Genomic DNA, 55,490 nt, shown 5'->3' with positions numbered 1-55,490 from the left:
TTGAAGTATTACTTTGTGTCACCTAAAACTCCTACAACATCATCTATAAAATGTGAATCAGGTAAAGCATTTAATATATTTTATATTGATTGCAGTTATTACTTTGTATGTGCTTTTTACATAAAATTATATTGTACGGTGTATTTGATCTAATTCTCGAATACACAATCTCGAATGCCCTCCGAACACCTGGAGGACACCTAAAGCTCATTTTTACTATTCTAACATCAGATCAAACTATCGACAGGAGTCGCTATTATATTTATCTTATTTCTACGTTATTACAATATATGAGAGATACAAGGGGGGTTTAATGATATTAGATAAAATGCCCAAAAATAGCAACAATAAAATTATTAGTGTTTGTCACATCGACTTATGGTTAGCAATCTAGGGTTAGACAAGAAACATTATTTTAAATAATAAGTTTTATTATTAACATCAATATTAAATATAATTAATGTAAGTATACATACCTTTAACTTGCCAAAATAAAAATAACAACAAAGTATAGTTGTACAATTATAAGAGTAGATGAAAAAATAAATTAGAATAATATTTATTTTAATAAATCAGTTATTACTTAATATTATTAATTTTTTCATTTTATTTTAAAATCATATTTTTCAAATAATGAATTATACTTGTTTTTTTAAATTAAAATAGTGTTAAAAGTAAATATTTACAAAAGTATTTATTTGTGATAGAAGCACATTAATAAATTAGAATTGTACTTTTTTTTCAAATTGTTCCAAACTGTTTTTTCCATTATACCTCAGAAAAGTTTTTAGAAAAGTAAATTATTTTTTTATAATATTTGAACATGAATTATTATTTTTATTGAATAAAAATTTATGTTAGAGTATATTTTTAAGAGTACCTAGTTATAAGTGTCATCATGTTGGGAAAAATAAGTTAAAAATGAATTAATATATATAATACAATAATGTATTAACTATAACTGTGAGTGTATACATTTTTATTTCATTACTTACTTGTAGTCGAAAAGTTGCAACTCTAATTGAAGAGAGGGTTTATAGAGTTAAGTACACACATTTTAAAATGTAATAAATACTAGTTGTAGATTTAGTAGGTACTTAAAGTATTGTTTAAAAACAATTTTAAGTTATACTATTTAGCAGTCAGCAATTTTGTCAGTGGTATAGCCTGGGAGCTTAGGCATAAATCACCTCTGGACTCTGAGCATATTTTTTGATTTTAAGCTCACAGAGTCGACAAATGATCTTACGGCGTGATAGTGTCAAATCTTGAAGTTATCATGACAACATGACATGTGTCAGATTTAGGAAATTTGTCGCCCAGGGCTAATAAAAATGCAGCGCCTGAACGTAGGTGGTGTGCCGGGTGTCAACACAAAACAAAATGTTAAAATACAAATCAAAAAGTATATTTTTATATTACAATATGAAACCATTTTTTTTCATATACAAATATATTATATATTATATTATATTCATATATTATATGGTACAGAATATGTCAATAGTCAATACCATACTATAATATTGAACTAATTAAATGCATATTCGAAAGTATTTGAAAGAATTCTTTAATATAAAATATATTAACATTATAATTTTCCCTAACAAGATTTTTTGAATTATATAATAACTTAACTATAATATACAACTCAAAAAAATTTACAAAAGACGACCACAAATGAATTAATATTGTTGAAATTGTCAAGTTTTCATGATTATTATTTTCTGGATAATAATTATAATAGAATAAACCAAATGTTTTTTTGTACTAGGTAATGAGATTTCAGTAATTGTTTATAATTTTTAGTCAAAGCTCAATGTGCTCAATTATTATCTGAGCATTTCAAAAATAAGTAATAACCTTTTTTTAATATCAACTCAAAAGATCATAACAAAATGTTTTAAATATCCTGACTCTGATAAATTTATTAAATAAAAAATATAAATTTAATTTGACAGATGTTAAGAATCCTTAGTGGAGAGAGGGCGAATGCCAGTCATGGACAAAAACTGGTCATACAGGTAATCTCAAAGACTAAGATTGATAAATATCCGTTTTATCGCGCAGCTGATTTCTTATTGTAGTCCAGTCAGTAAAGGGTTTTGCCTCGCAAAAAATACTTAAGTTTCGTCTTGGAGCCTTGATTGACCAAAAAAAATGCGGTATCCCTCCGAGGTCCGTAAACGTCCGCCATCTTGGATTTTAGGTGATATTTTTTACTTTTTAACGGTTTTCTTACAATATCTATAGACTTAATAACTACAATAAAAATAGTTTACATGGAAATTGAAGATAGTAAAATTTGTGATAAGAAAGGTTCTATACATTTTTAGCGTAAGAGTAATAGACTTATTCTACGTTCGATCAATTTGCAAACTACGTGCATACGTGATACGTATAATTAATTTAAGTCATTATAGCGCGTGGCGCCACATTCTATGACAGGTGCATAGACTTTGTTGCTTATCTATTACTCTTACGCTAAAAATGTATAGAACCTTTTTTGTCACAAATTTTACTAGGTATCTTCAATTTCCATGTAAACTATTTTTATTGTAGTTATTAAGTCTATAGATACTGTAAGAAAACCGTTAAAAAGTAATAGTATATTGAGTGGCAAGGACGGGAAGTGAGCTATTTCAGTCGCAGGCGACGTGTGTGGCACGAGCCGTAGGCGAGGGCGCCCAAGTCTGAAATTGCCTTCCCGCACGAACCACACATACTATTTTTTGTCACGCCTCTGCTTTCATTAATCGCGCCATGACGGCAAAGGTAATTCAGGCTAGGATCTATGCAACAACCAGACTATTCTGCGAAAACAATATTTCATGTAAGAAAAATGTTTACGCGTCATGCAAGGAGATTATAATACAAATATAAGATGTAACCAAAAGCTTAGTTTTATGAGGACCGTAGTATAGATTTTAGAGTCTGTTTGTTCAGAGAATACGCGTGATATCTGAGCTCAGTACTCTTGGGGATTTCCATTTTACCACCCGCTGGATGGAAAAACGTCGCTTTCCAACGCTTCAACCGTCATCGAAAACTAAACTTTCGGTGCAGGCGTGACAAAAAAAATATTTCATATAATATGTAGGTACATATGACGGTCGTTAGACTTTGTCGCTTATCTATTATTCTTACGCTAAAAATGTATAGAACCTTTCTTGTTACAAATTTTACGATCTTAAATTTTTATGAAAGCTATTTTTATCGTAAAGTTAATAATTTTAGAGATATTGTAAAAAACAGTACAACGTGAAAAATGTCACCTAAAATTCAAGATGGCGGATGGTTGTGGACCTAGGAGAGATGGCGCATTTTTTTTGGTAAATTAGGGTCCTAAGACGAAACTTTTCGCCAAGTTTCAAAACTTAAGTATTTTTTGCAAGGCAACGCCATTTTTGGAGTCTTATTGACTGGACTATTGTTTGAAACCCCAAAATTATTGCTCCCGCCATAATATTATGTTAACAACTGATGACAGAATTTTTTTAACATTTAAAAATTGTTAATTTTCTACATTGTTATAAAAATTAAAGTCAAATGTTATTTAATTTAATTATATTGTTTTAATCAATCAATCTTAGAATTAAATACAATATTTTTATTTATTAAATAATAATAAATGTTCTTTGTAAAAAATATAAGTAAGTATTAAAAATGAATCTAAATCATATTATAAAAACACGATAAATAATGACGTTTTCTTTGACATCTTATTCTTTAAACTTGAAATTAATTTTTATTTGCTCTACTCAGTCTAGTATTGGCATATCTAAGCTAGTCTGATACAACCTTTTCATACTCAACATCAGTAAATACATGTGTATTGGTGGACTCTATGACAACTTCTGCTAAAACTACACTCAAAAAATGTTAAGTTTTAACATTGAATTTCTAGTTGCATACATTGAGAGGTTTACCTCCATATTATGTTTTAGTTTTAAATATTATACGTTGTACACACAATATACTTATGTTAAAATTAATAAATATAATATAATCATATTATATATTTTGACATAAGTACAAATACTATGTCATTGAATTATCAAAATGTTTAAGTCATAACTAGGTACAAAATTCAGATTCACATACTTAATGAATCATCCTATATATTAGGTATTTAAGTAAATTATTTTGAAACAACTTACAATACTCTTTCCTATCAACCAATAATTTTATTTTGAAGAACTGCCACTCTGGTAACGGATTTACTGCAGCACAGATTATATCATTTGTAACATTCAGAAAAATTAGCCATTTCGCTAACAAACTATTATCATTGTTGCAAGGTAAAATCCAATTTTTGGGTACAACACTATAGGTGTTTGTTTCTTTAAACAGAGCTAAAAACCAAGAGGAACGACGACTCTAAAATTGAAATACATAAAATAAATCGTATGTTATATTTAAATTTACATGAATTTAAAACTTAAAATGAATTGTAAATTATAATAGTGCTTGAATTATAAAGTGACGGAATACCTATGATTTTTAAAAATATTTTTGTGTATCCCTTCTAATTATATGTATTTTGCTTACACTTTTGCATCCCCATTCTATTAGGTATTTCCCAACTTCAAGCACTAATCACAAATTAAAAGTCTTTGATACCTAACTCATGTTCTCATTATTTTATTTTAAATTATATAATCATTTTAAAACATATTTGTTATGACTTATGATACATATAACATATTATATTATATTAAAATATATACTAATATATGTACAGTTGTTTTTAGGTAGTTTTAAAAAATGATGCATCAGATTTTGTAAACACTTAACAAATTTTTAAAATTAATGACCATTTGAACCTAATCTAAAGCTATATTATAAGAAATTGTCATTCAATTGTTTAATTCTGTAGTGTGTAGGTACATTTCTTTAATTTTTTACATATCTAGTAAGTGGCCACTTACTGTGTAGATACATCACTAAAATACTGAGGGTATAATATATAACGAAACTTGTAATAATTGGTGATCTTCTTACCTTAGATTTGTTTTCTGTCATGTTTTTGACCCTTTGAGTGCCATAGACGCATATATGTGTTCACAATACAACAACCGTCAAGTGCCATGGACGCATATATTATGCGTCTTTACTTGTTAAAATTATTTACTGCCGTTATCAATACTTAAATGTATACCAATAGATTGCGAATTCAAAGACGAACCAAAAGAAGTTCAATAAAAAAATATCGGATAAATATCAATGAAGTTATAAGTGAACTAATTATTTTGTCTTTTCAGTGATAACCAAAATGTGCTGCTTATCAATTTTTCATAATAACGTTAAAATAATTTGTATATTTGTATATTATACAAATAATTTATTTACTTTACTTTTATTTTTATAATATTAATATTATTATTATGTACTGCATAAAAAATAAAAGTTGTGTTACCATAAGCAAATGCTTAATCGTTAACACCGCTAACTATCGCATTCATTAACATTTTAGAAACCACTGTACGCTTAGTTCTAAAAGTACAATAACTTTGGAAACTTAATTCCAAACATTTTTTTTTTTTTTTTAGTCATTATAATATTCAATGAAAAAAAATAATAAAATATAAAAAAATAAAAATAAAATGCAAAAATAACTTGGTCTGGCAGGTGCCACTGATCAAAATTAATTTGGCACTCAAACGGCACAAAAAAAAAATGATAATCACGAAATGAAGTATGGACAGCGTTTTAAGATCGTCAAGCTCGTGTGCAGTTAAAACTTAAAAGTCTGGAGGATGGATCAGTGCAGTCTAGCAGTCTAGCTGTACTTCTATTGGCAGGCGGCGGAGTCCAGACTCTATAGAGTCAAAAACAATAATAATAATGATAATATTCTCGATAAGACGATAACCGATTGTCCTGGGTTTTTCCTATAAATATATTTTTAATAATATTTTGTTTATTATATTTAACCATAGATCATATTTTAACGATATATTGTTTACCCACGATTAACAATTATAAATGATCCTACAATATACATATATCGTACATTAATGTGAAGTAATATAAATTAATATGAATTAACATTGATATGGCTTTCCAATAGTAGAGCGAGGATATTAATAAATTATGACATAACTATATTCGAATAAATATTTGTATCACATATAAATCGTGGACGTAAAAATAAAAATTATAATTCTGTATCCAGTATTTTTCTATATAATGTATCATTAAACGTCATCGTCATTCTCATTATCTGCATCATGCAACATCCATTGGTTAATTTGAAAGATCAGCTTGCATCAAATCGAATTTTCGAACATTGCCCACCAAGGTGGCTAAGTTGCACTTACTAGCAACGAGTTACACCCAGAAGGATAATTTTTTTAATGGTGCCATTTTTAACATGTAACGAAGTGTGTGGAAGTGGAATCATCTAGTAATATACTAATATCTATATATATTTATAAAAATTAGTGTACATTTTGAATAAATTTTATAACTCAAGATACACCTACATAAATCCACCTAACCGATTTCGGTAAAAATTTCAGGGCATATTAAGATTGATATGTAGATGGTTTCTGTGAAGTTTTTACGCTGTGCGATAAGTGGATCCGGAGTAATGGCCTCTTAAGTGCGACATGGTCAAAAACATCAACAAAATCTATATAATAATAGTGTATTGCTTGCTATTGGTTACGGGGTTTGTTGATTTGTATTATTATTTTTTGTCAATATATATTGACAAATATATAATATTGGTATATCTTCTAACTAAAAAATGAAAACCTTTGAGGCCTATGTCCTCGGAAACTACTGAACCGATCGTTATGATTTTTTTTTTTAAGGTTTATGGCATTTGATCGATTATCTAACTTAATAAACAAAGTAGTTATCAATTATTATAAATAATGGCCTGTTACATAATAATAGATAATAATAATAATCAGTATTATTCTCAACTATTATAACCCATAGCAACCATTAATAAACAACAATTTCTATCGTAAATCTCAAAATTCCTGTTTGAGAACCTACCAGGGGTGATCAATTCCCTTTTTAAATTAGTCTATGACACTCACAAAGAATGTGGCTTTCTATTGGTGAAAGAATTTTCGAAATCGGTTCAGTAGTTTCAGAGATTACCCTCAACAATGGTAACTAACAACTCCTCTTTATATAATAGTACTAGCTGAATAACCCGGCTTCGCCCGTGTACAGTTTTTTTGTGTAACCTACTATAACTTTTATTTTATCAGTTTTTATATTTATTACAGGCTGCTTTTATCAGTGCCTCCAGGTGCGTCTAAGAAAAATGTTTGGCCAGTGTTCTTTTCAATGCCCTATAATATTTTGTTATATACATAGGACTGTTCATTATTTAGTAAATGTTGTGACGTCCAACGCAAACGATACTACCATAGTTTATAATTGTACTAGCAGGTACCGGAGAGCGCGAAATGCGACGAGATAGATAAGAAATACTATCCCCCGCGCCTCAGTCTCCGCCGTACTGCACCACCGTTCCGGCAGTCGCACACACGCTCCCCTCCTAGTACCCACGGCCCAGAGTACCGGCCACTCACGTTATCTGTACGTATGTGCCCCCCTCCCTCACCTGTCGTGTTCCGTGCCACCAAAGGTCGCAAAGAACTGACCGACACCAGCAAAAGCCATCACTACCTTTTTTCCCGTCTGAGCTCCCGGTACCATGAGCGAGTAGCACGCGTTTCGCTGATGCGCCGAGGGGCGGCACGGGACCCACACTAATCTACTGGTAACGTTTTGGGTACATCTTTATTACTATTCTCACCGTGGCCGGTACTTATTTAGGGTATTATTATTAGTATTATTATTATTATTATTATATTATTATTATTATTATATTATTATTATTGTACTTGTTGTTATTGTGGTACATTATTGTTGTCCTCCCGCCGGTAAACCGCTCCGTCGGAGCCGTGTGGTGAGTAGTGTTTATGTTTTATATTATTATTATTAAAATGTATTATTATTATCTTTATAGCTTTACTTTGACCGAGTTTTATGCCTTCGGCTTTCTCGGCACCAACTTAATACAAATTTATTCAAATAAACTCATATATATATATCTTTCCCCAAATTGAGGTATTATTATTTCACCGTCGGTCACCTGTCCTATTACTGGGTCAAATGTATTCACGTTCTTAAATAATAAAAAAAAATCCACGGCACTCCGGCTTTCGGGTCTCGGTCCGTGGTTGGCGACCGTGAAATGTTCGAGGCGGCCACATGACTCTCGAGAACATGACAAACATGATCGAGCAGTCACAATGTTCATTAAAATTTATATACTGTGCCAAAATATTCGAATCATAATTGATCTCTCGAAGGTAATCTTTATTTTGTAAGACTGCTTCACATCTTGATGGCTGAGGTAAACCATAATGTTGCAAAGATGTACCTCCCAGAGATAGAACAGTATCTTCAAGAGTAACTAAGCATTTATTGTATACTTCATTAATAATTGAATTCACATTCTCGGGTTGTATATCCAACTCCACTCGATGTCGTATATCTTCTGAAAGACTGTCCTTGTATTTTTCCCAAAGACTTAAAGCATCTGACAATTGAAAAAATATCAACATAATTGCAAAAAGTTCCCGTAATTTAAATGGAGAACCACAAAGCACAGCTTCTTCCATAGTTGTATCCCAGTGCCTTTCGTCTTCCAGTAAGCCTAGAACCTTACACGCTGTCTGATAAGTAGGTTGAATTGTGCCGTTAACAGTTTTCAATTTCAAAAAGATGTAGGACCTCGGACTTCATGAAGTAAAAGGCGAAGATAGTAACACTCGGTATTATTAGGGTGAATGGTATATACTCTACCCAGAGCTTGATCTCGTTTTATTCCCGGCCAACCATTTACGTTAATTCCACGTTTTCTTCTCTCGAATCTATTATTTTTCCATACATAGTAAGAGGGAACATCAACATAAAGAAGTGTTTTTGCAAAATCATCTGTTTTACATAAGTCGAAAAATGCTAAAAGAGTAGTTTTTGGTGGATTGTTAATCATGTCTGTTAAACGACTGGAGTCATTAGGGTTGAAATAAACACGCTGGCCATTTTCTAAATGCACGGAAAGATGGAAGACTGTTGGAAATCTCTCGTGGATAGGAAAAGCCAGAATTCTCCATACAGCCTCAGAGCTGCTGATATATCGACCACTTTCATAAAGCTTGACTTCATCATTATCATTTTCAAAACCAAATGCTGCTTGATCACTTCCTTTTGTAATATATTTACAAATGTATTTTATAGATTTTACAGAGTTACAGTACTCTACATTAATATGAGCACCAAATGTACGTGAAAGCACTGGGTTATACGGTACTACCCAACGATTATCAAGTGTATTACCATTTATTTCAACAGTAAAACCACCATTTTCTGGAGCTCTTCACCTATACTTTGGATACCCGTCGTCTCCTGTCTGTGTTTCTTGAATGAAAGGTCTAGGATACTTCTTACTACAGCTACCTGACTTCATACAGGGTGATCTATTGTTTGAATTACCGCAAGGCCCATGGATCATATTGGCTTTGATAATATCGTAAAGGAGAGAATCTTTTTCAGGATCAGGTATTTCCGCACTAATGATACAATCTAATTTATCTGGAGAAATGCGCTGTTTTAGCCATAACAAAATATGTATGTGTGGTAAACCACGTTTTTGCCATTCGACCGAATACATAAAACATTGCACTTCCCCAAACAAATTCCCTTTTGTTAACAATTTCATTAACGTCTTAACTTTTAAATGAAATATCCTAGCTATAATATCATGACGATCGTAGGACTTTTGTTCAGAAAGTAATGCATTTGAAACTTCTTTCCATCGAGGATTACATGTAAAAGTTATGAATAAATCAGGACGACCGTAATGACGAACGTATGTCATGGCGTCCTGAGTTTTTTCATGCATATACCGTGGTGAGCCAGTAAAAGATGACGGAAGAACTACCATCTGACCAAGATGGGTAAGATCAGTATCTTGTCTCCCAATAGCATCTCTGAGATGTATGTAATTATCAGCTCTGAGTTGCATTTGATTGTTTTTAATAAAATGTAAGCGCTCTGTTTCAATTTTAGCGTACATATCAACTAAATATTGATTAAAAAGTGATCTAAAGTACAGTAAATGGTTGATTTCCGTTTGTCTAATCATGATGTGGTAAGAATAAAATTGCGATGCAGAAACTGTTTTCTGAAGTGGTAATTTAGTTTTTGGATCAATCTGAGAGATATTAATGGAATAACCATCCTCCCCATGACAGAAAAGTAACGGGTACTGAAGTGTATCGTATGAACGGTGCAATTCACTAATCCGTTGCAATTTGTTATCATGACTTTGTAACATAATATCTCGTTTTTCAAACTGTTGTCCAACTATGTGACCAATGATACTTCACTTGTTGTTGGTGCATTATAACGTCCTCTGTGAGCATTATCAGGTTTTCTATCAGCTTGTATTATAATTTCAAAGTTTTTACTATTTTGAGGTACTCTTTCGAGTGTGGTTTTCAAGTCCTTTATGTATGGGTTATTATGGTGCAACATCGCTTGTAATTGTTTTACCAGGCTTTGCTTTACATCAGCGAAGTGGCTACATCTTAAGCGTGTTTCTCTCTCATCATCTCCAACGAAATAAATCTGTAGAAATTGAGGGTTTTGTTGAGGTAAAGCTTGCAAACTACCAATTAAATGATACACCTGACCTTTCACTTTGAATGTGGGCATAAATCCATCTTCGATAATTTGTTTCGCTCCAAAAGATGTCATTTGGAAGCAGTTATTGTATTTTCTAATACGGTCCATGAAATTTTTGTGATCAGGATGGAACCCCATAATCAAACTGTAAAGAGGTTCAGGAAGAGGTAAAAAAGACGGAAGTTTTACTTTACCGGCACTACAACACATTCCAGGCGCCTCTTCTTTGAATTTAAGAGCATCGCAGTATACGCATTTATGACTCATAGTACCCAAAGATACGGTTTCATCCGTCTCATAAGCTATTTCCGATTCATATTTCATGCCGGAATAAGCTTTTATTTTCCATGGATGGATTCGCCTTTCTGATCGTCCTCCCGAATTATTTTGTTCATATCTATGAACTTGCACTCTATTTACTTCTGGATTTTTTTTTTTATACTTGGCTGCTGCTACTTTATGAACTTCTTTATTTTTGAGCTGATATTTAGTAGCAGAATGTATAAGCTGTTTTTTTCTGATATTATTTGTAAATCTCTTCCGTCTTTTTTTAGTATGCTTCTGAGAGCTGGGTATGTTATCAAACTCATCAGATACAGAGTTAGTCAATTCATCTTCATATGGTAAATAAACATCAAAATGCCCATTAGATATGTTTTGCATAGAACTAAAACGAAATCTCTTTACGGGGTTCCTTTCTGAACCAAATTTTTCATACAGTTCACCATTGAGGTACACCTCAATAAATACCAAAAATAATTGTCCGGCTGCCACCAGCTCACATAAACCTCCATAAGTATTAAATTTTAACATATCACTAAAGTAGTCAGCAGAACTACGGTAATTATTTCCATCACTATCATGTGACATTATTGAATAATCTTCCCAATTATTTATCACATGGGTTACTATCTTTTTACGTACTTCTTGGGCCTTATCTTGAGTGTCATATAACACAAAAGATATTGCCCTAAACAGGCAAGCTCCGTCACCAATAATTGGAATGATAGTGTGGGACATCATTATGCCATTTATGTTCAATAATTCGACAACCATATTAATTATTTTTTTATTAATTTGTAAGTATGTAAATTTTATTTTAATACACTTCAATGTTTAGAAAGAACCGTACATAAACTGGGGTGCGTATACGATGACGCATTAATATTCGTAATAATAAGTAAAACACCTTGTCCTTGTGTATGCGTAGGATATTTTACGAATTCATTTTATTTATATACACTTTAAAACTACTAATTGCAACCAATAATAAATAATTACTAATTTCTACTGTAGAGTGTAACCAATGGCAACTATTAATAAATAAAAATAAAATTTCCAATTTCCATCTTGAACCTCAATCTCCCTGTTTGAGCAGCTATTTAAAATGCGAATTTCGAAAAATCCTTTCTTAGTGCGCCTATACATAGTAATAAGTACATTTATTGAAAATTTCATATCCATAGCTTCAGCAGTTCCGGCTAGGCGATGATGAATCACCCAGGACAAGTCTTTTTATATATATAGATAGACTAACTGATCCCGAGCACTTCGTTGCCCATTAAATATACCAACTCTATATGACTCAAACTTTGTTCAATTCGTTATTTAATATTCGGTGTATAGTATTCAAAATTTATTTTAACTTTTCCGTTTCCCGGAATAAAAATTCTGATACGCAGCAGTTCATTATCAGGTATGTATGTATGTATGCTGTTTGTACGTATGATTTAACTCTAAAGTATCAAAGTTATACCAAGTTTGTCGTTTTTACTTAATATAATCAATATATACAAAATACTATCCTAACCTAACCCGTACTAAAATCCGATGAATGAAATAAAAAACAAATATAACCCTTTGTAAATATTAACCTATCTTCTTCTCAGAGGTCTAATCTAGCAACTAACTATATAAATACACAGACTATAACTATACAGACTAAACTCTGGAACTACTGATCAGATCTTATATGTATATTGACAAAAGACAATAATACAAATCAACAAATATGCCCGATGAACCAATAGCAACCAATATATTATACAAAGGTCGATTTTCCTAAAATTTTCTTTTATATAAACCTTCTTCGTGAAATACTCTTTCGTTTAAAAAAAAAGTCAAGACATTTATAATATATACAAGAAGATCTGATAAGTATAGTTCCAGAGTTTAGTCTGTATATTTATAGTCTGTGTATTTATATAGTTATATATATATAAATTAATGTTTGTGGGTAGATTGGACCTCTGGGAAGAAGATAAGTTAATTTACAAAGGGTTAAATTTGTTTTTTTTTATTCATCGGATTTTAGTACGGTTAGTTTAGAATAGGATTTTGTATAAATTGATTATATTAATCCACTGTAGGTGGAATTAAGTAAAAACGACAAACTTGGTACAACTTTAATACTTTAGAGTTATACACTATAATCATACACTTACGCACAAACAGCATGGGGTCCGCGATCTACCGCAGGTAGATTGCCTACCTAATAATGTACTGCTGTGAATCAGAATTTTTATTCCGGGCAACGGAAAAGTTAAGATAAATTTTGAACACCATACACCGAATATTAAATAACGAATTGAACAAAGTTTGAGTCATAAAGAGTTGATACATTTAACGGGCAACGAAGTATTCGGGATCAGCTAGTAATATAATATATAGTGGGTACTAAGGTACCTATTCCCTATAGGTATCGTATAATTTTTTTTATTTTTAATTAGATGCTCATCAATATTTTTAAAATACAACATTTGTAGGTGTATATTTTAAATAGGTATACAATATAACAATACCAAAAAATTTTAAAAATTAAAAAATCATGAACTCATAAGCTAAAGCTATAGTTGTTGTCACCCCCAAAAATTTGCCGCTTTCACCCTCCCTTGAATGCGTCACTTTGTATTTTTATACCAAAAATGTAAACTTTGTAATTTAGACTTAAGTTACATTTTAATATCGCTTGTGTGTTACACAGTTAACATTTAGGTAATGTTCCTTATTGATTTATAAAACTTTATTTTTATGAAACGATTAGTTATAGAACATCGCACTGATGTCTTTTTGTGATCTAAATTCAACATCGTGACGATGTTGTGTAACTCGCAATGCACAGTGGGTAGTCACTTAAAATATGTACTTACTAAATATTGGTTTTTATAATTGTTTGCAAACAATTTTTCGTGTTTAAGAGTGTTAAAGTTTGCCCTGTTTGACAAAATATTTAAATTAACGTTTTTTGGTGCCAAGAGTTTATGATAAAATTTGAGTTTAGTTAAAGTAGGTACCTATTAACTAATTATTGTACATTTATACATAATAACATAACTGTTACTTTTAAAAGGATATTTTATTATACCATTCATACTAAATCATACCATTATATTATTAAGTTATCTCATATCCTAAAGATATAAGTGAATTAGTGTTTACTAAACCATTGAGAAATTGTATTAATTTACGGTCTGGCGATTCGACAAACCGCTGCTCGATCGGCATAATACCTACATAATATGATAAATAATAATATACTCGTATAATTAAACAGATGCGTTTGGATACCTTCATAATTTCTCTTATTTTCAGATGAATTTTTTCATCATGTAATGTTTTGTTCTTTAAAAATAAAGTTGGAGTCAGCTATTTTTATAATTGCAAAAAATCGCGACTTTTTACTGTTTTCAATTTAGAACCCACAATAATATTATACTCGACCATTTTATATACTGGCCTGCAAAGAAAAAGTGCTGTAACTTAAAAAAAAAAATGATTTAACAGTGGGCCAGGTGATTGGTTACCAATCTTACACAATTTCCGTAGAAAAAGCCCCCTGAAATTATATTGAAAATAAGCTTAACACAATTATTGTTTTTTGGAAAAGCAATAATAGTAACAAACAAAATAAATTGTAGTAAGTAAGAACGTCGTCTCGACCTATATTTACTAAACATAAATGCTATTAATATTTGTATTTTTTATAGATCAGTATTTCGCTTAAAATATTTTCCATGTTTTTCTCAGGTTACGGCAATTATTGTTAATAAAACAATCAAGTAACGATGATATGAATATATCAGGAATTATTGTACTTCGACCAGGGCTTGCATTTGAAAAAAAAATTCCGTTTTACGTTATTTACAATTAAAACGTTACACAATTTTTTCGTTTATCGTTATTCAGAATTAAAACGTTACACAATTTTTTCGTTTATCGTTATTCAGAATTAAAACGTTACACAATTTTTTCGTTTATCGTTATTCAGAATTAAAACGTTACACAATTTTTGCGTTTATTGTTATTCAGAATTAAAACGTTATCCAAGTTTTGAATTTATCATTATTAAGAATAAAAACGTTATTTTACCCAACATTTTCCAACAATCCAGTAAATAATTTACTACTTAATTTTTTCCAACATCGTTACCAGAAAATTATAATTTATTATTTTATTAATATTCAATATTGGTATAAATGGTATTCTATATACCAAACACCTAGGTATTTTATATAATTACGTTGGTACCTATACTATACCAATTATTATTTAATATTTTAATTTAATAAATTACCTAGGAATTATATAAAATCACTACACATTATATTACCTATAATAGCAAAAATAAAACCATTAATTATTATTGTTTTAAATGTATTATACATTTATACCTAATTGATCATCAATCATTATTATTTATTTATAGTTTTATAAGTGTTAGAATTATATAGTCATTTTTACAACATTTCATATTATGTAAATATCATTTAAAATTAGACAGTAATTTATGTTTTACACATTTGCACTGATTAGTTTGACATATACCTGAAATGTACATGAAATACATTACTTGAAATGTATTTATACCTTGCTACAATTGCATAATAAATTATAGAAATATTGAGTATAGACTATAATATTATAGTATTCCTATTACTATATACACAAATAATGGAATAAATACTAACACCAATATGTAAGTAAATAGTAATGTATTCAAGTATATATATGATACTACCCATGATAGCGTTTTTGTTTTAATATTTAGCTAGGTAATATAAATAAAACTATAAGACTACAGAGTAGACAAAGTACAGAGTGAATAGTGAATACAAAATAAGCCTATACTCTATACTTCTACAGCGCAATTATCGGGGCATTATTAATCATTATTAATAATAATAATAATAATTATTATTATTATTATACTAGGTATTAGCTATTGACAATTCAGTTTAAAAGTTATCAATAACTCCAAAAAAATGCGGGTAGGTAATGTCCCAGATACGGAATATAATATAATCAATTCTTAGATTTTTTTCTAAGACAAAAATAAATAGCATGAAATAAAATATATTTCTACGAAACCAATATACCTTAAATACCTTTAAATAAATGGATTTTAAATTTTCAAATAATTTTGTTTTGCGTTATTTTTCGTAATGATATTCTATAAATTACGTTTTGCGATATTTTTTGTTTAATGATATATTATATATATTGTTAATCGTTATGTTTCGTTTTGCGGTATTTAATTATTTTTGATTATCGTTTTCCGTTATAATTACGTTTACAAATTTCAATCGTTATTTGTCAAATATAACGTTATAATCATAACGTTATTATAACGTTTGCAAGCCCTGACTTCGACCATTAAATGGATGACTTAGGAACAAAATATTATATTCCTGTTTAAAAACTTAACGTCATTCTCAACGACTTAAAACAAGTCCTACCATACTATAGGAAATAGTTTTGCCAGTTTTGGGAAAATATACCTAGGTACTAAGCACCTGCAGTTTTTGATAATAATTTAAACTAAGTATAAATTTAGTTTAGAGAATTTTTAAATTGCTGTTTTACATTATATGTTTATTATTATATTTTATGTCATATGTTTTTTAATATACATTTATCATCGGCATTTTACCCTAGTAAATTAATTTATAGACAATTTATAATTGTGAATTAATATAGGTACCTAATTCCGTAAAATGTGTTAAAAAATTCTTCGGGGTGGATACTGGATATATTCCTTTCAAGTTTCAACCCCTCTGAAAGCTATAGGTATTACGAGTGTGTGGATGGGCACTTGCACATAATATACGAAATAACGCTACTGCGATAATATAATATATATAAAATTCAAAACAGGTCTGTAGTATAACAATATTAGTGGCGTACATTTTACATAATCTATGATTGTGCAGAGAAATGTTTACACAACTTTCTCTTCTTAATTCAAATAAATAAACAATACACCTAAAAACTAATTTTCATGAAGATAAAAATCATCTAATATTTTACTTAAAACTTTATTTTCATAATGCATTACTCTTTTAATCTAATGTTAATATTGTTTCTGTAGTCTGTAGGTACTCTGTACACTTTCAAAAATAAATTGGTAACATTTCTATTTCAAACTAATATTATACGCATCCTCTTTCATATCAAACACCCAAACTCATCAATTACTTGAACCATATTATGGTTAGTTGCCTTTTTGAAAAGTTGTCATATTGCTAACTTAGATGTTATTTAAAGTTAAAACTATCGTTATTTGACAACACTATAACTTATATCATGTTCTTGGTACAAACACTGCTCAACTTCACTATAGTATGACAGTCTTACACCGCCACACAGTGGCGTATTTAGCATTTTTTTTTTAGGGGGTGGTTAACAAGAATTTTAACTTACAGAGCCGTGGGGGGGGGGGGCTATAATAATTATACAATAATACACGTATTCAAAGAGCCACGGGGGTGGACCTGTACTCAGACCAGTAAATACACCACTGCCGCCACACATATCAGATATCCAATGTGGTGGTGCATGTGTCACATTTGCACAAGCCAATTTACGTCACTGATGAGAATATAATAATATTATGATCTCAGTATGAATCTGTCGGCCATTCAAACGCGTTACCCAGCTGAAATCTGTATAAACTATAATATGTGCACAACACGCAATATTATGTGCAGTCAATCCATCTAAAAAGATTCCTCTACACAGATCTTGATGTGCATTGCTACCTACCTACCTATGCGTAAGACCGCGTGATTATAATAAATTATCTTCATCGCCGCCGTAGTCGTAATTGATTTCGTTATTATTTTTCTCCTCTTCTACATCGCGTGTCTTTCTTAATATACACTTTTCGCAACGGCCCGTCTTCCATCACGTACCAGCTATACTATAGATGTATAACCGTTTCGCGCGGTCGGAATAGTGCTACGCTATATAATTGCCCGTGCCGGTCAGTGCAGTACACCAGCACTAAAGTAGGTATACCTAGGTACCTATTATCAGGTGTATTATTAATTACCGACTACGTGGTTTCGTCCGACACAAATCTCCGGCTGCATGGACCGCGGAGAGGGACACGGACACGAAGACTCCTCGTCGTTATAAGCGAGTAGGTACCAATAATAGCTCTCTGCGTAGGTCCATAATATTATATTATTATTATTATTATTATTATTATTAATAATAATTATATTGTTGTAAACGCGTGCCGGCTGCATTGTGTAACGTGATAGTATTTACGCTTACCTACGCTGTATATCTTGCACCTCCTTACGTATGTACCTACCTATACATCACAAGACGGGTTAGGGATATATAATACTCTGAGTTTTCGGATAACCGTCATCAGTGCATCGAGAAGAACACCGAGTGCAACACGTGTTCTTTGCGTACTTATACCTATATCTATACACGATATACCTGCCAGCTTACTCACAAGCACGCATCACAGCGAGAAAAGTATACATCAACGATATCACACTTCAGACAATAATATTATGGCCGCCAAGGTGAGTTTGCAGTATAGTATGATATTAATAATATGATGGTCGTAGGCGGCCGTGTTGAATTAAAATTTACTGTATTATTTATTAACGTGACTGATCCCATGATAAGTTTTTGCCGCCACTACTGCAACTTTTTGTTTTCACTTTTAGTTCTGTATTTCCATTAATCTATACTGTTCATCCACAGACCTCATGTGCTTGTATGATCACCCTTCCTCGACTTCACATAGATCTATATCTGTTCCTATCGCATATTCTACCTGATTAACTTTTCCCTCGAGACTTCCATTGAATCATACATCTCCGGAGTTTCGTCTTCCACTTTTATTCTCATAACGGTCTCGATCATAGATTATAATTATTTTCGTTTTGTACCTTTTGGACGCTTAAAGAAAAGAACAAATCAACATAAGAATATCTTCAATATTATCTCTTAATACTAATTTTATAATAATTGGGTCAAAATATTGAATTATAAATATGTTAAAAAATAAAAACATTCCACGGCCTAATAGTAGGCACCTACCTATAGTTTTAATTGTTTAGAAACTTTCATCGATATCATTTTTATAATTGATGTTATTGTATTGGGTAGGTATGTCATAATATTTTCCGATTGTATATTTTAATATTTATTAGGTATATACTTTTATTATCCAAATTTAAAGTTATCTGACACCAATTTTGATTTAGGACTAATATTGTAAAATACTAAAATATATTTTATATTACATTTTTAATAAAAAAATATTGGTAGTTTCAAACGTAGTTTTAAGCGTTGATTAATTATTTTATGGGAAAAAAGTATACATTTGCATTAGTATAATTAAAATGTCGAGCAAAAAGATGACAAATGTACTATCATCTGGGTGTATCTACTATAATATTATAATATTGTTCACATTATTTTTTATGTTTAATCGTGTAGGTTTACTTTGTAATTCTATATACTTTTATAAGCTGTCAAATTTTCTGAATAGTATTTTAAAAAATGTATCTTATAGAAGTTAAATTGAGTCATCAGAGTTATTTTTATTTTCCTAGAAAAATTGCTGTAGTACATCAACAATTTCTCACTATATTATCATGTTAAGGTTTTTAAATACCTATTTGTATTGACTTTCATGCAACTAGACCGGCGTAACAAACGTGAACGATTTTTCAATCACACAACTTATGTGATTCACTATAGGCAGGCGCGTCCCTGAGGTTACCCCCCCCCCCCCTAAATCGTGAGATGTTCCGTTTTTGCTAATAGATAAATACATTTTATAAATGTTGTTAATCGTTAAAAGCGGTATTCAAGACTAACATTTTTTCGCCCCAATGGAATTGACCTGAAGACACTCCTGACTATAGGTCTCGTGTGTAGCAAGAGCCCTCCCTTTAGACCATATTATCTCCAAATATTAGGACAATTTAAAAAAGCTTTCGGTGTTCTGTGAAAGTATGTGTAAGATTCTGTATTAACTATGAAGGTTGCAGTGAAAGTCTTCAATGTTATAATAGTTATATACCCACGCATTATGCATCATTATAGCAAACTTATGAGGGATAAGTAAAGCCTACGCTAACAAATTATCAGTCACCCCAATCAAAATCCAGGCTATGCCACTGATATATAGGTACCTACTTAATTGTAGTAAATATATAATATGTAAAAATTTATTTATAAGTATGAAAAATTACCCAATTAAATAATTAGCATACATTTTAAAGAATGTGTGTTTTGATTTTTGGGAGGTACGGATTATTTTCAGGTTTTAGCATATTTTAACAGTTTTTGATGGAATATTTAGAGAATATTTTAAGTAATTTTATAAAGTATTTGAGTAAAAGTATTTAAATACTATTTTTAATCAAAGTATTTTTGAAGTATTTGAAATGATTTTTCATATAAACTTGGAAATAAAAGTCATTAAAATGTTGAATTTGATATAGCTCCAAAACATCATTGTTAATTATATTTGTCGAAATAGAGCCTATTATTTCATATTTGAAAACCATAAAAACCATAAAATATTATTATTATTGGCTATCATATACGGAATTTTGTACTTAGGTACCATGCGTGTAATATATATTGTGTATAAACAATTTAATATATATTTTGTTTTAAAATTCAAGGAAAGACATGTAACAAATAATACACAGACAGTCGGCATTCTGTGCATTTTTATAAAAGTAGGAACGTTTTACGATATTTTTCCGAACATTTATAATATACAATTTGTTATTTGGTGCCGACCTGGTAGAGGCATATATGTATGCCGTACATTGCACAATATGGTATACGGTTAAAATTAGTCAATAACCTCAATGGCCGAGCTTAAATATCAAATAAAAATAATAGGTGTTGATAATAAATTAAAAATCAATGCCTACCTACCTATATTTGTAAAGTTGGTATTTCAATAAAAATAGGTAGGTACCTACTTACTATTCTTATGCACTCGTAATTTTATAAAATCATTTTTAAGTTGATGTATTTCTATTTTTATTTAAATATATATGTTCTTGTGAGAAGACATTTTTTTCGTCACAATATTAGATTTTCAAGGTTTTTTTGAGCACAATATTCGCATTACGTTCGAAATATCCGCGGACCTATACAAGTCCGGGCTCTTTAACATATTGTTATGATATTTATCACTTTTTTTCAGCTTTCATACTGCCACGTCGTCGCGGTTTTCGTCCTGGCTGCGTGCGCCGTAGCCTCTGCGTCTCCGTTCCAGCTGCACAATAACGAGTACCACCCGCAGCAGGAGCACTACGACTCGTCGACCGCGGAGCATAGCGAGACTGTGGGCGACAGCTCACACAAGCATGGGTCGACGTATCACTTTCAGTACGCGGTGCACGACCCGCTGACCGGCGATGAGAAGAGCCAGAATGAGGTGGGTGACGGGCACGGGTCGGTCAAGGGCACATACAGCCTGGTCGAACCGGACGGCTCCACCCGGGTGGTCGAGTACACGGCCGACGACGAGCACGGTTTTAGGGCCGAGGTGAAGAGGATCGAACCGGTGCACCATCAACAACACGACCAGTCGCCGTCCGTCGCCGCCCCGTCGTACAAGTTCGACTTTGCCGCCGCAGCCCCGAAACAGGTTGATTACGAACTGCAACAGTCGTTACACTACAACTACCCTTTGCAAGAACACCAACCCGAACTCCATCAACTATCGTCATCGCACCGTTGAAGTCTTTCACTATGCCGTCAATCGTCGTCTCCTACGTTATTGTTTCACATATTATTATTGTTATTATTTCACATGCCACGCGACTGCGGTATAATAAATGCGTGACGAGTTCGCATATTATACCACCTCTATATTATATAATATACGTTATACGTTAAGTACTTAAGTCATATGTACTCGGACTTGGAAATACATAATATGTCTCCCCTTCAGGACATATCCTGTTTTGTACAGTTCAGACGTATCCCAAATACATAAAAAAATAGTTTGTTATAAGACTCAAACTTTCCTCAATACCCCTCCAATTTGAAAAAAATTGGTAAAATTTCGAAACAAATTATAAATAGGTAATGTATTGTAAAAGTAAAATAGCAAAATAAAGTTAATACTTCATTTTAAATGATTTTCTGGTTTTTTCCCCATTTTGCCTATATAAGATTTTGGTTATAAGACTCACTTTACTAATCCAAAGTGTGACTTATAGAGGCGGCGTCCACTGTAATATGTAGGTATAGAATATACATTTTTATGTGTTTAAATATAGATTGGAACAATATATAGCATTATGTATGTTCGTTTAAAAAACGTATAGCAGTAATTATTTTCCACTCAGTTTAAAATGCCTGTTCATAACTGGTATACAGATCGTACTAAAAAACGATCATGCATACCCAACCATTCCCCCTCGTAAATATTACAGTAAGTCACGAGTACGTGCGGCGGCCATCAGGGCCATATTTTGTAAGCAATTATTCTTGTTATTATTTTTATACTCGGACAGCATCGTGTAACAATTTATAAATATTTTGTACTATATATATTTTAGAATCCTATATAATATAATTTCAACGAGAAAGGATTTTTTTTTTTTAAGATTTTTTTCAGCGATTGTTTATTTCAAACATCAATAGCTGTGATCATATTATTGTATAGAGAAATGTACAGACTTTTTGTGTTTGGGGTGTGTACTGGACACTGGATAGAAAGAACGATAGGAAAACCCCTTTGTGACTTTGTGAGTGAAATTTTGATCGAGTAAGAATTATTTTTATCTCTTCTTGTACACAACTCACAAGCCCGTTTACCATTTTTAAGTTATATTTTATAATTTTATTTCAATTAATTACCATCCTATATACACATAGACCATGAAAAAACGCCTTAATTTTGTATAAATTCAGCACGGGTTAGTGGTGTGCAAACGAAAATAATTAATATCCAATATAATATTAGATATTATATTATAATAATCGTACCTATAGTAAGTATCTGTAGTTTCTAAATGTAAGTTAATTCAATTAAATTGCTCTTAGTTAAATATAATATATGAACATAGTCCAAAGTAAAATCCTTGGTGACATTATAATATGGTAATTAGTATTCTAATAGAAATAAGTGCGTCAATTCCTAAGTCCGTAATACATCAATCCAAAAATATGTTACTTGAAATTCATGTAAATTATGGGAATAATTGTTGTCTGCTTCAAAGTGATACTACTTTTGATGTAACAATTATAATACGCTTGAAATTAATATAAATAAATGTTGTTAAATATCATTACTTAATGGAAAAATCCTGTTAGAACAAATAAATAAATTATGGACGGTTTATAAATGATTTAGATGTAATATTATCTAATTCTAACAACCTCTTATTTAGGTAATCGTTTTTAAAAAAGATGGGAAACATTTTATAATTTCTAAAGCAAATTTGTCGGAAATTTTTATACAACAAACCCAACCATGAATGTACTTACTATCTTATTGCTGCGTTTAGTTTGTTCTATATTAGAATACAGTCAATTTATATGTACCTAAGAACCACTCAACAGAGAATTGGATAAATAAAATTGAAATATTCAGACATTTTTTTTTTAATATATGGCGCATAAAACCCGCAGAATGTATTATACCCGTAACTGATATAAGCTCACTTATGATCTCACATGGCCTCAATATGGTCTGGACAAACGATGAATATACGATATACTTACACAAAACTGTCACTATTATAAATTATTCAATGACTTATCATTTATTCATAAATTACCTAATAATGAGGATTTTCCGAAAACACTCTCTAAAATAAATGTAGATATTTTTTTTTTCATATGGATTACAATCACCAATAGCAAAAACAATTAAGACTTTAATTAATATAATTAATAAATATATTTTTTATTTCTTTTCATATATTTTTAAGTTTTGCTTTTAAATGTGTATTTTGCTAATATTTTTATGCCTTTGTAATCACAACAGTTGATTTAAATGTTGCATAATGTGTATAATATATATCTGTAAATGTTGCTGTAGGTACTCTTGTTTTTTTGGCGTTATCAATAAATAAAATATGCATGAAATATTACATCCAATAGCCTTGGATACAACGGAAAGTACAGTTCTAACAATAAATACATAATAATAATAATCCATAATAATATACGCAATATCTAAGTGTATGATGCACTCACTATAATAATAGATATGCTAGTCTAAATATCGATGTGTACACCGCATTTCCGCACACATGTGTTAAGAATAGAATATTAAATATTCCAAAACAATTTAATTTCAAAATATACCTACCTATTAAAAAAATAGTTTAACTTCATTTGAACGAAATACAATAAAATTAAATGAAAATAATAGAATATTGGAAAATGCACAAATCGCAGTACTTAGACTTATGTTTGTTACAGCAATTTAATTCCGGAAATATCATAATAATATACTGCTTTAATGTATGCGATGGTACCTATATAATTACAGATGATTTCATACTGATTCACGTTGTGTGATAACTATATTTGTTACCACTGAAAAATTTATCATATTCAAGTATTTGTTGATCGTGAAAATATTTCATATTATTATTAATCACTCATCACTGACAATCTAACAAATAAAATAAAAGTTGGTTATTCAAAAAAAAAAAAAACTTATATTTTGTCATCACAATAAACGTATTTCCTTTATTTTTGCATCATACTGACTAATATACAGGTTTGAATTACCATAATAAAGATAGTGCCTTTATTATAAATTATAATATAAATATAAATAGTATAAATTTATCAAAAATTGCATAAATACATTAATAGTTATTACGTGTTATACCCTAAAATTACAATTTGTCAGTTCTTTAAAACAAAAAAAATGACACTACCGCTTAAAGAAACTATACTCAAAGATTAAATTAAAAGTAAAATTATAATATTAAAAGTGAATAATTAGAGTCAAGACCTTACAATTTAGAATCTAAACTTTAGTACATAGGATTTATATTTTATAAATTACTTAATTTTTCCGTAAGATTTTTCATTAGGCTATCTGGTTGAACAATAAGCTTATTTGATGATAATAAATAAAATAATGACATGGAGAACAGAGTGAAAAAACCTCCCGGTAGAGGTATTTCTCCGTAAAATAATTTATTATATTAACATTTATTTGGAATAATATAAATAAGCATCAAGGCTATAAAGCGAATGAATAATTTATGAACGAGCATAGTGGCCTGAACCTCATAGGCTAATGACCTATTGGTTGAAGCCTCTATTCCTAATTAAAAAATAAAATAATAAAAATAATAATAATACTTAATTTGCATAGTTGGGAATTTAAATTTTAGTCTACACTCTGCAATTATTATAATATATCATGTATATATACATTATATCGTAGTAGGGTTGCTGTCTTGAAGCATCTATCTATCTATCTGTCTACTAGTTATATAAGCGTGTATATAATAGGCACATATGTATTTATCATCAAATATAAAATGTCAACTAAGTAACCTAAAATATTACAATGAAAATATCAAGAACAGTTCTAAATAAATAATTGAAAATGTCATTCTTCTCAATGATATTTTATACAAAATTAAATGACAAAATAAATTTCTTAGGTACCTAAGTATGACGTGGGTACTTTGTTGTATCTTCTGTTTGAGCCTACCTACTTATTTATATTAAGCTAAACATCAATATAAACATTCAAAAGTATGATAAATGAATTCATCCAACATGCAGTACAATAAATATAGGGACATGTAATATTAATAAATTATACAAAATAAAAATATACTTATTAAAACTACATTAACTAGAACTAATGTTTAACTATACGATTCTCATAAGGACACTACACACTTATTATTTCACCGAAAACAGACACCTAAAATGTAACGAGGCGGATGACAACTTTTTCTGTATAGCGCAGTGACAATAATAACCGATCAGTTTGTTTCATATTTTGGTTGTTAATATAATTGTCTATCTGGTATTATTCGGCATTTTTGAAGATTATGCAATTATAGTGATAGGAATAATAGAGTTAAAAAAAAACAGATTTTGCGTAGAAAGAAACGAATTATTTATCTCGTCTGAAAATGTGCAGAAATTACTAAGTGTTGTTTCTAGAGACCGTTTTACGATGTCACTATAATATGTAGTAGGTAATCGTACAAAAATAACATAGTATCTATAGTGGTACTGACACAAAGTCACAAAGTTGTAAATATTACTTTGGGAATGTTAAATTATATTTTTCAACTAATTACTAGCACAGCAGACATAAGATATACCTCCTACTGTTTTCGACACCTAATTAATTCATCTACTAAAACGTAACAATACATCTAATCGACAGTAGCGTTACCCATAGTGTATGCTGAATACTGACCACACTAAGGGCTGTGAATCGAATGCATTGAAAACTGTTAAATAAGCGTGCACTTAATACACTTGTGTTATAAAATTACACAATTTGGATTTATAAACAATTTAATACTAATTTTGTTTAAATATTATGCACTAGATAATGATTATAGTAGGTACCAAATATAGTGTAAAACAAATTTTGATCAAACTCGAATAAAATATACGAACATGTAGAAATGATTTTCGTTCGTCGTAGACTACTAGGACTCGGTGCTTATTTTAAATGTCAATCGCAAATTTTAGTGGATACACCGGGATCTGTTTTAAGGGGGAATCGTTAATAGATATAGTGCATTGGATTCACAGCCCCGTATACGATGGGTCGGTGGGTCAGTACATCCAGCTGGACCACGTGTTGTTGAACCGGGCCGGGTTGGCGGCCGGGTCGAACGGCCGGTTGGTCTGCGGCACCAGCAGCCGCCTGTAGTACTTGAGCGCCTCGTACAGCTGGCCGCTGACGGCCACGTACTTCTTGGCCACGTTGTTGGTCTCGCACGGGTCGGCCACCAGGTCGAACAGGCACGCCTCGCCGGCCGGACACGGCGACTGGGTACGCGGCCCCGCCGCCGACGGGTTGCACCGGACTGTCGACTCGTACCGCATGGCCAACAGTTCGCGGACGTCGCTCATCGGTCCTAAGCCGGCGGTGGCGAACGGCAGCGAGTCGGACAGCTTGGCGAGCGCGCGGCCGGCCGGGCTGTACAGAACCGCGGTTGCGTTATACGGGGTCCGCGGTCTGGTCGCCCCGAAGAACCCGTCCAGTGTCCCGTTCGCTGTCGAACCTGCCGGGGCGCAAAAACGGTTAACTTTCGTTGTGTCAAAACGCACAGGTGAACAGAGAAAAAATGGTCAGGTATCAAAATGTTCTAGATAAAGAGTTTTATTGTAGGCAAGGGGTTCCAAGAGGATTTTAAATGAGCTTGAGACTACAAAAAATTCGAGACATTGATCATTGTCCGACATGATGATAATCTACTGTAGTAATAATTTAGGTATTCAAATTAATAAAACACGCAGAAGCCCTGCAAAGGTACACTCGGATAAAAAAACTATAAAATTACAATATTATATTTTGAAATTGACGTAAAAGTATGAATTTGAGGTTCATTTTATATGGTTACCCGGCTATTATACATGAACAGCGACTAACGAATTTACCAAAGAACTACACAGAAAGAAAAAACTAAGGTGAAATTAACAGAATACTTTTGTGAAGTGTTAACCAACATTTTGTTAAGTTTATTATATATTTGTTGTTAAAGCAGAATTTTTATTGAATTATTTATATTTTTATTAAATTAACAACTAAGCTTTTATTAAATTAATCACGCCTTATCGAATTAACAAAAATCCTTTTGTTAATGTTCTGAGCATATAATTAAATACAATTTATTATTTTAACAATCATATGTTTGATTTAATATTTATTTTTTTAAACCAAATAAACGAATTTATTAAATTGACAAATTATATTGTTAATTTAAAGTAACCGCATTGTCATCTATATTTGAATTATTACCTATAGGTTCCCGAACACAATGAACCTCTCTGCAGATGCTCATGATTCCCTATAGTGCATAGGCTTAGTATATAAATACTAACCTAATCTAATCTAACCTATCTCATTTTGAAACTGGGTAGAAATATTTACCCTACCATACCACCACAACCTTAATCCCTCTAGGAAGTGCATAACATCGTTCTCCCGTCTTTGATTTTACCCCACCTTATTTCCCTATTGCTCTATCAAATTTGCATTGAATTCCTATTCCCCACCTCCTTGCACACCTATCTTATCTTTAACTGCTCCAAATTATCCTATAGACGCGACTACTATAGAAAGAGACAATAAAATATTAGGAAATCGTATTTATAGTATACCTGGCACATGCCTCTAATAAAGTTTTTAAATATCTATTATAATATAATATATAATATAATTCAATACTATTTCGCCATCAATAATATTATATAAAGTGGACCAAACCTTGTGTACCGTTGAAGGCTGTCAAGTAATAATTCTATGAAATAATATCAAAAGTTTATTATAAGTTATAACATTAAGATATAAAACGAGCTCTACCGCTAATCGAGAGTGATTTTTAAGGTAAAACATTTATTGTAAAGCCAAAAGATAAAAACGTTTAGCCCTCTAATTATTATCATTGGCTTTTCGATCCATTAAGTAATATACTTCGTGGCATTTAATCATATGTATTCGTATATTTTGTCTTTTTTAAACGACTGTAAATTTTTGTTAAAATAATTTTCGAAAAAAACTCACCGACGATTAATTTCCAGTTGTCTTTCAGAATACCTGCATAACGCTGTTTTTCGTCTATATTGAGTAAAACGAAATTACGTTGAGATGGTAAATTTAATGTAAGAGATGTCCATTGGTCGAATCCATCCAGATTTTTTGGTAAAAATCCCGGATTTCCACCTGAAACAAAGTTACCAATATTACCATGGAAAATAAACTATCTAATAATAATATATTGTTTGTGAAGTACCTATATTGAATATATTATATTTTTATTCGTACACGAGTGCGTTTTATTTATGTACGTATTTTTAAAACAAAACTAAAAATATTTTACAAATCGTGTTTTTGTTTTGGATTGTAAGTGAAAGGAACTAACAGTTGTTAGTAAAATAATGATTAAATTCTTTCTTGTCTACAATAGTCAATAACTGTACAAATTAATAATTATGTAGGATAATGTGTTTAATATAACGCCGGTAAAATGTTACAAACCGACATGGTTAAGTCAAATCTATGTATTATAAATCAAGTTGTCAAATTTTAAGTCGTTAATATTGTATATGCTATATGATACGTACCTGCAGCTGAATATAACGTCGGCAACCAATCGGTAATGTGCATGAGCTGTTTGGAAACTCGAGGATTTTCCTGGAAATATGGAGCCCAGATAAATGACGCGCTCTTAACGCCACCTTCCCACAACGTGTTCTTTATCTATAGAAAAATGTCAAACCATAAAAAATCAAAATCTTATGTTTTTTTGGTAGAAATTTGTTGAATATATATAACAAATTGTGTTTTGAGTTTCTTGGAATGTTTGGTATTTAAGGAAATTTTTTATTTTCAATAGAATTTTTATGATTTTTAGGGCGTTTTAAACGTATAGTCCAACCTAAAAATTATATTTTGAGATTCTAACGAAATTGTATAGGTACATATTTTACCATTAAAATCAACTGACACAATTAAATTTGATCTTGTATTTGAAATTACATACACGTATAAGTACAACTAATACAAACTAAGATCAGTACAGGCAAACAGACAATAATATACATATATACCAACCTGGGTACTTAATATTTTTGTAAAGACTGAACACAATATCGGAATCATTAAATCAATAAAATAAATTTATCACCAAATGATTATAACAAATAATTAAAATAATGCATTAATTCTAATGTACCCACAAATCAAAATGCATGTAACATTTAAAAGGTTTTGTACTTCCTTCATATTTTAATCATAATTATTATTGTTTTTCCGTGTATTATTTTAAGGTATTATTTATAGAGTAGTTTTGTAGCTTTTGTAATTAATCAAATTCCCAGTCCCAGCAATAAAATATTTAAATTTAATTTAATGCACGGTTTGTAACAATGAAACTTACGCCTCTGTACGGGAAATTGGAACCCCAGTTGGCTGTTACACCGACTCCGGGTCTGAAATTCCGACCGGAACTATCGAACGACGGTGAACCATTATCTGACATGAACACGATTATAGTGTTCTGCAGCATTTTCTTTTCTGTTAGTGCCTCCACTACTCGCCCCACGGACTCGTCTAGTTTCGATACCATCGCTACAAAGACAGGTTATTAACAACTATTAGGTTTCTTAGTAGGTAGAAATCAATTTTATTTTAATTAAATTATTTTAATTCAAATAATATGTACATTATATTATTATAATATTATACTTCATCATGAGCAAATATACACTTTGAACGAGTGATGATATTATATTATATAATTTTATAATTTACAAGTTATAACGATCTGTATGATCTGTATATAATATTGTTAATATACCTACCCAGTTAAGATAATTTAAATAAAATAGTTGGTTTAGTGTAATATAGATCTTCAAGAAAATGTAAATAAATAGGTACCTGTTGATATTAAGAATGAAAAGTTATGCATTAAACTTAATTTAATTCAATACAAATTAGATAATTTTTCAATAATTTAGTTGATTTGATAAAAACTAAAAGTAACTATCGTTAATAAGATAAAATCAACTCGAAGTTTAAAATTAATTGTTATTAGTTAATTATTTTGCCAAACCTTGATTTTAAAAAAAAAGTGGGCAAGTGGATATCGCTCTGCTGTACAGTACTACAGTAGGTTACGAGTAGGTCACTGTAATGGATGGTGTTAAATTTGAATTCAATGATATATAATATCATTGTATAGGTATGATAAACGATTCTGAGCGAAAACGGTCAGTCAGCCTATGATATATTAATAAGTCTTTTGTTTTAGAGTTATACCAAAAATCAAAATATATTTTATCTAAAACAGATTTTGCACAAAAATATTTGTTTTGCCTTAATTTTATTTTTGTTTTTCCCGTCACTTTTGAAAACTACTGGGAATTTTTTACTTTTGATCCCCCCCAAGTAGCAGTTACATTTGCTTTCCTATCAGAAAATATACTGTTGAAGATAATCTAAGTTTCTATGTTTGTCCCGTAGACAAACAATAAAAAAATTTTTTAAAAAAAAAACACACATTATTGTAAAATAAATATATTCATCGTTCCGCACAGAATCTAAAATATAACCTTAAATATTTTTTGAGGCATTTCAATTTTCAAAAACAATAATAGCCTTAATTTTTGTAAAGGAATAATATATTATCCAAATATCACAATATTAAGTTGTTAGAAAAAACAATTCATTATTAATTATTAATTATTGATTGCGTCCGGTGCGTACCTGCGTAAATTCGGCGGTTCGGGTCCAAAATGTGATTAAACTTGTTGACTTCAGACTGCGGTGCCTCCAAATACTTACCCCTGTTACCCGTGTGGACGGCCACGTGTGCTAGATACATGAACAGTGGCTGGTTGTCCGGCTGTTCCTTGATCAAACGCACCGCCTCGTCGGTGAACACGTCCGTGGCGTATTTGCCGACCACGTCCCATGCGATCGTGTCATTTCGTCGCATGTCAAACCCTTGGAATTCGCCGAAATTTTGGTACTGCGTAATATTAAAATTTCCATTTAAGACGACAGTATGTTTTTTTTTTGTTTAGATCACGGGGGTGTCGAAGCCAAGGGTGTCTATCGGAAAACTCAAGCGCGTCGTGGAGTATGGCCAGATGTCGACCAATAGTTTTTATTTTAAATAAGCACCTTGGAGACTTTATGCGGGCCACATTGGACTTTTAAGCTCTATATTAAAAGAAGTTGAAAAATAAACGTCTGCATTGTAACTTGTAAGCGTACCTATATCATAATTTTTTTTAGTATTTTGAAAGATATTTTTCTGGTTTCATTCATTCAAATATCAGAGTTCAATAATCAATGTGACTGTTGAGTAAAGTTCTCCAAATTGTTATAAAAAAAAAAAACTGAATAAATAGCTGGCTCCAACACCATTAACTTCATTAATTCATTATAATTAATTATCAGCATACGCTAATGTTTATTTGTTACGATAATATTGTACCGCTATTGTGAATATCACAATATAATAAAATAATTAATAAATAAGGCTGTACATGTAATAAAATATCATAAAAATGCATTTAAAATTTAAAAAAAATGCTGTATAAAATGTACTATATAAAAATCACGAAAAATACGCAAAATCAGAATTTAAAAAGTTGGTAATAGTTCTTTTTACAGTAGGTGTTAAGCGTATACCGCTATAGTCATTATTGCAGAGTACCTAAGTCACTGTATTTGTAAGATTTGAATTTAATGATAAATCATGGCGTACCTACGAAAATTGATGTTGCACAAAAATACAGTCTGTCTAAATATTTTGTAAATGATACCATTTGTAGAAAATGATAATATAAATAATATATATAATTTGGTGACTATTTTGAGAATATAGGATATTCATTGCAACAAAATAAGAAAATAGATTTTTTCAAAAAGACCAAAAAATAAAAGACATAAAAATTTCAAAAAATGTGAAATAAAAGTTTCAATACATCGAATTCCTCCGTATTTATTAAAAGTTCGTGTTAGGAAAATCTTGTCTTAAACTAAAAATAACGGAGTTGCATATACAAATTGACAGCCCTAATCCACGTCAAACAGGCGATAAGGAAACGAACGTATTCGACTTACGACATCTTGAAGTATGTAGTCGTAGTAACTGACGTATCCGGTGTAATAGCCAAAGTGCGAGTCGAAACCTCGCCGTGTGGGTGTATAGGCTTGTTTGTAGAAACCCAAGTGCCATTTGCCAATAGCTCGAGTCGTATACCCCAATTCTCTGAGGTATTCTGGTAACAGTTTCTCGGACAGCGGCAAGCCGTTCGGTTCGGCACCATAAGTCGGAGGACCTTGCATACCTGTGCAGCATTTTTATCATTACTATTACAATATGTTATTAGTAGTTCTTACTTATTAGTTATTACAATAATTATTAAACCAAAAATAGTGAAAAATGTATACTGGCATACGTCGTACCTAGGTATACAATTTTTACACGGAGAGGGCCGAGGGGTAAAAATTCGACCCGCTTCTAAATCGTAAATAATTTTAAATTCATAATATTAGATGTTCATAAAATTAATTATTGACAACATTATAATTTATTACACATAAAATTATACACTTAACATGTATTACTCTTATTGTCTATTACTTACAGGTTTTAATTGAAAATAAAATAAAATACTGATTGTTTATTTTATAAAAATAAAATCTACCTCCGTTTTTTATTTGATAATTTATTGAGGACTTTTATTTGGGCTTTTTTATTTTGTACGATAAATCCACAACATAAGTATGTATCTTTAATTTATATTATATTTTAATTTACATGTAATTTGCATATAAAATCCCAAACTACAATAATAAATAAATAATAAGTATAGTTTTGTAATTAATTATTACTGAGTTTTTTAGAAATTTGTTATTCTTTTGCTTTTTAACGTTACAAAATATATTCATGTCATTTATATATCATGATATTTTTTTTCGATTCTGGGAGATTTAAACTCCTATAGACTGCCACCTACCCCTGTATCTTCGCGACTGACAATGTGTTATTTCTCGAAACTGGTAAATGTTTGATTTTCCTTTATTTTCCATGAACAATCTTTTACATATTTTTGTGAAACCGGAGAGAACCCGACTTAAATGATTTCGTTACGATCGCAAGTGTCGACAATGAGATTACTTACCTAATTTAATGGGATACTTTCCAGTCATTAGAGCCACCCGAGACGGCGTGCAAACCGGTTGAGTGTATAGATTGTTCAGCACAACACCGTTGAATGCCAGCGCATCAATGTTAGGTGTCGGGATCTCGTCGGAACCGTGAAAACTCAAGTCGTTCCATCCCTGTAAATGTGAGAAAATGATTATTATTATTTTTCAATACATTTCGTCATCGTTTATTTTAGTGGGCAGGTGCGCCACAATCTGGCAGAGATTCCGGAAACAATATTTTCGAAGTTAATAAAAATTATTTGAAATCAATGTAATTTTTTAACGAATGACTAATTACAATTAAATTACATAAAAATTGCTTTATTTTATAATTATTCGAAAACGAAAGATTGTATGCATTAGAAAGGTTATAATATAAAAATAAAAATAAATAAAAACACTAGCTGTTGTAAATAATATTTTGGCGTGATCTATCTCTATTATAATTTGGAGTTATCGTGGTTTGAGTTATCATGACTTGGCTGTACTATTACAAATTAATAAGAATATTATTAAACTAATTTTTTTTCAAATTACACTTGTTTCAAAAATTTGTCTCTATTAATTTTTCCATTCAAGTAGTATTATTACTTATTTTTCATTAGTAGTTTTAATTTTATTTTTAGTGGTGGCATACTAATGTTGTAAAGTTCTGGTTTTGCTCTATCACTCAAAAATTACAGATATTTTGCAATAAATGATATTGCAAGATTCAAATAATGAAATATATTAAATACTAATATGCATTACGATACGCATACGGCAATATACAGTCATACAGAGATATTTTTTCCATTCTCCGGAAAATATATTATTCGACCAGAATTTCGACTGGATATGTTTTCTTCGATTCCAAATGACAATTAAAATATTAAAGATAAATCAGGATGTCCTAAGTCGCCGATGAATGCGACTGATATACGTGCGATTGTATAGAAATGCAACTTGTTGTATATAACTTAAAAATAAAGAAGTTTTTACGAGGCAACACAATTTTTTTTTGTCATTGCTACAAATATTTTTTGATTTTGATTTAATTTAATTTTTTTTTTATATATAAACCTACTATATCTAATTTTAATAGACTCAATAGTCAATACACTCATACAACGTAGGTATAACATAACAGAGATATTGATATAGAAACTAGAAAGTACAAAAAACGATTGTTCCGTGGAATAAACGGGACAATAAAATATAATAATATACATAATACATAATATAGACTGTATGTTTCTGACACGGAACTGGACGAGGTAGGTCAAAAAACAAAAACGGACAATTAATGATGTAGTGTTATAATCATTTATATTATTAAACAGTTTATAATTGTATCTAATATTATACATTTATACTCCACACAGAATTTGTTTTCCTAACGCAATATTACGGAATAGGTACGGACTACATACAATCGATGCTTTCGCCGGTTATTCGCGTGCCGAGTTGAGCGAAGCGAAAACGTTGTCGTTTTCGTCGGCGCATGTTATCAAGGTCAATGTCATCGTATTATTTACAGAGATAATATTTTAGCGTGTCAACAAAAATAACACACACACACACGTTGTTCGTAAGTATAATATCTAATATTGTCGAAACACGGCGGCGGCGTGCGGTGGACCTATTGCGCTTTCTATATCCGCAAGACTAAATGCCCGTGCCGCCGTCGCATGACTGTGTGAAGCAACGTGTGTTATATTATTATTGTATCATTATATTAGAGGTGTGCAGCAGGTGGGGTTAGACGATATGGACAACGAGCGAGCTGTCAGACGTCATGTTCCATCTTTCGCGGTTTTATAGTATAGGTCGTGTGATACGAATTCAGAGTTAGGTATTCGATATAAGTCGTTACCCTACATAATGTTATTTTTTAGTTCGGCTCCGTTGACTTAAACTGGAGACGCGGGAAAAAATAAAAACATTAGCCAGTCAAAGTGCAACTACGTGATATTATAAATTTCTGTTGTTACCTCCAATAGTCAAGTGGCCGCCCATGGGTAAATATTTTATTTTTTTTGGGGGGGGGGGGGGGGGGGAGGCAGAGGGACTGAAAATGTAAACTCTCTTAACAGCTATATACTGTTTAAAACAGTGGCGTGTTGAACTGATTTTTGGTGAGGAGAAAAAAATTGTACACAAGGTATTCTACAACCATTCTCATTCAAGTGCCATTTTACCCACCCAACTAAAAATTAAAAATTTACAAAATATGTATATATATTTGTAGAGATATTCATATAATCATATGTACCTCCTTAAACAGTTATTTTATTGCACCCATTAATTATCTTATATATTTTGGTTTAGATATGTATGATACATTTTTTTAAAGTCAAAATTAATTATATTTTAGAGTGCAGTGGTAAATGTATTGATTTTACAATTATGACGTATGTTTTTTTGTGTCTGTGTAGGTAAACGATAAATAGTCGAAATAATGCGTCAATTTTTAACTTCAGTATCTTATCTGGTGGCAAAGTTAATCTAGTTGGTGCATTTGGGAGGTCAGAAGTCACAGTAGATTTCAAAAGCGCCGGGGAACATAAAAAGTAGGTAAGTGGATGTTGCTTTGCTGTACAGTAGGTTACAAGTGGGTCATTGTATAATGGATGGTATTTAATTTAAATTCTATCATTGTACACAAAAAACGATTGGAAAAAAACTAAAAAAATTGAAAATTGAAAATGTCCGTAAACAATTTAAAACAAATCAAAATATTTTGAAAACTTAATCGTGTGTAGAAAATACTAATATTAACAACCAGAGAAAATTTCATGTATTTACAGTGATTTGTTTTAGAGTTACACCAAAAACCAAAATCGATTTTGTCGAAAACCAGTTTTGCGTAAAAATGTCCATTTGCCATTAACTTTTCTTTTCTTTTTCCTTGAGCATTTTAAAACTATTAGGAAATTTTATAGTTTTGACTATCTAAAGTCCTAGATACAGTACTAGATTCACTTTCCTATCAGAAAAGATACTGTTGAAGAAAATCCAAGAATTTTTACTGTCTTAAAAGGTGATGACAGACAAAAAAAAAACACACATCATTGTAAAATCAATACATTTATCGCTTCGATCAGAATCTAAGATACACATCAATCACTTCGTAATAATAATATTATCATGTATATTTATTTTTTTGTGCATTCGTGTACCTATTACAATATTTTAATAATTCACGGACTGCAATTAAGAAGACCGTTTAACTTTTAAAATAATACTAAATTCGGTTGTTCCTTAAAAAAAATTTACTCTCCAAAACCAAGTACATTTTTAATGCATGTCATTCATATCACCTTAAAATCCGAGTTCTGCTCGTGTTTATTGTACCTATGCGTTTGCCGGACCCGGCTAAAATGCAGTTTTCGTTTTGGAATGTCCTCTCACGTGACGAAGATTTATCACTATTCACTGGAAACTGCATGTCATACTACGCTGATAAGCGGACGGCGGACATGACAGCAGCTGCAGACTTGTTGAAGGATGGAATTTATTAAAAATCATTGAGAAAATTTCTTACTAAATACTATTACTTGTCCATTGAGTGTGATAAATAGACCCATAAAAATGAATGTAAAAAAGTATTACAGTAGGAAATAATTACCTATATATGGCTACTATCCATCTATATATAATATTATGATTTATGAATGTAGGCTGCTGTATAGTGTATCGGTAATTGGTACGTGTCGGAGTTTAGACCGTAAGAGCATTATAATAATATAATATTATTACACTTTAATGGAAACCGTTTCCGCGTCAATAGGATTTGGTACTGTTTTTGCCAGACGAATCGCAAACTATTATTATTTAAACATAATAATAGGTATATAATATTTGCGCACACACAAACGTATACCTACCTACACAGTGTCTCACGATCAACTTACATTTTATTTTTTAAATGACAGGTAAAGGAGTTTTCTCATTAATGTGTCACACGATTAAAATTGGTCTCCTCTACTATAATATAAACACAATTGATACGAATTCATATTAACTCATCTTGGACACATTTCCCTTGTCGACTATATACGTGATTCGTGTCACGATAAAACGTGGGCGAATTCACGAGCTGCTATGAACATGCAATATTGGTCGCTGAATTGTTATTATATTTATATTATTTTGACGTTGCGAATAGGCGTCTGACACACCATTATTATAATTTTTACCTAAACTTTCGGTCATTTCGTTAAATACCAAATCGAACAAATTCACATTATATTTATAAGTTCATTATAATTTCACTATTCATTTAATTTAAAGACGTCACTTTTTATTTTTCACTACTATAACATCAGTCAAAATTGTTTTTACAACAGTATAATTTCAAATGATATAATGTTTCAAGCATTTAACTCTCCAATACTATTGTCTATTGTCTATATGTTATTAATGAATTGTCATAGGTATATAAACAAAGCCCACAGAAATTATATTTGAAGAAAATCCTAACCTTACCTAACCTAACGTTATATTTGACAAAAAACGATTGCAATTTGTAAACGTAATTATAACGAAAAGCGATAATCAAAAATAATTAAATAGCTACCGCAAAACAAAACATTACGATCAACAAAATATACCATATATCATTAAACAAAACATAACGCAAAACTTAATTTATAGAATTTCATTGAACGAAAAATAACTCAAAACAAAATAATTTAAAATCCATTTGTTTAAAAGTTATGTTGGTTTCTTAGAAATATTTAGTGCATTCATGCGGACATTAGAATTGATTATATTATATTCCGTATCCGGGCCATTACTTTCCCGTATTAGTTATTATTAATACATTTAATAGGTATTAACACTATTCTAAATAAAGATAAACACAAAACTTGTATAAGTGCATAACGTTTAATTCTGAATAACAATAAAAGCAAAACTTGTATAACGTTTTAATTCTATATAACGATAACTACAAAAATTGTGTAACGTTTTAATTGTAAATAACATAGAACGGAATTTTTTTTCAAATGCAAGCCCTTGGTATAATTTGTTAAACATATTATATTTTTAAATGAGTAATAGGTAATAAAAACATAACAATAGTCAATAGTCAATAGTCAATAGTCTAACGAACTAAAAATTCTATGAAGTTTAAAAAAAGCAAAATAAAAACTATATAAAAATTACATTAAGACAACCAGAAGGTAAATCACTATATTACTTGTTTTTTAAAACAACATTTTCCGCATGAATTTTGTTTTTATATCCCTCCCCCAAGAAAACACGAAATGTAATAAAATCATAATTTTATTGTTTCTGCGGAATATATAAAATATTTACTTTCCTATACGAATAGTCGACCGCCGCGACGACCACAAGGACCGCAACATATTTGCAAACGATATTATTATGATAATAATATGCAATGTCAATGCTCTCGTCGTGTACAGTCAATATGACAATATCGTATTATTACGATTACATTAGTTGTTGTATATTAATGTCAAGATCGTTTACGGTTTTTACGTAACGTCGGAAAGCGGGTCGTCGTCCTATTTCCCGCGTTATGTCGTATCAGGGGCGGATTTATGGGGAGGGGGGGGACGTGGCAATTACTCACCCCTCCCCTTTGGGGATAAAAAAAAATTGTTTTAATTAGTTAATTCCACGATGTAGATAATACGGTGTAAATTCTAATTTCACCAACACACTGAGCATAATAATACTATCTAACATTTCCAAAATAAAATATTCCAAAAAATCGGTTGGGAAGTAATAAAGCTACATTCGTTCCTAAGTTTTAATGCATAAAACGCTACACAGAATATTATTTAAAGAATCCGCCTTCTTAGCGCTCCTGGTGGCAAATTCCCGCATGAAATACTGTAAAATAAAGACTCAAACATTTATTAATCAAAGATCTGAAGTAACCACACCGTATTATCTACATCGTCAAATTAAGTAATTTAAAAATTAAAAAAAAATATTTGCCTAAATTATACTGTCAGTGGCATAGTGAACATTTATTAGCCACGATGAACACCATATATTTCAGTACCTACCCCCTTAATCTCCTTAATATAATATAATTGATATAATTATTATGCAAATATAAATATAATTTCCACCACTAATACGGTGGGGGAGGGGAGGGTAGGACTGCTTCCACAATCAACGTGTTACTTATGTTTACTGGCAATACTATCTTAAAAAAAAAATAATCGAATTATTTTCTAAAGACTCCAAACTATGGTGCAATTTCAATTTTTGACTTAGAGGGGCTTTACATATTTAAATGAAACAGACCCATGGATGGCTCTGCCCAGTGGCATAACTAGCCACCCCTAACGAATATTATCTTTGTGAAAATTCAAAATATACACGTAATATTGTGGGGCCCCTGGACACTGACCAACTTTGCCCTATGATAGCTACGACACTGCTCTGCCCCCACACCTCCTGTCTGTTCGAATACCTTTAAAATACATTACCTACTTTATGTAATAATATATTTATCATTTTATTTCCCAGCCACTTTCCTAAATTTAATATATTATAATTATACATCTACCAATATTACTAAAATAAATAATATTTTTATTAATATAATAAATAAACATTTAGGGTACTTTGTTACATAATATTATATACCTATTAAAATAAATTGTAACCGTCGAATTGAAATTGCAAATATATAAAAAAAACATCACTATCCAGTATCCGGAATATGGTATCGACTATATTCTAGACCAGTGGTTTTAAAACTTTTATTAAACGGCACACCGTGCTCCTTAAAAAATGTTCACAGCACACTGGCTTTTTTTTTTGCACTAAATAATTAGATGAACAAAATTGTTTTGAACTATAATTATATAAATACTTTTAATTAGATGTGTGCTTGATGGACTAACAAATTTGTATTAATTATATTTTTATAATTTTATTCTTGGACAAATAGTTGAACTTTCCGAAAGACCGCGGCACTTAGTGAATGATGTTCGCAGCACACCTGTGTGCCGCGGCACCCAGTTTGAAAGCCACTGTTCTAGACAAATTGAAATGTTATTAGTAATGTATATAGTACTAATTACTAATTTGTAATACTATTATTAAATCTATATTATTATGTTCTGTGGGTGGATCCGATAGTCGATATCTACTAAGGAAAACACGCAAATAATGAATTGTGGCGGTGGTTGTTTAAATTTTATAGAATAATCTCTTCAAACAACGTTTACTGTATTAGTAAAGTAGATCATTAATGAATGATTTAATACTTAAATTAAAAATACAAAACTTTTGGAGGGGCTAAATTTAATAATTCAAGCGGCTAAGCCCCCCCTCCATACCCCCCCCCCCAAAAAAAAAAAAAATTTCACCTATGCTTCAAACAAAAGATTAACGGTATAATTATAAGACAATTACCTTATCGGGCCCTTTTAATTATTTACTGTTTATTACTAATATAAATTATAATATGAGTAATGAGTATATAGAGTGCATTATTGACAGAATCTGCTCTCTCCGGTACTGTGGGTAATAGGTATTTGTTTTGTCAATTTTCAACGATAACAACATTTAATCGATTTAAATCGACAATCATTGGTAATAGGTATACGTCAGCGGTTTAGATTAACAATTGTCTCCGCGAACGAGGTGTAGATAGGTCAAATTGTGCGATTTTGACACGACCGATACGTGGTAAAGGTATGCGTAGGTATAACCTAAACGCTCTACGTGCTCGTCACCTTCGACGACAAATACCCGCGTTGATTGGCAATTGCGACACGCGAATATACCGACACTCGGTTTTAGGTAATTGGCCTATAGGTAATCGGCGCGACCAGGTTGTGTATTATATTTTAATAAACCACAGTAATGTACCTATATTATAATATGGGCACCTCTATCGTTCGAAAAGCCGAAATCGCTTGATGTAATACCCATTAATAATGACAGTATTCACTAAATTGCACTGTTATCGCAGAAATGCAGAAATTGAGCGTCACTCATTCGCGCGCCCCTATATTATTATAATATTATATATGTATAATGTAATGACCTGCGCTGTGGTCGTTTTTCGTCGGAACCAATCAATGATTTTCATTTTTCACCGTTTGTGTAACGCACGTATTTACTGCAGGTTCTCGCATTCTATAGTCGGAAGGTCCACTACCCTTAGCCTTGGGAAAAGACTGCACATCAAGGTGCATTGAAGGGTTGTAAATCCCCCACGAGCCGAGTTTATGTAAATTACACATCGAGCTCAGCAATATTATTAACATATCAAACAGTGGTAGGTACAATAAAAATATTATTTTTCTTTATCTAAATAAAATAATTTACTATCCTCAAATTCCGTAAATAGTTAAACTCGCCACGATCATTTTTCATAACTTAAATAATAATAATATGATTGAAGTTTTTCAAAGTTCAAAGTTTTTTTCAAACTAAAATCAATCGGGGAAGAACATATTATTTTCTTCAATTCGATAATCAAATTTGTCATTATTGTTGTCAGCCAACTGTAAACTACGATTATACTATAATAGACAGTGCTAAGTACCTAACGTGTATCGGACGTTTTCATTTACTTGCAAGTTGCGAGTCACAATACTATTTGGAAGTCTAAAATATATTAATAATAAACATAAATTTAGTAGTTTCCACTGACTATAATATTAATATGTAGGTAAATTATTATAACCTACTCATAATGGGCATTAAATGTTTTTTCTTATGTTGGTGATAAAAGTTAATTATATGTACGTGCATCGTGCTGTTTTATTTCTTAAATACATGTTTACAATATGAAATTATGTATTTAATCATTCAGGTGGCCATATTATAACATCTTGAAAATTGTGACTTGGGTTTTTTTTTTTTATTACTGTTGGGAAAATACGTGAATACATTGTGAGTGATAATCGTGTGTATAATTATATACGTATACCTAATGTTTTTTTTTGTAGTTAATTTCCGGCTATAGATAAATTGTGCGTTTCAACAATTGTTATATTATATATATATATATATATATGCAAAAAGTGTATAATTAGGCAAATATTATAATTATTTATATCATTATATGACGTATACTAGGTAGCCGATGTGTTTCCTGACTTAATCCGTGAAATATGAACAAATATAAACACGGTGCACGGTGTTATATTATAATAGGTGTATTTCGATTTTAATGTACCTCAGTTCATGGGCAAATCGGCATCGGTTGCGAACTAATTTGGCTGGGATGAGAGAAATTCAGATTGGATATAGGCTATATATATAATCATAAAGCACTTGGTATATTTTCGAAGGCAATTCAAGCAACTCTCTAGAAACAATTTCTGAAATGTTCGTCAAAAGCGGTCGAGTAGATTTGGATTTTATAAGCTACAAATATAAAGTCATATTATATATATATATATATATTATATACCTATATATAATATAGATTATACAAAAGTTTCTTTTATTTCTATGACTAACCTAAATAATATGCAGGAAGAGTGTGCCATGGCTAGGTTTAGGTTGGAATTAATGTGCTGTGATGTCAAAAAAGTAATAAAATAAAAGATTTATAAATAAAAAATAATCAATTTTCGTGAGCCAAAAACGAAATTAATTTATGAGCCACCCTATAGAAACCTTTATAGGGGTTGCAAAACTAAGCTGTAAACACTCCTCGAGTCTCAGAGAATATGCGTGCAAAATTTGGTGGCAATTGGTTTGGGAGTTTCCAAGTCTATATAAGCCCCATCCGAACGTACATTTATTTATAAAAATACTATTATTTTATAGTAAACGCATTAAATAGACAGACATTATAGTTTTATACCTATATATTTTAAATCATGCATAACATTTAGATTTTCTTTTTATAATTTTTAAGGATATGTATTATACATCGTTTTTTTTTTACATTATGATGTATTCTAAGAGAATATTTTATAGTAAATATTGGGTAGTACCTACGGTGTATTTTCTCAGTTTATGTTTGCACATATTATTGGTTATATATTAATGTAACTGTATACACCAGATACCTACTTTTATATTTTATTCTATGATACACATATTTACTTGTCAACTGTGCAGTAATGGTCTATTAAGAGTTTTGAGTGTTTTGACTGAAGTTGCATAATAATTCTTAAATATTTTACACATTATATAATGCAACATACAACATGTACTATATAAGCGTGTGAGTATTTGGTAAAATTATGGTAATTTGTATGCTGGTTAGATATATACAATATATTATACATTTACAGTTTTTTTTTTATATTGCCAACGCCTGACTGTTGGACATAATATGTATAAACATTAAAAATTAAAAAACCTATATTTAAATAAGCAACGTAAACACGCGGAATAAGAATTGCAAATTGTTACGCATTAAAGTGTGCACGGCGATCATCAATCATAATATAATAGCAATAATGTAGTGCGTTCATCGTTTTGTCAAGAATTTAGAAAGGTATGGTAAAAATTAAATTATGACAATTTACATTAGATGCACGTGTTTATCATGTATTATTGTCTCACGGTGACCAAGTCCCCCGAAGACTAAGGTGCTAACAATTGGTTGTAGTACAATTTTAATAAATGATTTAATCGTTTTACCATGATTAATTACCATTATTTTATAATGACGACATTATCATCGTTAAATTTAAAGTAAGCTATTAAATGTGTTATCCAAATTCAAAATCAAAATCTATAAATTATTTGCAGACCTGCAGACAAGCTTATGTATCTATTTACTAAATATTATATAGTATATAATATAGGCATTTCAAATGTGAAAGAAATTATAAATAATCAATAAAAATATGAAAGAAATTATAGATAATTTAAATGAAAAAATAAAGTTTTAAATTATAAAATTATATTTTTAAACTAAACAGCTAAATAAAAAGATAAACGATGATTTTTGTACTAAAAAAAAAATAAGCGTGGAGGCACTTGATATAATTTCGGGTCATAATATACATAATTATAATAATAATATCTTAGTCGTGTTGTACTGTTGTGGGTGAACGAATCTTAAACATAAACGTTGTGCCTTACCAAATCGTCAGCCAAAATGAAAACGATGTTTGGCTTGGAAGACTGACTTCGGGCTGGTTGCAGGAAGGCGGCAAACGTGAGCAGGGCCCACAGTGATGACCGTGTGACTTTCATGAGTCCGCAGCGTGTGGGTGGCGACGTCGGAGGTGCGAGTGACTGCGAAGAAGTTTGCGCGATTGTATTGAACGCGATTATGGTGGCCTAGCTGAGATTGGTTTTCCGACCGGTGGCGGAGGAAAAAATAATAATATTAATGTAACAGCAACGGAAAACTAAAAAGGAAAACAACGGGTTTTCCCTCTTCTTTTTTCCCCTATATTTATGTCCTAATTCGCGTCCGAACGGGAAAGACAAATCGCTACTGTTACCGTCGGCAAAGTGTGCCACCGACGAATATTTTATTATTGTGATATTATACCTATATTATATTATAATATATTCGGTACGGTTTGCACGGTGTGACGCGACTCGCGGGTATCTCGATTATAATAATATAATATTATTATTATTAATTCTGTGCTTGTAAATGGACATAACACTCCTACACACACACGATATATTATTATTATTTCGAATATACCCGGACGACGCGCGAAATTTAAACGGATACGACCGTAGTGCTTGTGCCGACTGGACTACGGTCGCTAACAAAATTCGGTACCTATTTATAATGCTTGATACGTGGCCAGTGATTTTTATATTGTTATTCACCTTCCACCAAAAATTTTTCTGTTGTCTCCTCGTGCGGTATAATATTATAATATTATACGATATCCGCGAACTTTACCCACCTGTGGGCAGTTCGAGTAGACGCTGCAAGGCCACATCCGCCCCCCCCCCCCCCCCACCAAACGTGGGATGTAGTTACTTTTAGTATGGATTATATATACCACTGTAATAGGATATATAACAATAATACATTAATACATGGCGATGACACTTACCAAAGCACGCTCATCCCTATTTTAGTTTTTAACTGGAACGACGAATGTATTCATTTACGGTGATGTATTTGTGTACAAGATTTATAGAAGACAAAATGCTTTGATCTTGAATTTTGTGGGGGGTTTCTGATAGTTACTTTTGGGAGGTCAAAATTAAAATATCCAAAGACTTTTCAAAATAATATTTTTTTTTGACAAAATCAAGTTTGTTTTTTTGTTTTTAATTCAAAAATAATTAACCTGCAGAGAGAAATAATCATATAAGAATTATTATTTATTTTACTAGACATTAAACACCGTACTGTGTGGGCTATTTATACATTACATTTTTCAATTTATTTATAATTACATTTTTGTTTGTAGGTTAGTAAGATACCTTGAACAATAGATTTTTCTTAAGTTGTTCTTTCAGAAAATAAAAAAATGTCGAAAATATAATATTGTAGCCACAATTGTTTTTATAAGCATTTAAGTTTTAAATTCTGATTAAAAATGTCCAAACCTTTTAATAGTTAAAAATTATCAGTATTAATAGATAAGGCTTGACAATTTAATAGAAAGTTCGTCGTCAGTTTTTCTCAAAAATCTCAAAAATTAAATTGCTCAACATTCTTATATCGATTTTTGTATGCACTGTTTAAATGTTGAGTTTAAAAAATTATATTTCTTAAATAGGTATACTTACTTGTCCTTTGAAGTTATCATGTCAAATTGTTGTCTCTTAATAATCCTAATATTAAATACCATCACGGATTTTACCCGTATCCTTTACAATATGTATGCACTATATATAGTATATAATAGTATAATAGACGTGCAGGAAACACAAACGCGACGTATCAATATGTGCTTATACACAATATCTATAACACATATAGGAAAAATGGTTTATTTTTCTGCTTTTTCTTTCTAAACCTGTGTGACGTGTGATTGTTTTGGATCGATAGAGTCGTCAAACAGCAGGTACAACAAGTAGGTACACGTGGTGACAGCTAGTGATACTTCAAAATTTCGTTCAGTTTTATGTGTGTACCTGCTAGCAAACTCTGAAGTGTACCTAACCTATATAAGTTTATACTAAACGCAAAAAACGAATTCTTACCATATTGGACGATGACTCTTGTATTCGAATTTCGTATACACATTATACATAGGTACCTACATGGACATTATACACCGCAGGTACCTACTTGTTGTCACTGAGTCCACTCATACGTGGGTTTATTCATAGATAATAGAGTACTGAGGAATATTATAATAGAATATTTTGTCAAGTACAATATAAAATATGATGTATAATGTAAACAATACAATTTATACAAATAAGTACTTAGCCTACATGTTTTTGAAATATTATTTCTGTCTTCAAGTGCCCTAATCCTCTTGATTTGATTTTTGATATTGTGTATCAGATGACAGACAGATATAATATAATATTCTGCACTGACAAAATTTAATTTATTTTGGTATATTTATATAATTATCGATGAAGCACATCATCAGTAAATAATAAATACATTGGTTGGCTGTTTTCCTAATATGTTCTATAATATGATTTATAGTCATAAATCATAATACATTAAATAATTATTTATTTTTACGTACATATCCCACGCTCATTTTATGATTTTTTAATAATAAAAATAATATAAAATCTACATAAGTAATACATAATAAATCAAATAAATATATACCAATAAGCTTATGAAAAATAATCCTTATTGCATAATATTGAACAAAAATTATCAGACAAACCATATTTTTTGATCAAGTGTTCTGCAATACGTTATAAAATAACGACCACTATCAGCGTAACCGACAATGACGTGTTTTCAATGTATTATTTGTGTAGTACCTTAGACTGTAGTAATAATATGCAATGTGTACTTAATCTTATAATCTTTCCGTTGTTTGTCTTTATGATAATTCACACTAAATCAATTAAAAGTTGCTACAACACAATCATACAACGTTCTTTAGTTTTAGATCATTTAAAAAAAAACTCTTAATCGTTAAACGGTTTAAGAACGCCCTTCAGAATCTTATTTTATTCAGGAAACTATGTTAAGCCAACACATTAAATACGATTGAAATTCTACATTAGTATGTTACCTATTATTGTATTACATTATTACGTATTATTACTATTGTTATTGTTTGATTTATTAAACTTCGTCATGTTGACCGGTTTTTGAGAATAGCCCAATAATATGTATGTTTCCTGGTAGTTCCATTACATAACATTTTCCGTGTGTGCTTAACCTAGCCATATTATAATGTACTTGCTAATTTTTAGATTTTTAGTTTTATTTCCTCCTATTTATCATAATTTATTTACGGTGTTGTAGTAAGCCAGTACCTATGGTGTTACTGCACTCTTGTTTACGGATAAATAATATTCGTATACAATTATCGTATGCGCTAGCTACACTTGTTTTTATTCCTTTTAATGGAAACTCCCATTATTATTTATTTGCCGCAAAAATATTGTTTTTAGTATTAAAAGAAAATGTTTGTTGGTCGACTTGACGACCCATTTAGTGTGTATAGATCAAGTCCAACTATACGACCCACCCGCAAACTTTATTATAGGTACCTATTAAATATAATATAGAATACTGATTAGGTACTGGCTGACCATTCCTGATAAAAGAAAAGTTGTATAAAAAAATATTGCAAAAACATTTTCAAAAATGTTAATAATTTTTAGATAATGCGAACGTGTAAGTTTTGTAAAAATAATCACCATATTATGTATAATATTATTGAAAAAAATATTTACAATTTAGCAGTGGCGTGTGCAATGGTAGTGTTCTGACCCCACCCCCCCCCCCCCCTGAAATTTCTTTTTCCGACAAAAAAATCTTATTTACCACCATTCTGATACACACAGATCAATTGTTCGTCACTTTTACTAGATATAAAATAAATTGTGGAATATGACAAATATATAATATGATAAATCATGGTTACAGTTTTTGGCTGATTTAGAACATTGTTGGACGTCTGCCATAATCGGTTATTACCACGTTTAATACAGCCCGATGAGACTCTATAGATGACCAGGTTAAAAACTGTAAATGTAGACTAAATTTGAGACTAAATAAATTTGTTATATAAAAACTAAAAACCTGCGTACGCTACTGCAATTCAGTAATACCCAAAAGTAGTATAAATTGAATGATTTTTTATGAAGCCAAAATGACAAAATCCAATTTTATTATACGGTTTAATAAAACCACAATGCAGTTTAACTGCTTACTAATTTTGAGCTTAAAATTTGACGCCCATAATAGGTATTTAATTTTCAAATATTGTGTATTTCTGTAATAAAAAAAAAATAGGACTAAGTTTGGTAGAATTACGTTTATTGTAGTAGTAAATTAATGTAAATATGTACATTGTACACCTACTTATAATATTATAGCATACCCACCTATTTAATGTAGGGCTTTCATTTGAAAAAAATTCCATTTTATGTTATTCAGAATTAAAACGTTATACAAGTTTTGCGTTTATCGTTATTTAGAATACTGTTAATATCTATCAAATGTATTAATAATAAGTTATTAACTAAATATTTACTTATTTACTTAATAACTAAAGTGGGCAGGTAATGGCCCGCCGGCCCGGATACGGAATATAATATGATAATTTCTAATATCAGTAATATCCGTATGTATGAAATAAATATAAACCAATATAACTTTTAAATAAATGGATTTTAAATTATTTCATTTTGCGTTATTTTTTGTTCAATGAAATTCTATAAATTACGTTTTGCGTTATGTTTTGTTTTGCGGTAGGTATTTAATTATTTTTGATTATCGCTTTCCGTTACGATTATGTTTGCAAATTTCAATCGGTAATTGTCAAATATTACTTACGTTATAATCATAACGTTATTATAACGTTGGCAAGCCCTGATTTAACGGAATATATAACGGACTGTCGGACTGCTTAAAAACTGTGGGCTTCAAATTTCAAATTCACTTCTAAGGTAAGTACCTTCTTCATTTAATTATTACCTATAGAAAATAAATCAACAATAACTTTGGATTTAATAGAATAAACGTTTTTGTTATGAAAGTTTGTAAAATTTATTTACGCTTATGTTGATAAGGTATCTATGTAAAATGAACCTTAAGTATATTAATATCGACAAATTTAAAATTCTCCCGTATAATAGTATATAATACTGCGGTCAACATATTTTATACTATTTTAAATACGAAATATCATATTATCATCTATTAATAATTTATAGTATTTAAATATTAAATGGTACCTACCTTAAATTTCATACTCACAAGTGTTGACCGCAAATATCTCGACTGAAGCTTATAAATATATCATACTTATGGGCGAAAGCCTCTATGAATATATTATAGAACTTTTAGAGAATCAATTTAAACTTAAAACGGGGATCAAATACGAAGAACTGAGTACTAAAACTATCTAGGGTGATTCACCAATCATGCTCATCCTATTTTTTAATTTTTTAATGAATTCATTTAAATTTGACTTTTGTAAAATTTAAGTGTAGTGTGTCTGTATAAACTTATTCTTCCATGGAAAAAAAAATTACTATAATATTATAGTTAAGCAAATTATAGTAAATATAACTATTTAATATGTAAAATAACTATAATGATTTACTTATTATTACTATATAAATATAGTTATTAGCTATGGTTAGGTTTACTATATTTTATAGGTGATGCAGTTTTAATGTTTGAATTAACTAAAAAATATAGTTAAAATAGTATATTTTAGTTCGAATAACTATAATAACTTGACTATAATATTTTAGTAAATCTGATTAATCTTATAGCTATCCCTATAGCAATTATAATATACAGTAAATCCTACTATTTTTATAGTACAAATAACTGTTTTGTTTTTTCCGTGTTACAAGTGAGAATTAACCTTTTTACTGTAAATTATTTAGCAGATGAGGATTTTTGTTAAAATTGTTGATGCATATACCTACCTATCAAACAAAATTTGAACGATTAGTTTCAGATTCATTAAAATGTATATACTAAAATTAAAAATGGTTTTACAAAACTATAAAATATGTAATAGGGCATCAAGTTTTTATAAGATAAAAGAGTGAATGAATTGACTAAAATTTAATCATTTGAATAAAATAAGTTGGTATTGCTTCAGGACATTCTTTATCTAAATGTTTAAACATAAAAAAGAAAAAAATCAAAGCGGGATAGGAAGGCTACGATTTATTTATTATATATATATATGGGTTGAATCAAACTCAGAATAATATATTATAGCTAAACAGATAAACTAAGAATAAGCAAACTTAAAAATTTGCCAAAAGTAACAATAATAAAAAGAAAAAAATAGTAAGAAATGTACATTGTACATTGTAATAATATAATACTAGTACCTAATATCAACAACACATATTATAAAATAATAATAATAGACAATAATAAATCAAATAAAGAGTGATGGGTCCTCATTGGCCAGTTCTATCATCCCGTTCAAAGGACAAAGACAAATGGTAAAAGAAAATTAATGAAATGGTAAAGGTTCTGAGAAGGGACAAGGAAATTTATATCAGCCAATAAAATACTGACAAAATTACTATCAACCATTCTATCATCTAACGATTTTAAGTCGATTACACGATATAAGAACAGGAGAGTGTAATGAACATTAAATTCTTATAACAAAAGCACAGCACTTAAGGAATTTCTGCTGAACACGCTTGAGCAGACACATCTAGTCTGTTTTAGTGATAGGACCCCAGACTATACTTTACCTACTCCAAGACTGAACGAACAATTGAACAATAGAGAGATTTAATAGGGACAGGTAACTTAAAATTAATCCAAATACGCTTGATAAAGTCCAACAATTAAAAGTGTAGGTACAACATATTTTAAATGTGTGAACGGAAACATAACTTTATTTTTTTTATCGAAAGTGAAACCTAGATCAATCACCTCATTCATAAATAAAGGTCAATTAGGTAATTAAATACTAAGGATTACGAATTATCAAATTAGTCAAATAGCATGACATTTCGAAATATTCGAAGAAAGATTTACTCGCCTGTAAAGTCATTGAATTAATATCTTCCTGGAGACGCGACAATCATCAATAGCACTCACTTTAGGAAAAATCTAAATACCATCAGAAAAAATAAGGGACTACCTAACTCATAACTTCCGGAATTATAATAAGAATAATATGTAATGTAATAATAATTACACACATATCATCTACTATTTACGTACTCTATTGTTCGCGGTGGTATAATAATTTACCGGCTAACATAATTTACAGACGTACATACATGGAAAAATACTCGACACTACCGGTATATAAGTACCGGTACATAATAATATATAATACTGTGATACGATGAAACGAGATAATATTATAATAGTACAATCGCAGAGTACGAAATAATTGTACCATTCGGTTTTTGAAGTATGAAGAAGTATGGATAATAATAATATGTATATGGTAAGAATGTCCCTTTTTTTCGACAACATAAAGGCGCCAAGGCATGCTACAAGTCACAAGTCCTGCTCATAAAATTAAAAAGCACTGTACCTAATGACTAATGAGTAATGACTAATATAATCATCACATATATTATTTTAGTTTTACTTAATTTATATCCAATTTCTAACATACTAAAATTGTCAATTTTTAACATACCATTGATTTTATATCTAATATTTTTATATTCAATTTAGTTGAATTTATTATGTACCTAAATTATAATTTATAAAATAATTCATATAAATTATTTATATTTAATTTAATTTAATTTAACATGATCGTCGTATTATTGCCTTGGTTTTTTTACTGGGATTTTTTTTCCAACTAAAGGCTCTATATTAGTTTTTAATACGGACTGGACTATCTACTAAAGAAAGGGTATTTGGTTAAACGTCATAATATCCAAATTAATACATAAAATGGACAAAAAATCTTATAACAAAAAATAATGGTCAATAGATCATTAATTAATTAATTTTATTCATATCAAATATTATTTGGTTTATTTGATAGAAATAATAATAATTATTATTATTATTGTACACAATATTAAATTTAATTTGTATGCAATAAATGTCTATATTGTCACAAATTTGTAGTTATAAAATAAAATAAATTGCATACATGGAAAATAACGTATACAATTTTTGATAAGCAAAAAAATAGGTTATTTGGTTAAACGGCATATGAACATTTTTAAACTGTGTAAGTGGTACATTGATATTAAAAGGTTGAGAACCGCTGACCTAGACAATTATGTACAATATTGCAGTTATAAAATGGAATTATGTAAACAATTTTACTCTCTTGATTTTTAATCAAGTAAGTATGGTAATTGAAATGAAAAAGCCTGAATTTTGAAAATTTCAAGAATTTGTGTTAAATAGGAAAATAATGAAATGTAACTCAGTAATGATGAGTAGGGGGGAAATTTAGCTAACTTTAATATAAAATATTAATGAGAGAGATTTGATATCACACCCAAGCGGTATAACCACTTGAATCTATAAAAACGTCGGCGTGAACAGTCCCGAAATTTCTATTTTTTAACTTTTCTCCTAAACTATGTTAGCTAGAAAGTTGGTTGATGACTCATTAAAAAGGGATTATCAAGTAGATACTAAATGTGGAATCAACATTTTTTTTTAAAAATTATTTAATTCTTCACAGATAAAAAAATAGTTATTTTTCGCTAGATTTTCATTTAGCGAGGTAAATTTCCGAAATCGGAGAACCGATTTTGTTGTTTGGGGTCTTGTTAGATTCACATTGGTTAGGAGAAGTGCAGTGAAGATTTTCAGAACTTTATCTCCAAGCGTTAATTCACTTCAAAGCTGTAAAGCTGAAAAACATCAAAAAACGCTCAATAAAATTTGTTTTAATTTTTTTTAATGTTCTGTTGTGAATTAACTATTAAAGATAAAGTTCTGAAAATCTTTACTGCACTTCTCCTAACCAAGGTGAATCTAACAAGACCCCAAACAATGAAATCCGCTCTCCGGTTTCGGAGATCTATCTCACTAAATAAAAATGAAAATGACTTTTTGTTGGGCTGTTCACACCAATATTTTTCTGGATTCAAATTGTTATACCGCTTGGGTGTGATATCAGTTAATAAATTTCTAAAAATTAAAAATCAAGAAAGTTTACGTGTCGATACCTGACTTGGCAAGCGTTTTTTAAGTTGTAAATATTTTTTTGCTACAAATTAATAAAATATGAGTTTTAATAAAAACGCATAGTCTCCATTAGTTGATGAAAAGTTAAACTAGAAAAAAAAAATATCAAAATATTTAATAACAAATGAAATTAACTGCAGATTTTGTGTTTAGGATTTTTTGTATCAGATTTATTGTCCGTCGGATAGTCTTAGGTTGGTTATTTTGTCCATGGATTTTTTGTCTTAGAATCAGCGGAAGTGCTAATTCCACTCCAGCAGTTTGATTCAACATTAGATAATAATAATTTTTTGATTAAAAAACGTATGAAACACTAAGAATGAATTAATTAATTCGTTGTTGATTTAATCTTTAAATATAGAGAATATTACGTAAAATTACTAAAATAGTAATTATATGCGAATTACGCATAGGTATTTTAGATACGATCTGACGTCAAAGCGATTGTTGCCTATTTATCATATTATATACTATAAGGCATGTTAATGTGTATAAAAATGTTAGAATTTCCAGATGAATACGGAGTTTATATTAACAAACAAAGTGGATTAAAACAATATTTTTTTATATATATATAATATGATGTTCTTATGTTAATGAATGATTTTAATAATATTGTTAGTTAATATCAAGGCTGGGCAAGTTAATGATTTTTTTAAACTCAGTTAAGTTAAGTTAATATGCACCAATAACAAAAAGTTAAAAATTAAATGTTAATTTAACTATAGGTTAACTCAGTTAAGTTAAAAGTTAATACACATTTTTTGTTAACTTTTTATTAAGTTTAAAAAAAGTTAATTTGTTTATACAACGCTAACGTACTTAATTTTTTTCCAACCCAAAACTAAATTATAGGATATAGTGTTATTACTTTATACAGATTTCCATATAAGTAAGATTCGAATGATATAAATTTTTAACTTTAAACAATTTACAATACATATTTTTTGACATGAAAACGAAATAGATTGAAATAGTGAAATATTATAAAATTAAAAACAAAATAAATTAACTTAACTTACTTTTTAAAATGAAAAATTAACTCGTTAATTTCACGTTAATTAAGAAAGAAATTTAATAAGTTAACAGTTAAGTTAATGAAAAGCCAAAAGTAACTAGTTAAGTTAAAAAGTTAAAATAAAATTAACTTTTTAACTTAACTTTAACTTTTTAACTCGTTAATGCCCAGCCTTGGTTAATATTGTATTATTATGTTAATGTGTTCTTGTAATATCTTATCCATTATTACTAGGCATATACCTAAGTGAGTACTTTGTTAAAACAAATATCAAAACAGTAGGTACCAGTTATATTTACAAAAAAGTGTTTTAAAATAAGAAACCAATACTCACGTATTATTAGTATTATAACAGTTTT

The 55,490-nt window shown here is 30.2% G+C and overlaps 3 protein-coding genes across 3 annotated transcripts; 1 reads left to right on the top strand and 2 right to left on the bottom strand.

The window, feature by feature from the left end:
- Positions 1 to 8,159: 8,159 nt before the first annotated feature.
- Positions 8,160 to 10,375, bottom strand: LOC132949138 (uncharacterized). Its single transcript, XM_061019918.1, has 3 exons — positions 9,532 to 10,375; positions 8,837 to 9,243; positions 8,160 to 8,711 (listed from the first exon to the last, which is right to left on the bottom strand). Exons 1-3 carry the CDS (start codon positions 10,373 to 10,375, stop codon positions 8,160 to 8,162), a joined length of 1,803 nt encoding a protein of 600 aa, XP_060875901.1.
- Positions 10,376 to 18,353: 7,978 nt separating this feature from the next.
- On the top strand, positions 18,354 to 22,021 carry LOC132934617 (cuticle protein 8-like). Its single transcript, XM_061000947.1, has 2 exons — positions 18,354 to 18,545; positions 21,206 to 22,021. Exons 1-2 carry the CDS (start codon positions 18,534 to 18,536, stop codon positions 21,743 to 21,745), a joined length of 552 nt encoding a protein of 183 aa, XP_060856930.1. The 5' UTR covers positions 18,354 to 18,533; the 3' UTR covers positions 21,746 to 22,021.
- Positions 22,022 to 24,703: 2,682 nt separating this feature from the next.
- LOC132936271 (arylsulfatase B-like) lies at positions 24,704 to 45,611 on the bottom strand. Its single transcript, XM_061002960.1, has 8 exons — positions 44,951 to 45,611; positions 33,886 to 34,045; positions 32,822 to 33,048; positions 31,454 to 31,718; positions 30,126 to 30,316; positions 29,311 to 29,446; positions 28,751 to 28,909; positions 24,704 to 27,248 (listed from the first exon to the last, which is right to left on the bottom strand). Exons 1-8 carry the CDS (start codon positions 45,062 to 45,064, stop codon positions 26,797 to 26,799), a joined length of 1,704 nt encoding a protein of 567 aa, XP_060858943.1. The 5' UTR covers positions 45,065 to 45,611; the 3' UTR covers positions 24,704 to 26,796.
- Between the last annotated feature and the right edge of the window lie 9,879 nt (positions 45,612 to 55,490).

The sequence above is a fragment of the Metopolophium dirhodum genome, chromosome 1, assembly GCF_019925205.1.
Source record: "Metopolophium dirhodum isolate CAU chromosome 1, ASM1992520v1, whole genome shotgun sequence".
NCBI classification, from domain to species: domain Eukaryota; kingdom Metazoa; phylum Arthropoda; class Insecta; order Hemiptera; family Aphididae; genus Metopolophium; species Metopolophium dirhodum.
The sequence above is the reverse complement of the archived record's forward strand: the minus strand, read 5'-3'. Positions and strand labels throughout refer to the sequence as shown.

What these genes read in the sequence shown, in the direction of transcription:
- LOC132949138 (XM_061019918.1), bottom strand. Translation starts at nt 10,375, where the DNA reads ATGTTACAAAGTCATGATAACAAATTGCAACGGATTAGTGAATTGCAC. An exon ending in TATGATCCATGGGCCTTGCG is followed by an intron (nt 9,244 to 9,531) that starts GTAATTCAAACA and finishes ATATTACAAAAG; the next exon opens with GAAGTGATCAAGCAGCATTT. An exon ending in GAGATCAAGCTCTGGGTAGA is followed by an intron (nt 8,712 to 8,836) that starts GTATATACCATT and finishes CCTACTTATCAG; the next exon opens with ACAGCGTGTAAGGTTCTAGG.
- LOC132936271 (XM_061002960.1), bottom strand. Translation starts at nt 45,064, where the DNA reads ATGAAAGTCACACGGTCATCACTGTGGGCCCTGCTCACGTTTGCCGCC. An exon ending in TCATTTTGGCTGACGATTTG is followed by an intron (nt 34,046 to 44,950) that starts GTAAGGCACAAC and finishes TCACATTTACAG; the next exon opens with GGATGGAACGACTTGAGTTT. An exon ending in AAAGTATCCCATTAAATTAG is followed by an intron (nt 33,049 to 33,885) that starts GTAAGTAATCTC and finishes AATGCTGCACAG; the next exon opens with GTATGCAAGGTCCTCCGACT.